We start from the raw sequence: 71,233 nt of genomic DNA, 5'->3' as shown, positions 1-71,233 counted from the left end.
TGAAAAGAGCACAATTAATTAATTAATTAAGTTAGATTATTAACACTAATCACCTAACACTTTAGAAGATAATGCTCATCATCGTCATAATGTCTATTCCATTCAGAAGCAACGTTTTGAGGTCGATGGCATTTGCTTCAATGATCACTTTACCGAAAGCGCGCATCACTTTTTATTAACACAACCAAAAAAATAATTAATATAACGTGTTCCTTAGATATGGCTTCCTGTGCTTTACATTAGTGTTTCAAAAATTGAATTCAACCTTTAAAAAAAAGGTAAATTAGTCATTCACTAAAGGTGGAATTGATCAGTCAATGAGAAATAATCTGATACCTATTAGATTCAGATTTGACATGGATTTATGAAAATCCAAGTCTGGTTCATGAGGAGTCATTTTAAAACTTTCTTTTATTACTTTATATAAGAATATTATATATTATTTACGGGTCATGGTATGGCTGTGAAATTTTATTTATACATCAAATAAGGACTTGAAGTTGTCAACAATACGATAAAGATTCTATTGGGATGATTTCATACATTTGTTCTTTAAACGACAAAATACTTTGTCGGTGAGCAAATATTAACACTGATTACTATTAATTATCGCACAGAAGTTTGCTGGGAAAAAAAAAAAAACCAAACAGAAGTAAGGACTATGTTCCAAAATATATTTAAGGGTTGTTTGGTTTTGTTCCATTTTTTTATTTTAAAATTAATTTATAAATGAATTTTTAAAATTATTCTCCAAAACAAAACAAAAATAAATATATTTCATTATATTAATTTAAAAATAATTTTATAATTAAAAAATTGACTAATAATGATAATTGCTAATGGGTAAAATAGCGACCTATATGTAGTGATTGTCCATGGTTAAAAGTAATTTACCATAGTCAAATATAGTATGCTTAAAAAAAAAACAGTTTTAAAATGTTTTTATTTTTTATTTTTAAAATAAAAAACAAGAATAATTTCAAAAATATTTAATTTAAAACATGCAAACCGTCAAATAGTTTTTTTTTAAAAAAAGGGAAATCAAACATGCCCTGATTAATTAGCTAGTAAGTTCTTTTTCCTAACTTTTATTTTGTGGCCGGTGGTGAGCAAGTTGAAAGAAGGAATTATGGAACATCATTATTGATTTATTGTATTATTAAGAATATGATTTGATATCAGGGATAATGATAGATAAATCTCTCAAATAGAAAAATAATAATTTAATCTCACGAAATGTGATAATGGTAGTGAGGTCTCAATAAAATTTTTTAAAATTAAATTTTAATGTGAACCTATTTAAAACCCCTTTGTGATTGAGAAAATTATGATTTTTTAAATCATTTTAGTCATTGATAAAGTCAAACTTATAAATACTTATAACAAACATGTAAATGATGTAAAATTAATGAAACTTTACTGATAGAAAGTTGTGATTTGTTATATTATTTTAATCATTAGTAGAACTAACTTGTAAATACTTATATCAAAATTGTGAATTACAATTAATTAGACTTTGCTGATTGAAAAAAATTGTTGGTGAAAATTTATGATTTCCTAAATCGTTTTAATTATTGGTGAAACCAAACTTGTGACTATATAAAATTATTTGCAAAAGGGTACCAAAGTTATTTCATACATAAATGTAATCTCTCGAGACTCCATTGTTACTATCATCATATTTCATATAATTAAATTGTCATTTTTATATTTTAAAAAAATTATTTGTCATTCTCCCATGACATTATATGGGCCGAAATAAATAATAGTTGATGATTTTTTGCCCTCTATTTTGCCCCATAAAGGAATGCATGATTGGGCTAAAATGATGTTAATAAATAACAGTCTTGAATGAAGCCAATTATGTGGACCATCATGTTTCCCCTTATTAAAGATAAAATTAAGTTAAAAAGGATTGTGGATAATATGAGAGAGAGATGAAGCTGATCCAATGACCTATAAGTAGAATTGGAAATAAACATAAAGCCATCTGTTTAAGCTCATTTTTATAAGATTTAGACTTGAAAAAATAATATTTTTAAGAAAATTGAGCTTTCAAGCTTGGCCTTAATAGGCCTTAAAAAAGGGGCTCGAGCGGCACTTTTAGGCTCATTTTTATTTTTTCTTTAAAAAATAAAATATTTTTAATTTTAAATTAAATTTAAACTTTAAATATATGTTTATACTTTAAAATTAAATTTTTATTATTTATTTTTAATTTTTAAATATTATAATTTATATTTTTAAAAATATATGAAATATTATAATTAAAAAATTTAAATTTTTAAAGATTTTAAAAAATAAAAAATAATAATAAGGGCTAACGGGCCTAGCTTTGAGTCCTTTATATAAGGGTAGCCTTAAAAAATGAGGTATTTTAAGGAAATCAGGCTGAGCCTTTAAGGGCTAGGTTCCCGACTCTACCTATAGCAACCATAACTCTTAGTTAAACTTTTACTTAATTAATTATGATATAATATTATAATTATAATATTCAAAGAATTAAAATTATATGCAAGAATTTTATAACCAATGTGATATTATTGATTTATTCATACCATACCAATGGATATTGATTTGTATATATTTAGTATTCTATCTGTTTAAAATATAAGGTAAGTTTTAATTAAATTATAACCTCTAATAAGTTAGTTAATCACCTTTAAATTAATATCATCTTCTCATGTATGTTCTTATTTAATAAGATACCACACTTGAAGGTGAAGGGTTTGAGTGGTTTATTTATTAAGGATATTTTTGGAAAGAGACCTATTAATTGCACATTGAAAAACTAACATCTAACTTAAAAATATCTTATATATTTTAACATTAACTTAAAAAAGAATTCTTTATATTTTTAAAAGGAGAGAATAAAAATTAACACCATATAACCTAGGAGGATATATAGATTTAGAGAAAAGTTTATGGAGTATATTTATTATATATAAATCTCATAAAATTTAAAAACTACGGCTAGGGCCTTTAGAACCTAAATATAATTTAAAATTAAAGTGCAAAGACAAAATACTTCTATTAAAAATATATTACATCGATCAAATAATTTACAACTATTTCATCAATAATTTTAACTATACTTTAACTTTTTATATCAAATATTTAAACTTTTTAACTATTAGATATGTGAAGTTATGATTGTAAAAAGTTGAAGTGATAGTTATAAATTAGTTATGCAGTGATTGTAAAAAATTAATGTCAATTATAATTATAAAAAATGAAGTGATGTTATAAATTATTAATAAAATAGTTGTAAACAATTATTATTAAACTTTTTAATAATGTATTATCGGTTTAATTATTATATATATGAAGTTACTATTGTAAAAAAAATTAAAATGATAGTTGTAAATCACTGATGAAATAGTTATAAATTATTTGATTGATGTAATATTTTTTAATAGAGGCATGATTTTTTTTGACCCAAATTTTAAATTATACCTAGGTCTCAAGGATCTAATTGTAATTTTAAATTTTACAAGATTTATTTATAAATAAGTATACTTCATGGGACATATACATAATTTTTTTCATAGACTTATGTCTTGTTGATGGTGTGAGGACTTTGTTAATAGATTATTATAAATACCTTCATACTTTTGAATTGGGCTAAAAAGGAAAGAAGATTTAGATGTTCCCTCTTCACTTCTCAATTTTTTTGTTTAAATTAGGCAAAATCTAACCTAATTAATGTTGTTTAAGACAAGTTTAATCAAGCATTAGGTCTTCTCAAGCAGCAAATCCATTAATTTGAAAATGCAACTCAATCTTTTAATTTATCAAGCCAAACACCAAGTTAAGGTCAAGCCTGAGCCTTATGTGTCAAAAGCTTAATATGTTAGGTCTATATGGATCTAATTTGGGGTTTTTTATGTCCTGTATTTTGATAGTTTTAGTTTTATCCTGCCACTTCGAACTCGTCTTGAAAAAATGTAGAATGAGAAAAAAAGGAATCAAAATTAATTAGAAGACAAGAGGAGATGATACTTGAAGAAAGGAAAAAGGACAAAAGAAATATTTTGAGGAAGATTTCAAATGACTAGCTTGTCCATTCCATTATGCAAGCAATGCATTTATAGCGGTGTGGTGAAAACCCTACCATAGACTACAAACGGATAAGAAAAGACAATAAACATAGCTGTACAATTATAGAAGAATAAAGAATATGAGACAAAATATTAAACTATTCTAGTAGGTTTTATAATAATGGACTCTTTAATTAATTAGGCCGACTGTATCTTTTTAGGCTTGACAGTGGCCAAATAACAATATTCCTAACATCCCCTTGCAAATGAGAGGGTATTAGACAAACCTTGAGTTTGGATTTGAGAAACATGAAGTAGAATGAGGCAATGATTTAGTGAGTAGATATGCAACTTGTAGTGTTGAAGGGACATAACCAATTGTCAGCTGATTAGCAAGAACATGATCTCTCACATAGATACGCTTGGTTTGAGCATGATAGATAGGATTTTCAACTAAAGCAAGCACCAATACTTATATTGTCATACCATATCACAAGCTGTCGCAGAATAGGAACCTTAAGTTTAGAAAGCAAAGACTTTAACCATATAATTTATGTAGCAATACTGGCAAGAGCTCTATATTCAACTTAATACTAGATCTTTCTATAACATTATGCTTCTTTGATGACCAAGAAACTAAAGAATTTTCAAGATAGACATAATAGCTCGATATAGACCATTTATTTATAAGACAAGCAGACCAATTTGCACAAGCAAAACTAGCTATATTAAGATGAGATGAAGGCTTGATATGTATGCTTAAGGTAGCTGTACTTGTGATGTATCTTACACAAAGCTAATGTTCTAAGGTTGGATTACTTATAAATTGACTGAGATAATTTACAACATATAGATATTTAGCTGTGTATTTGTCAAGTATTGCATGCCTCCAAGCATACTTTGATACTTTGTTGGCTTAGAAAGTAGTTCACTTTCTATTGCTATCAAATATTTACTACTAGTCATTGGAGTTGAGACTAGTGTTGCAAATAACATTCCAAATTTGCTTAATAAATCTTTTATGTATTTGCCTTGATGAAGATAAATACAATATTATCTTTTTTGACTTTAAATCTTAGAAAGTAATGCACCATCACCAAGATTCTTCAAGGCAAACATGTTGTGCATCTAACTGTAGCTCCATATTAAAATTATCAGTTATTAAGATTTCATTAACATACATAAGCATGATAATAATACAATCTTTTATGGCCAAGACAAACAAAGAGTTATCACTCTAGGTGTTATAGAATTAGAAACTTGTCAGAGCATTTTTTTTAAACATCCAAACCAAGCTCTAGGTGTTTGTTTTAGTCTATAATAGCTTTCCTCAACTTACAGACATGATATGGTCTCTTGGAATCTATAAAACCTTCAGGTTGAGTAATGTAAACCTTTTCTATATTTGTGCCATTTAAGAATGCATAGTTGATATCAATCTATTTGATAGACCATTTCAATGTTACAACTTAAGTTAATATAATTTGAATAATTGAGATCTCTGCAACTGGATTGAAAATTTCGCCAAAATTAACTCTAACATCTTGCTAGAATTCCTCTACAACAAGTCTTACTTTATGTTTGTCAACATTTCCATTTGCCTTGAACTTAGTTTTAAAAACCCAATGACAATCAACAAGTTATTGATTTCTATAAAGAACCAAATCTCAGGTGTGGTTCTTTATAAAAGCATCAAACTCATTTTGCATAGCCTTTTTTCCAGTGAGGAATACTTAAAGCTTCAATAACAAAATTTGGTTTTACATCTATCACATCTGCTAGATAAGTTAATCTATATAAGGATGTTTAGGTTTGAAAATACAATGTTTGGAAAGTGTGACGTGAAGTGACTACCTTCTATTCTCTGTTCAACAATTTGATTAGTAGCAACATTATCTAATATAGGCTAAACATAAGCAACTTCTCCTAATTTTGGTACCGGAGAAGAAATTAAGGGAGACCCTCTTAAGGAAGTTCCAGAAAGCTTTTCAATCTGACCAAATTCACTAGAGGAAGTTAGGCACGACTTTTCTTGTTCTGAAACAATAGTAATTGGAGTTTGAAAAGAATTAAGCTGCATAACTAAAGGAAATGATTTAGAAATTTGATTTGCTATGATAGAACCTTGTGAGTTATGTAGAAAACCATATGCCAAGGGAAAGTCATTTTCATTGAAAACATGTCTAGAGATAAAAATTCATCTAAGCGAGCTCAAGCATTTAAAGCCCTTTTGTTGTCCACTATAACCACTGAAAACACACTTAATAGCGTGATATTTAAGTTTGTACTAATTATAAGGACATAAACAAGGATAGTAGGCACAACTATATATCTTTAAGTTCTTATAATTATGCTTCTTTTTAGACAAAACACAAGCAAGAGATTCACCATTAAGGATGCCAAGACATTAATCAAGTAAACAACTATGTCGAAGGCTTCCCACCAATATTGTAATGGCATATATGCTTGAGCAAGAAGGGTAAGTCCATTTTAATTAATATATGTTTGTGCTTGCGCTTAGCTCTACCATTTTTTGCAGAGGTATATGGGTAAGAGAAACGTGACTGAATGCCAGATACAATGAAGATATCTTAAAGAGAGTTAAACCAACCTCCTCCATCACTTTGGAATATTTTCATCTTATTATCACACATATTTTCAATAATATTCTTAAATTGTATGAATGCTGCTCTAGCATCACTGCAGCATCACTTTTATTTTTTAAAAGAAATATCCATGTATATCAACTAAAGTCATATAGAAAATGGACACAATATTTAAATCCATTGGTTGATTAAAAAGGGGAGGGACCCTTTATATCTGAGTGAATTAATTCAAAAGAACAAGAGGCACACAGCTCAAATTTCTTAAATCATAGAGTATGTAATTTTCCATATTGATAAGCTTGACAAAAAGGATATTTTTCATTTATAACTTTGATATTACAATCATCTAAAATTTGAGAAAGAACAAAAAATGATAAATGTCCTAAATCTCCATGCCACTCTTCTCTACCTAATTGAGAATTATTCTACCAAGAAATAGAAAAACAAGCTGGAAAAATAGAATTAGCAATAGAAAGATTTTTAGCACTCTTGTCAACATTGTAAAGTCCTATTCACGCATTCCTACTAATAATGGCAGTCATATCTTTAGTTCCTTAACAAGACATAACCTAAATATATTTTAAGAAAAACATCATTATCATTGACAAGTTTTGAGAACCTCAGTAAGTCTTTAGTTACTTCAAGGATATAATGAATATCTTTTAAATAATGATTTCCTTTATTGCACAATAGAACAATATTACCAGTTTTGAGAATAGGAAAGAGGATGACTGACAAAGTGATAAAAGAAAAATGATGAAGGTTCAACCAAGCTTTTGAAGTAGCTTTCAAAGGAATGAATCTACTTACACTATCCTCATCTCCCTAACTTGATTCAATTCGGTTCTTGCCTTTCAATTGACATATGAAGATGCTTAAATGACCTTTAAAACTAGGCATAAGTAATTAGATGAATTCATAAACACCTTGAGGACTTATACTAATATATGACTTAACTCTTGAATTTAGCCATGCTCTTGCCTTGATCATGTTCAAATACCTTAAACTAATCAAGATCATGTTATTAACTTGAGTTTAAGACCTAAACAGTAGCTAATTGTCATGGATAAGCACATCAGGACATTGAAATGAAGTGCATTCATATATCAAACCTTGAAGCATAAACACAAACATCTTAAATGCACAACCAAGTCAAGAATTAAGTATATAATCTTTTTCTCCTTTAAATAAGAAATTTGGCCAAGATGAGACAACTAAGATCTAGGTTGAATCATCAAGAACATAAATAAAAGAATCAAAAAAGAAGATGAAAAGAATACAAGAAAAATGAAATGAAAAGCAAAGTTTGAAAAACTCAAGCATAACATTCTTCTCCTTAAGGAGCTTTGAGAAGATCTAGCTACTCATGGTGGTTCTATTCATAATCTATGTAGAAGTTCTTCCTTGAATGACTTTCATATATTTAAATCTTGATTGAGAAGAAGAGAACGATGGCTAGAAGTGAATAGAATAAGAGAAAATAGAGAGAGAGAGAGAGAGATAGAAATGTTTCAAAACTGGAATTGTAAAGTGTATGGAATGTGTGAGTGAGTGGGTGATTGAAACAACATGTTCAATGAGATGTCCACTTTGTAAATCACATCTAGCTTACTTGGTTAGCATGTGAGAATGTAAAATAAGTGAAGGAGAGTAGATTTTATGTGATCAAAACTAAGGATAAATCTAAAACTACTTAACCAGCTTGGTTAGGGAGTTAAACAATGCATGTGACCATTAATCAAGCTAGATTAATTTGAGTGTACTTGTAGCTCTTCTTAGAAGCTTTCACACTTGATTAAAACTCACTACACTTTTAAAATGATGATGAAAGGATGATAAAGGGGTTTCTTGGTCTAAATCCTCATGGTTTAGAGTGATTAGATGCTCTTTGAATCAACTCTTGTACATGCATCAATCTATGATCCTCTTACTTTGTGTTTTGTCCTATAATCTCATCTTTTGGCCATTTAATATTCATTTAAATTATATACATAAGAGTGATCAAAGCATGTGTGAAAAATTTTAAATCAAAACTCAAAGCCAATTGCAAGATACAATGCCATTTTCAAGCTCTTATATTCTAAAACATGACAACCTAGTGTTTATGTCTTTGTCTTGGACCATCCTATGACTTATGTCATTTGATATCTCTTTGAAATCTAAAATGAATTTGAATCTCAAACTTGTTCTATTGATCTTAGAAAAACAAAAGATACAAACTAAGCTAATATCCTAAAATTGTCCAAAAATTATCAAAATGACCAAAATACTCCTAGGTTATGAATGAATCGTAATTGACTCTAAAGGTCTAGAAATACCTCATTATGCAAGAATTAATGCTCTAAGAATGCAATAATGTAAGAATATCATCCTAACATATATACAAATAATGCAATATGTTAATAACCATTAGTAACATACAAATGTTTATTACCTACAATAACCCTTGAGGTATCAAGTTGAGCAACATCATTTGTCACATATGTAGGGGCACTATTATTAATATACCAACTTGAGTTAGCCACTACTTTCAGGAGTAGCAAGGGCAGCATAATAAAGAGGAGCATCTTGAGTAGCTCGAGCGGCATTAGGACTAGAAAGCGATCGGTCATAGCAAAAGTAGTAGTGAGTAGTAAGATGACCAGTTTTATAGCAAAGTTGGCATTTAGGTTTATCAGAGCCTTGTGTAAAATGACTATGGCTTCTTCCTCTTCGAAAGGCTCTACATGGTTGAAAAGAACCATGACTTTGGTCATCATATAAGTGAAGCGACCTTGACTGAATCTTGTTGGGGCCTTATAAGCAAGATTAAAAGTAAGGTAAATATTTTTATATTGATTTAGTTGATCAAGTGTACTTTCAAAAGTGAGAAGAGTGGCTTATAACTTAACCTAGCTATCTTCTGGTTTGTTAGTAAGTTGACAAACAATAGGATTATATTCATTATTCAGTCTTACAAGCACTTGAGGAGTATTAAGGTTAATAGGAGAAATAAGACTACTAACAAGTAATAAGTTATCAGCAATAGTTCCACTTTAGAGAAATATTCCTCCATCTTTATCAAACCCTTCTGAGTTCATGAGAACTAGTTTTGAGAACCATTACCAAAACTAGTTCTAGCAAATTCCTTAGTATCATTCTATGGTACTGCAGCAGTAGCTAGTCTAAGAAGCTAAGTGGCAACTTTAGATGACATAGAGCTATAGAGCCATCTGAGTAAAAGATGGCCTAACTTTCCAATCAAGGTAGTCTAGATTGATGACAAGCTTATCACCCTTAAACATAAACTCTTGTAGGCATAACATTGTCCCAAGGACATGTCTTTCAAGTTGATATCCTTTAAAAATAGGTAAAATAGAGTTTTCTAAAGAAGGTAGTTGCTTTCCGTCTAGCTTAATAGAAGCAAATTGAATGTTAAAAGATGGAAGAGATAGGAGACCAGTGTTGGCAATGGAAAGAAGATGGGTATGGTAATGGTGGTAATAAAAATAATGGTGGTGGTAATAGGTAGAATGATGATTGTTTTGGAAGATTAAAAGCAGAGGATTTTGTTAGCCATGATGACTTTGATATCAAGAAAGGAAAAAGGACAAAACAAAATATTCAAAGGATGATTTTAAATATTGGCTTGTCCATTCCATTATGCAAGCAATACATTTATAGAGGTGTGGTGAAAATCCTACTATACACCATAAATGGATAAGAAAAAATAATAAACGTGGCTATACAATTATAAAAGAATAAAGAATATGAGACAAAATATCAAACTATTCTAATAGGTTCTATAATAATAGACTTCTAATGAATTGGGCTAATTGCATCTTTCTAGGTTGATAGTGGGTCAAAAAATAATATTCCTATCAATCAAATTAGGCTTGGGGCATCCCTCCACACACACATTATTTACTTATCATTTTAACATTTAATGCTTATGTTCTACATGGACTAATAAATGATTGAAAAATTGTACTAATAATTAAAATACTGTTAGATGTGATAATTGATAGTGAATACTTCTCTCCTTTTATTTATAAGTCACTTTCAGCATGTTTGATTGAAACCAATAAAAATCTTAAACTTCATTAACTATATCATAAAATTTAATATGTTTCTACCTATACCCCATAATAAGAACCAAATTAAATGAATTATCTTTAATAATTTTTCTTAGCATTTAATAAGGGCAAAATGTAAAATTAACATAGAAAATAGTGAAATACTCTATAATCAGATCAAGATGAATGTTTTCTCTCTACCTTATAAACAAGACCAGAGAAGTATATACACATTCACTTACCCATGCCTTCTTCTACTGAAATTGAATATGCAATTGCTCGAATGTCTAACTGTAAGTAGACTTGAGGTGATATAAGAAGTCTCATATTGTGTAAAGTTAAAAATAACCAATATAGAGAAAAACACAATTATTAGTCCCCATAATTTTATCAAATTTTGCTTTTAGTCTTATAATTTTTTCCATTGTTTTCAATCTTTATAGGGACTAAAAACACTGAAACTATATGGACTAAAAACATTGGGAAAAAATTGCATGGACTAAAAGCAAATTCAATAAAACTAAAGGACCAATAATTGTATGAGAAATATAACTTTAAATCCCTGCACTTTGCTTGTGTTTTGCTATTAGTCCTTGCACCTTTTTTGATAATTTAGGTTCATGTATTTTTATTTTTCATTATTTTAGATCCCTTTAAGGTCCCTATACTTTGTTCATGAAAGGATCTAAAACAATAAAAAATAAAAATATATAGACCTAAAATATTGAAAAAGGTATAGACTAATAGCAAAAGGTGAATAAAGTGCAGATATCCAAAGTTATATTTTCCCTAATATATATAATATAGTGAAAGGATCTATAAATTCAAATTTTAAGGTTTTAAGTTAATATGTAGCGTACTTCTATTGCTCTTCATTCATTTGTTTTCTTTCCCTATGGTCGCTCATGCTTTTTAACAAGTGATATCAAAACCAAGTTTCCCTGAGACTTGTATAAAAAGAAACAATATGTTGGAAGCCTGTATTGGAAACTCAAAATGCATGGATTTGTGTGTGAACCACACATTTGAAACTTGAAAATTGAGCCGACTTTAATTGCATAAACAAGGACTTAGTGTTTGTAACCTTTTTAATATGTAAAGCTTGTAGCCTCACACTTGAATGGAGAATTGTTAGGATATCCAAGTATTTGTGGCCTCATAATATTTATGAAAAATTAATCTTTTAATTCTTGAAGTTTTAACTTACTTAAAACTCAATTCCTCAACTATAAATAATGTCATGTAGGATGACTCAATACTAATTCATGATGAGTTATGGATAATAAAGATAAAATTATAAATGGTGAAAAGTTTAGGTTTTGAGTTTTATGTAAGTAAAAGTTTAAGGATTGAATTTCAACTAATTATATTTAAGAAATTGATTTTAAGTGAGTCAATACTTGAAGAATCAAAGGATTTTTCCTAATATTTATTATGACTTGATCTTGTAGTATGCCATCCTTAGTTAACAAATGTCAAAAGCAAACAATAAATTAGATTGGGCCTTAATTCCCCCTAACAATATAATTGGTTTGGATCGAACCTTATAATAAACCAAAGAGGATCTATTTGTTTTGATTAATCACAGGACAACAACGTGGAGAAAAAGATAAAAATGAGAAGAAACGAGACCCACTTAATTTTTCTTGGGTGAAATATACAAGGTGATCATTTTGACATGGGTATATGAACACATTCAAGCCGACCCACAAAACCATACTCCAACATGAAGTTCACTGTCACTAGTGATGCGAGCATGGCCCTCGGCTATTTATTGTATAAAACTAATAGCCAAGAGGTTGTCTTTTTTGAGAATGAGGACATCATCTCTCTTGTGTGGATTTAAGTCTCGAAGCCTTTTCTGGGAATCACGAACCATCTTCGTTCCCACTTGCTTTCTCTCTTCAGCCTTCCAATTTCTGTTTTTGACAACCTCTCATCAACTCGTCTTTTTGAGCCTCAAAGCCTCTGAATGTTGGAACTTGAAACTATACTTTGACCATACTTGGGAATGAAATCAAACCAACAAAAATTTATGCACAGATTGTGCTTACTGTAACGCAAATTTAACTATTTTCGTATTTACTAAGAAAGGTTAGTTATAACTTTAAAATTATAAAAAAATATATATAAGTTTTCAATTTTACCATTCTTTACTATTAATATCACAAATAAATTATTGTTTGCAAATTCAAACCATGATAAATAAATAGGGTAAAATTGAAAAATAAAATTAATTACTTTAATTTTACCTTATATTAGAGATAAAAAAAGCTTCTAATTTTTTTTTGTATTAAATACAGCAGACAGGAGGGAGTAGCTTTTTTTATTATTATTTCTAAGAAAATTTTAGTGAATTAAGCGACCAATACGATGTTCAGACTAGAGTAGGTTTTGCAATAATTCAAAGAAAACTTATAAACAACTTCCAGCATCCCTATTTACTTGTTGTCATGGGCAAACATGTACAGACCAATAAGAAAACAAAATCTATATACTGCAATGTAAGAATTATTTTTCTTTTTTGGTTTTACTCTTCATTAAATATTGCACTATTTAAAATCTTAACTATTTCCACACAATACCTTAGCTTCCATCTAACACGGATATTGTTAGAAACATGTTTACATGATATATATTTAGGGACAAAATGAAAATTCAAATCATGACAAAAAAATAGGAACAGGAAAAATAAATATCAATAAATAGTTAACGATACTACGTATTATAGTCCAGGGACAGTAGTTATTAACAAGATCATCGTATTGGTAATACAACTCATTCTCACATTGTTATAAAAAAGTCTTACATTAGATAGAGTTACCTCTAAAATACTCTTTAAATGTTAGAGGCAATAAATAGTTAAAGGACCTATTGATAATATACACATTATTAGGTCATGGAGACAAAATATTTCCTAATCAGAGGGTTAAGAGCTCATGGACGACCTCACGCAGCAGGAGGTCGAAGATTTTATGCTCAAGAAGCATAGAAAATTCCTCACGACACTCACTACCAAACGTGCCCTTTCGACCAACACAATCAAACATTTCTACATCGTTTTCTGCTAATTTGCGAAGCTTGGCCATTATTTCTGAGCATTCCTCTGTTTGACTTTTCTGATTGCTATTGCTTCCTCCTCTGTCTTGCACGCCTTCACACAAATATCTCTCACTTGAAGATTCTCTCTTTGACTTTGAGCACCATCCCTTTGTTTCATCTGCTAAAGTTTGATTAGCATAATTAAAAAAAATTCATTTAGTGATTTATTTACATAAAAGAGCACATATAGTTCACGCCCTGTTGTTTTAACTAGTTTACACTGCTGTTTTAACTTTTCTTTCATTTATAAAAATCTATAATATGCAAAAACTTGTCATAATTTTTTTACTTACAGAATTTTGATAAATTCAAGCATAATTTATTTTTTGTATTGATAGAGAAAAGTTAAATTACAACACGGGGCCACATTCTTGTTTATTAATTAATATGTTAGGGACAAAAATATTATGACTTTTTAATTTACTATATTAATGATAATTATTTGGGCGGGCGCAGTTCTAAATTCTAATGACTTCTTTCATTAATTAATATGCAGAAATAAAGTTACAAAATTTTAAAATTTAATGATAATTTTTTATAATGAATGTTAAATTTTACCAGATGTGAACGTAACTTCATTTTTCGAATGCATTATAACTCTAATTATTTAAATTTAAGATCTATAAGATTTGCTTTGAAAACAAGCATAGGTTGTCCAAATTTTATGAAAAATGTATTTTTAATAAGAATATTATAGGTTCCATTTTGAGTTAAAATTTATATAAATAAAAAATAAATTTAGTTTTGATCGCAGTAATAAAGCATTATGAACTCAGAGATCAAACCTGTGAAGTTGGTTTTATTCTGCAACGGGAAGTCTTCGTCATCACCTACATCTAAAACTGAAACCGGACTGAGATTTTCAGAGCAGCTCCCATTCTGCATCTTCTTCAACGACTTCTTGCTTCTGACCTTCTTTCTGAAGCTGGGTTCAACAAACGCTTCCTTCATCCCAATTCTCGGACTCAAACTACTTGACCCGCAATTCCTTGTGCGTGTCGAAACAGAGACCCTTCTAGGCTCATTCTTCAGCTTCGAAATCTTCTTCTTCTTCGTTCCTTCATTCTTTTCCTTCCACTGTTTCTTCGATTCTTTCAAACCCACTTGCTGTTTCTTCGTGCTGTGCCGAACAACTTCACTTGGCTTCGATTCGCGAGCGGCCTTGTTGATATCTTCTTCCCACAAGAAAACGACAACGTCGCTGTTCTTCTCCGGCGGAAACGACCGCGTCGTCGTGTAAGCAGACGACGACGCAGGAATCTCTCGAAACGACGACGTTCTGACTCGGCGGTGATGGCTGCCTTCTGGATGGGCGGGATCGAACTGGAGCAAGTAATCGAGGAAGTTAACGGACTTGCTTCGGGGAACCGAATCGGGTGCGACCCGGGAGTTGTTTGGAAGCGAGTCTAAGCCCATGAGTCTGGCAACTACATTGGGGGTAGTAGGAACTGGATTAGACTTGTTTGGGAGGGAAGGCAGTGTTTGGAGAGGAGGAAAATGTTCGGACGGGTGGATAGGAGGAGCATTGGTGGAATGAGCACAGAGAAGGAGGCGAAAGAAGCGAGAGAAGCATCCTGATTTTGCGACTTCGCGGTTTTCAGCCATATTTCCAATCTTCCAAACGCGACCTTAAAGTGGCTGCGGAGGAACAAAGGAGAACGAAATTGGTACAAGGTGAAGCAGAGCAGTGATGACTTAAGTTGAGAATGAGAATGTTGAAGGCTTAAAAGAGAAGGATCTTTTTCCTCTGGGTCAATTACGTCTAAGGACCCTCACTCAACAAGAATTACAGCTGTGTGAACAACAAGGTACAAATAAAAGATATGAATTCCAACGTAAAGTTTAGTCTAAGGCTAGTTTGTCATGAGGTAATCAACTGATATTTAAATTTTTATTGGTAGAAATATTTATATTTAATACGTCACCTTGCTGAATAGCATTAATTTAAAAAAAAAAATACTTGTAAGTAATAAAAAAAAGTATGAATTTTATGAATGTTTCAAATCTTCTTAATGAGTGTCTACACTATATCTATATGATTTCATTAACACTTAAAATTCATCATTGACAAAAAATAAATGAAACAATGACTTTAATGATAGTTATATACAAACACATTTTCAACTATCTTCCTATAGTCATAACAACTATTGGATTAAGATATGTGTATGTCACAATTGAAGATAAAATTGTGATTCATATTCATTGTTTATATTGTATCAATTAATGTAGTGATTTGAGTGAATCATTGATCTTTATAACGTCACATAAAATAGTTATTAAGTAAGAGGATTTGAAATAATCACCAAATTCAGATCAAAAGTAAAAATTGCTTATTATGTTAAGATAATTTTCTTTTTTGGAGTGATAGATGCATAACTCTTATAACAATGTGTTCATTGATGTATTACTATGAGAGAGTTTATTTTCATTTGGCCACTTTGTGAGAAAGGGTTGGGTGAAAGCAAAAGCCGCATATTTTGGATTTTACGGCACAAGTGAAATGGATAAAATGTCAATAAAAAAGGAAAGAAAGAAAGAAAGATTTAAAAACGAGGTACAGCTATTATATTATATGTTTATACAAATCAATAAAATCTTAATACAATTGATTTTTTTGGCTAAATAACACATTTCAATTTTTTTTTTGGATTTGATAATGCATTTGAATTTAATACTGTAGTACCCCCCCCCCCTAAAAAAAATTCAAAGCATTATCTATCACACATGACAAAAAAAATGAATACTATTTAATAAGTGGAGCCAAAAAAAATGAGACTGCTATATAATGACTGGATTTTATAAAACATTTTTTTAGTTAAAATTAAATTAGGTGGGCTCTCGAATTTGAACAAGTCCTACGGTTCAATAATGGGAACAATGTTATTTATTACGAATTTAATATTCAATATTTGATACTATCAAAATTTAATATTTATTACAAATTTGAACATGCCTTGATAGGTCCAATAACTCAACTCAACTAGTCTCAACCCTTTTATATTAAAAAAACAAGAAAAGAAAAGGGAGATTGTAATATAAAATGTTTTAGAAAAAAATGATAGCAAAATATGTTTGAAGTATGCAAATGATAATTAAGTATAATAAATTGTGATAATTATTTTAATCTTGATAACTTGCCTAATATTTTTGTGTTTTTTGTAAAATGGCATATTTGCTCCTGTTTTAAAATTTATTAGTGAAACCTAACAACTAAAAATCAGTTATTATTTTTTAAAAAAATAATTAGAATGAAATAATAAATTACTAATTACTCGATGCAAATTTTTATTATTTTCTTTTAGGAGATGACTAGTTTTCTTGGAGAAATGATGAGAATAAAATAATAAATTACAAGTTTTGATGGTGATAAAGAAGGGTAAAATGTCTTTTCACATTAAAATTAATTGACATATAAGTTTTCAAGAATTAAAAAATAATCACGGTCATTTGATTTGGGGGTATTTTTCTGTCATTTTCTCAATGTTCTATAAAAAAGAAAAAAGAAATGAAATAAAGGAGGGATGATGGTCCTTGGGTTCAGTTCGGATCCTCTGCTAATCCCTGTTCTCGTTTCCTTTTCCACATCCTCGTCTTCACCTTTAAACAACAAAATGAATAGTCCAGATTTATTTGTTTTATAAAATAATTATCATATTATCATATAAAATAAAAATAAATTTAAACTATTAAATTTTGACTCGCACAATTTACAATTGTATGCTGTTATTAAAATTTTTATTTATTTTATTACAATTATAAACTATGTAGATTAAATTTTTAACAGTTTAGAATTATTTACTTATTTTTAATATAATATTATGATGATTGCTTCATAAAATAATTGAATCTGAGCCCTTATTTTTTAACCAAAGGTGGAGATGGGGATGAGTAAAAGAAAGGAAGAGAAGGGATGAGGAGAGGATCTCCTTCCCGTTAGGTTCGCACTATAAACAGAAGGGATCTGGGTAGGCCAGAGTGTACGGATTTGTCTGAGAGTTGAAACTTCCGTGTAAATGCTGTGCCATGTACACTTGACTCTTACTCGCATTTTTTAACATTCAACCCTTTTTTTTATTTTGTTGAACACTAATTAATTACTACAGTCATTGGACAAAACTACAGCTCTTGTTTCATTTTAACGTCAGCCCCCAACATATGTCATTTTACCTAAAATACCCTTCTTTTAAATATAAAATTAATAAAGATAGTTTGAAAATAAAAATGAAAATGAAATAAAAATTAAAGGTGTAGTAAAAAATTAATAATCAAGGAGGGGGGGGGGGCTAACGTGTAATTAATAGTAAAAGATGTGGTGGAAAGGTCGGAGAAAGAGAGAGCGTGTGAAACATGTCTTGCCATTTTAGAACAGAGTGAGGCCGAAGTTGCTGACTTTAGCTTTCAAATGTTGAAAACCATGTGACTCCCCACACTTGTCCCTTCTACCGACTTTCTTGACTTTCTTCCACTTGGGCTTTTATTCTTCTGGCCCACTATGGCCTCTTGGCCCATTCGCCATAACTTTATAAATTACAAGCAAGATATAAATACTAATCCTTATAGTTTTATAAATTTCCTTTTTTTGTTTTGTTGTTTTAGATTCTTCTAGTTTATCCCACCCTGGCACAAATATCAATGATAATAGTCATATGTTAACATGTTTAACATCACTAGTCCTACCTCTTTATCCTTTTTGACATGTTCAAAAATAAAGAGACCAATAATGTAGATGAGATAAGCTATTAGGGCGACTGGAGCAACAAAAAAAGCTATAGGAGCCAGATCAAAATGCGTTAAAACTATAGTTTTAATTTTAGTCTTTTAATTTTATAAAATGTCTTTCTAATCCTTTAATTTTAAGATTGTTAGTTTCATCAATAAAAAATTTTTAATTGAAATTTTAAATATTTACAAAATAATTTCAAATGTTAATATATTAAGTCTAATTTTTTAAAATAGAAATGATTGATAAAAGAATTAATCATTTGAGACAACATTGTTAAAGTTAGAAGACTAAAAAAATATTTTGTAAAATTAAGTGAATAAATTAAAATTGTATATAAAATTAGAGAATAAAAAGTACACTTTAGCCTTTGTTATTTCAGAACAAACCATATTGCACTAATTCAATTGGCATGAGTAGTAGGATTTTTCGTCCCTGAGTGTTTATCGTATTTACTTAACGACATTTGTGTACCAATAAGTGATGCTCCTATAAAAATTTAAAAATAGATCACTTGAAGGCATGCTATTATATAATTGTGCAATTTTTAATTATTTTAAATAAAATGTTGCAAAGTAAAAATTAGATTCATGCAACCATACAATTATGAAATGTGATAAAAGAAAAATGGGCGAACTGCAAAAATGAAATAATCACACTACCGGTATATTTAGTTTGAGGGGTTTGGAAGGGATTTCCCTCCTCTCATTTGATTAAAAAAAATTTGAGGGAAGGAGAATCAAAGTTTCACCTCTCCTTCCCTCATTTTGATTCCTTTAAATTAAGGTTTTTTTTTTTTTTTTCAGAGGAGCCAAATGTCTTGATTAATTTATTTTCATATATTTTATTATATTCCACAACTTGCTCTTATTATTGTGCAGGACTGATCCCTTTATGGCTTTATTGCTGTCGCTGAAACTCATCCCACTAGCATTTCTCGCCATCATTTGCCCGTCAAGTCACCTCCATTGTCCTTCGTATTGCAGTTTCAAGTCGCAGAGAGATATTTTCAAGTCACTCTCATTAGCCGTTGCTTTCATGTTAAATCTGATAGTCTGGTCTCCGATTATGTGTGGCGCCTTTTTTGTTATAATTCAAACAGTAACTGAGCGTGTTGAAACTTATAGCTCCATTGATATGGTTGAGAAAGTTGTGAAAGACGAATTGCCAAAACTAGAGAACACGAGTGCGAAGAAGGCGGACAGAGAAGAAGAGTTCGTACTTTGATGTCCATGCACTAATTTTGAAAGTATAATACAATCACAATGGGATGGGTCAAGATTTTCGTTATTTTCATTTTATGAAGATATATTCCTGCCTGTAGTTAATTTAATTGGATAGACATTTTCATTCTTTTCATTTTTTCAGCTGACCAAAAAGCATTGAAAAGATAATTGTGGGTTATAGAATTTGTTTATGGTGTAAATTAATGGGAAAACCATTTTGCTGGTATCCATAGTTTCTTTCAATTTTTAATTTGGTACCTCTACTTCCCCCCCCCCCCCAACTTTCCTTTGTTAAAGGCGTTAGCCCTTGTAGAGTGCAAAATTGCTTGAAGGACAAACAGCAAAGAAATGACATTAAACCAAGCTCAAGCTTCTTCGCACTGTGGTCTCTCCTCCTTCTTGTTCTTACTTGGCCTTCGTGCTCCAACTCAAGCTTCTCTGCAATGCTGAGGACCTATACCAGAAAAATAGAGACACCATGCATCAAAAGCTTTGCATCTTTATAAACATATACGCACCTTTTTCCTATTGTAGCATTGTTATCAAAGCTAAGTGAACAAGCTATGAACCAGATATTTTATTGTATTTTGCATTTAACCCTTGCTACCAGCCAAGCCTCTAAGCCAAAGTCAACTCAGAGTATCTATGGAAATGTGAGTCGAAACAAGATCCAAAATTGGTTAAGGAAAAAAACAAATGTTGATTATCTTTGCCGGAAGAAGAAGAGAGATCAAGTGAGGCAGCCTCCCAAAGACATGCATAATGATGTGAGGCAATGAAGACGTGAGAGAGTCATCAAGTTTATGAATGGGCTTTTCTTCTAGCAAAAACCCATCGAGTGAGAGGCATTGATGGCCTCGTTTAAGGCTTGTTTTCAAAAGAAGGAGCCTCTATGCGTAAGTGCAGCAGGAGGACTCGCGAATTTCACATATCTTTCCTTCCAAAAGTCCTTAGTGTCCCCCTAGGGATGTGCATTAGCAATGAACTTAAGGTTCTCAATATCTGGATCGTCCCTCTTGTTTCAGTAACCTTAACTCTCTCCCCTTCATCTCCTACAATTCTTTCTTAGTGTGCTAGAGCTCCTCTTTCAATGACTGGATGCAGTGAGACATGGCTTTCTTCGGGCTCTATTTTGCTTTTTGGATCTTAGCCCTCAATTCAACTTCCCTAGATTGAACATTCCCAGTCTCACTTTGGGCTGCTTGCATCTAGTCAGCTAAGATGAAATGAAGGTGAATAAGGGAGCATGAAGACAGAAAGAAAACAAGGGAGGGGATGAGAGAGAACCTGTTGAAACTTGGGAGCATAGAGTTGCCTATCTCGTGATTGTAGGTTGCCTAGTTGCATGAACAAAGATCACGAATCACCCTATCTCCAGTCGCACGTGAACCCTTCCCCTTTTTGGAATTTCTAGTTTAGCATCATCTTCTCCTCCGTTCACCTTCAGGCAATTTTCCAATCAGAAGGGCTAACATCTTTAGTGGAGGAAATAGAAAGAGAAAAACGTAGAGGTACCAAATTAAAATTTGAGGGAAATTATAGATACCAACAAAATGATTTTTTCCTAAATTAGTTTATATAAGATAAAAGTTATAAATATAAAAAAAATAATATATATAAATATAATAGTAATTTAGTTATAACCTCTCCTCTTCTATCCTCTTGAACTAAATATAAAATATTATTAAAAACTCCTTCCCCTTTTCCTTCAATAAAACCAAACCCCCTCCTTCAACCCGAACACAGTCCAGGGAAACCACATGTAAAATTTGGAATAAAAAGTGCGCACGCGGGGATGGACGAGTAGTAGATCAAGAGAGAACATGTGGGTCACCTTGAAAGGCAATAAGGTTCAAATTTAGGTACACTACTATATTACGTCTTCCTTAAAATTTTGACTACACATGATAATGGTGCCACCACTACTAGAACAATTAAATTTGACGAGGGACTCTAAATGTTATTTTTTGTAACTAAATTATATTTTAACTATAAATTTTGTCCCTCGCTAAATTCATAACTAAAAAAAAAAGCTCGCTAAATTTAACAAGAAATTGTATTTTTCCTCGTTAATTAGCGAGAGATTTAGCGAGGGATTGAATCCCTCGCTAAAATTAGTTAGGGACTGAATCCCTCGCTAATCACTCACTAAATATGCTTATATTTAAAAATAATTATACCACATCATCGGCTATGTGTGATGTCAACTTGTAACATGTCATCAACAAGCTTTATTAATCACCATGTCACCTACTATCTCGTGCCCTATCACTCACCACATGTGTGACAACTTATGACATATCATTGTCCACCTTGCACCATGTCACTTATGCCTTACCATATCATATATTCATCATGTTTATACCAATGTCAAGGTTTGAACCCTTGACCTCATACCTTCTAAGCTTTATACTCTCCTTCTTTACCAGTTGAACTAAAAGGCACATTTAAGCATTATATGATAAATTAAATATATATATATATATATATTATATAACTACATAAATATATTAAATAATATATTATAAAAATACACACATATACATATTAAATTTTATTTTCAATTATTAATATGTTAAAAATATTTATATTTTATTTAAATTATTATTTATATTATATTTTTAATAAAAATTTATTTTATTAATGAAAATCAACTTAAAATAAAGAAAATATTAAATAATTTTATTATAAATATTTTAGTTAATTTTTTAAATTTAATTATTATTTTTAAATGAAAATAATTAAATGTATAATTAAAAGTTATTGTCAAAAGGTAATTTTTTTTAGTAATTAACTAGGGATAGAATCCCTCGCTAATTATTTTATTTTAGAGAGGGATTGACAGTTCCTAACTAAATTCCTCGCTAATTCTCTTATTTTAGAGAGGGAGTAATAGTCCTTCGTTAAATCCCTCACTAATTCTCTTATTTCAGAGAGGGATTGACAGTCTCTCGCTATTTTTCTCGCTAATTCTCTTATTTTAGAGGGGGATTGACAATTTCTCACTAATTTTCTCGCTAATTTTAAGTCAAACTACGAAATTAATATCCCTCGCTAATTTCCTCGCTAACTTGGTATTTTAGAGAGGAATAGATAATTCCTCGCTAAATTTTCTCGCTAATTTGCATTTTTCTAGTAGTGCACCTCAACTTGGCCTTTTCCAATCATATTTATCATATTTTTTAATTAAAACATTTAATATTAACATATAAAAAACTAATTATTTATCATTAAGTTTTTAAGTTTAACTCAATTATCATTATTTTAACTATTAAAATGTTAATCTCTTAATTTTAAGGGATAAACTATAAAATTTGCCCTTAAAATTTTTTTTGGAAATGTAATTGATATTTTAAAATATTTAAACGTGCAATGTGACGCATTTTTCAAAATCCAACGATTGACAAAAGATTTTTGTTGACCGTTAACCTTAGTAGTCTGACCGTGATTCTTAAATTTGGCACGCCACATCAGTGCCACGTCAGTTAGCCTCGGTAGCTGGGTCCACGTGCGTTCCATTATTCCCGTTCTCCTCCGTCATGGTGTTCTCAGTCCTCCGACTTGGTGTTCTTCACGTTCTCCTCCATCAACGCAAGCCATCCTCCTCTTGTTCCCCTCTCCAATTTCAATCTTTCTTCCGTCTCTCTCAGTGTCGTTATTCAAAGTGGGTTTCGAAAAGCCACTCTCTTCTGAAGCAAAATGGAGGTAACGATTCTCAGATCAAGCAAATCAGATCGCTTATGCTGGTTCGCCCACACAGGTCTGCTTTCATCGCGTTCTTCACGTTCAAAGATCTGAATATTTTCTGCAAGCCCCGTTGTGTACCCAGATCCCTCCTTTCTTCAACGCCGCTATCGAACCTGTTCCCTTCGTCGCCTCTCTCACCGAGTGAAGGGATGGCCGTCTCCCCAAATCGCTTGCTTCAGGTCAAGCACGACGGCTGGTGGGTCACCGTCGATCCAGCTTGTCTTTCTAGGTTCGTCCGTTCTCCATCTCAATCACACATCGATATGCTGATTTTCACATGATTTTGATATTATTAACCTTCTAATTTTTCTGAAATTGTTCAGATTTGTTTCTTCGATGTTTTCGAGGCTTGGCTTGTCCACATCGTTTGACTCTAGTTGATCAAGATTCAATGTGGGTGGAATTTTGCCATGGAATCGATGGTGGGACTGGGAACTGAGTAAATCTGGTGAAGAATGGGTTTCACAATTAGAAAAAAAAAAATGAGTCACTAATCATGGAAAAAATGTGACAAGGATGCAAACTAGTGGATATGCTGAGTCTGGAAAAAAAATATCAGGGACGTACTTTAATTCAAGTTTTAATAATAATTTATTTTTTATTATATTATTTTTAAAATATAAGGATCATCATTTTAAATAAATAAAATGATAAAGAATAAATTACAAAAGTAAAAGTTTATTAAATATGTCTTAACTGAATTTAAATTATAAAAGTTGAGTTATATGAAGTTAAAATTTAAAAATTAAATAAAATTATAAAAATTAAATGGTACTGTTAAATTAAAGCAAACATCCATTGTTTTTTCAGAAAATGAGGCCTCATGTAGTATTTTTATCAAATTTTACTTTCCTTCTTTCTCCTACTCTCCTTTAACAAAAATAACATATTATGCCTCATTTTTTTAAAAAATAAATAATGGATGTTTGCTTTAATTTAATAATAGGTGAATTGCATCAACTTAAATTATTTTAATTTAAAATATATTAAATAAGAGTTTAGAATTTAGATTGCTCCTAAACCTATAATTTATGATACAAATTTTGTATTAACTCTTTTTAAAAAATCACATTACAATTCAACTAATTCTATACGAGATTTATTTTTTCAAAAATCAGTTATTACTTTTTTAAAAAATTAATTTTGATCGCATGCATATTACGAGGCTACTGTTACAAAACCATTGACAATCAACATTAATCTAAACGCATTTTTCTACCAGCCTAATCTAAACACATCATATCTGGTGTGGAAAACTATAATAAATAGCCAAGGAGATGGGAGGATATTTTTTTTTTTTTTAACACAATCATCCATTATTTATGAGCCAAGCAATCATATTGACAGAAAGTTCCCTCAACAAATATTTAACACAGTTACATACCAAATTTCATAGTATAATAAGTAACCAAGAGATGAGGTGTAAGATAAAGTTCAAATTAACACACTAATCTATATTTTAAAAATAATTAAGAAGAAATTTTTCTCGTAAAAAATTTCACATAAAATGTTAGTCACACTAAAATAGGAAACTGTATATCATAAAAAAAAAAGGAAATTGTGTGAAATCATATGATTAAAAGTTATTTAAATTGCTTGTCTATGTGTGCCTACATTTTTGTAACACGTATTTATAAAAATATTAAAATATTAAAAAACATTTTTTATTTTTGATATATATAATATTTTTAAATTTCTAGTTGATGCTTTAGATGCAACACTTCAAAATATTTCTTTAATAAATTAAATTTTATAAAAGATTTTTATATTAATCTTTTTATTCCTAATATATTTATATGATTTTATTTTAAAAGTAAATATTAAAATTATTTATATGATTTTATTTTAAAAGTAAAGATTAAAATTCTAAAGAAAACAGGTTTCTTATGTTTTTAAAATAAATATTTCATTTATTTGTTAATATATTATATTATTCACTTTTAAATATTTTCATTTTAGGTTGTACATTAGCTTTTTGATGTTTTATTTTATTTCAAAATATTTTATGATATGCAAAAAATAATATTTAAAATAAAATAATTAGATTCAATATATACTCTAAAAAAATATAAGGTATTTTTTAAAAAGTTAGATATTTAAAAATGTAAGGCATTTTTAATCTTTTGAGGTGTAATCATTGCTTCTTTTTTAAAAGTACCCCTATTGATAAATGCTTTTATATTTATTGTAAGGTGTTTAATAGGATAAATATAAAAAAAAATTAGTTTGAAAGTAAGTAACTACTTTATTGAAAGATGAGATTCAATTAAAAATACCTTATATTTTTTAATATAGAGAGTATATATTTGATGTGTTTATCTTTTATAAGCATACAAGCATGTACTCTAGATATATAGTATTTTATATTTGTTATAAATAAAATTATAGTATTTATCATATTCAATTAATCCACCATCTACTCCCTCCATTTAAAAATATAAGGTATTTTTTAAGGAGTTGGATATTCAAAATGTAAAGTATTTTTAATCTTTTAAAATGTAATCATTGCCTTTTTTTTTAAATTGCCCTTATTGATAATGACTTTACATTTATTATAGAGTATTTAATAGGTGTAAATATAAAAAGATAAGGTTTGAGAGGTGAGATTCAGTTAAAAATGTCTTATATTTTTTAATAGAAAAAGTATCATGTATTATAAAACATGGTTGAGGGCTTAACAATTAGGAGGTTTTTTTTACCAATATACTAAAACCAGTAAAAAAAATTATTGAAATGATGGACCGTGAAAAATATTTATCCAAATGCTATAACGAAAATCATTTATATCGAAAACGAGTTTGTGAGTATAAAGAAATCATTCAAACAAAAAATGATTTTATAATTAAAAATTATTTTTTTAATAAATGAAAAGTAAATGGTTCACTGTGTAACCGATTTCAACTTTTTTATTGAAGTGACAATACATTCATTGTTCACTGTGAGAATATCTCCTTTCCTTCTTGCTTTGCTTTTCCTACATAGTTTATTTAAACATGGGATAGATAGCTGCTTACGTTTGTTAATGCTCCTCCAACACTCGAAAAGTTTGATAAAACATTTGAGTCCTTGTAATGGTATTGAGGACATATCTAACAATGGATCCAACATATTAGTAGTGATACTAGCTATGTGGTAAGTTTTTCACATTCTTTCATTAATACCATTAAATAGGAGTGGGTGAGTTGAAAAGCAATGATAATGAGGGTGGTACGTAATGAGGCTCAAATTGAATAGGATTGGGGGTGATGAAAGGAGGTGATGATAATAATAGGCTAGCATGTAATGAGATTGACTAACATTTTGAGACTCTTGTTTCCATACATTTTCATTTTTAATTGGTGGTTGGGTAGCTAAATAACTATCACATCATTTGCTCAATCTATCTTGAGAAATTTATAAATGAGGCAATTCAATTCTTGATAGAGTATGTTGAGAGTTCCTATTAAATTATTATTCTCTCATTACAAGTTAGATATTGCATTAGTCGTGAGCAATTCTATCTTAATAATCAATGTAATGAGAGCATCTTGAATAAGAATTAATCATTAGTCAATATAAATCCTCTATTATGTTAGCCTAAAAACAGTAAAACATTATTATATTATAACAATTTTTTATAAAGAAAAAAGATGGTACTAACGAAAGAAGGTGAAAAACTTATCATATCATATACTTAAGATTACTACTAATATGTTAGATCCATTGTTGGGTATAATACCATTGCATGTACTCAGATGTTCTATCAAACTCAAAGGTTGGAGGAGCATTAACAATAGTAAATGACTATCTATCCCATATTTAAATGAATCATGGAAGAAAAGTAAAGCAAGAAGGGAAGTAGAGATTTTTATAATTAACAGTGAATAAAATGTCACATTAATAAAAAAGCTAAAATTATTCATTCAATGGATAATTTCACTTTTCATTAAATAAAAAAATAATTTTTAATTATAAAATTATTCTTAACCTGAACGATTTATTTGTAGCAACAAACTCGCTTACAATATGAATAATTTTTATTTGGCTAAAATAAAAGAATAATTTTTAGTATAATATTTGGGTAAATATTTTTGACTGTGCAGCATTTTATTTTTATTTTTAAAAAAGCCCGAGTGAGGTAAAAATAACAACACAAAACGACAGAATCTTGTAAGGATTAGGTTGGTCTTCGTCACGCATTGAAAATATTCGGTGGTGGTAGACGAAAATAAATGAAGACCAGAATTTTTAAAGATAAAGAGAAGATAACGTAAGAGAATGACGTGGCATGAAATGAATGGCTTAAAAATCGAAACACCAAACCTAGTTTTGGCTAGCACAGCTCATGTGGTAGTAGTGGTCTAGTGGATGCACGGTACTGTTGTCACAACTCAACCACACAGTGCTGTCCAGTTCTCTTATGCCCGCACACGCGCGGGCTCGCACGTCTCTCTCTCTCTCTCTCTGCCATCCCCACCGCCTCAATCAAGGACCGTGACAGTCTAAGGCATAGGATAAAGATAATTTTGCTGGATATGGAGAAAAAAGAGAGGTAAGATGGGACGTAATAGTGGGACTTATATAGTAAATTTCGGATGGTTAATTAATGTTATACCTACTTTTGTTTATAATATATTTTCAATCAAATTATACGTAGTAAAAATGTGGTTAAAATCAATTGACAGTTGTGATTTTTTTCAAATTTTTTTACAAAATTATCAAATCATCTTTAATTAAAATTATTAACTTTATTTTTAAATCTTAAAATCATGTCACTTAAAATGATCAATTGGGTAAGCAGATTTTTGGAAATTACTCATTAATATTTCATTAAATTTGATAAGATATCTTATGCCAAGCACAAAACAAAACTGCGCAGAAAGTGTCTTTTATCAAGAATGGAATGAAGTACAGAAATAGGTCTGCTCTGTGAAGGCAGTAGAAAACTAACAGGGAAGAGCTTGGGTTCAAAACACACCTACTTATGGTAATAGCTACTAGAATAGAGTCATTTAAACATTGAGTGAGTTTTTGTATTTATTTTTATTCAGGGCATATTAAAAAATAAATAAATCGTTTGCCTTAGATATGAGATGAGACCTACCCAAGAAGGTGCCATTTCTGTTGTGAAAAACAGTTCGTGGTTTTGATGGACATATAAACGTGGAAAACGAATTATTACGGGAAACACATTGTCATTTCATTGACGAAAGTCGAAGAATGTGATAGCAGTATATATCAAAGTAGGTGTGGGGCCCAGCCTAAAAGCAGGAAATCTAAATAATCTCAATACTTTTCATTTATCCGGCATTGATTACCTATTGGAAAGGTATATCTCATGTCCCTAATGAAAGTTACCCACCTAATTAGGTCACATCAATTCTCCTCTAATTTTTTGCACTATCTCAGTGTTTCCACACTCGCTCAACGGAATATCGCAATGAGTGGACAGGGACAAAATAATAAAAATAAAATTTAAGTTTAAACCCATAATTGACTAGTTCAGAATTTAAATATACACTCTTTAAATTTAAAAATATATTTTAAGTCTAATAAATTTTTAGGTTGAACCCATCCCATCTAAACTGAAAAAAAAAGTTTTTAAAAATATATTTGAAGTTAATTTCAATTCTCATTTTTTTATTGGTAAAATTTATATTCTTAATCTTATATAATTAATATACCTATATATAATTTAATCAAAACAAATAAATTTTAATATCCTAATGATATTAATAACAAAAAGTTATTATTGAAAAAAAATTGTCAATGATCTATTTACATTGATTTAATTAAAAACAAGTATGTCATTATATAATTTTTTTTATTACGCAAATATATTTTCTATTGAAGACAATATCATTTAAAATAGACTTGAATTTTAAATGCAAGCAATTCTTCCAATAATAATCCAAACTTAATACAAATTGTTTCCTTAATTGCTCAATTCAAAATATAATTACATACAAGCGGGATTTTTATTGTTCAATTATGCTATTGAAGTTTGATCAATACATTATTAATTTGATGAAGATTTCTCCTTCATCATCATAAATAAAATAAGAATAGTGATTTGATCGCAAATTTGACTCGGCCCATCCGAGGGTACTGCAAAAGTGATATACCATTATCGTACACTTGAGTTCTAATGTGATAAAAAAATTACTAAAAAGTAAATGGACAGAAATAACAGTTTATCTCCAGCTGAAAAAAAAAAATATTGAGAGATTCATCCAAAAGATTTGATGAATTACACCATATTTTTCTGGGTAAATAATCAATGTGTGACTTCCATCTTCCAAGCGTTAACATCTTCAATGTCAGCATTCACAATCAAATCGGAGAGCCACCTCAATTCACCTCACGAACTATTTCTGAACTCCAAAATCAAGCGCTGCAGAAACTCCATGAGAGCACAGGCTCAAGCACAGCACAGCCCAAGAAAATCTTCAGTGAAACACTGTTTCATAGCTCATAACAGTAAGATACGAGGCCTGAGTTGAATCAATGAGGTAGGTCGTCCGCGGTTTTAATTTGATTTAGAAGACCCACTGAGCTTAGGGTCAATTTGGTAGTACACCACGTCGCCATGGTCAGGAACATAATGGTCCTTCTTCAAGCTTCTTATCAACTCTCCAATAAGGTGAAAGGGTAAAGGACCGGATTTCTTTGGCTCTCTGTAGTATTTTCCGAGCACTGGCTTAGTTGCCTCAGTCTACAAGTAACACAAAATTGCAATACAAACATGACAAGTAAATATGCTTTTAGAACCTGATAAGTTGATCACAGAACTTGCAAGCAAACACAAGTTCATATAAAGAAATAAGAGGGGTTGGTAACTCACTGCTTCAATTAAGTGATAATGAGGGATTTGAGGAAAGAGATGGTGAATGACATGAGTTCCAATGTCATGGTGGACATTGTTAATCCATCCATAGTCACGATCCAGTGTTGTGAGTCCACCTCTCAGGTAACTCCATTCCTGTTTAACAAATCAATTATTGTGACGAACTTCTTTTGTTGAACTAAAATAAGATGGAAAAAACAGATAGAACAGCATTTTCCCAGAAAATGACAGAACCAGGAAGGGGAAGAAGGGAGGTAGATATGTTTGGTACCTTTCCTCGGTACCAGGGCAATTTGTCTTCATGGCCATGGTGATGCAAGTAAGTTACAAAATCCAACCACAAGACGAAGACCTTCAAAATTCCAAGAACAACCAAATCAGGACATTGTTGATGTTAAGAGAGAGAGAGAGCTAGAAGAAACCCATTCATGGTTAGCAATAAAGATATAGAGATTAATTACCCAGTATGGAACGACATAAAGCTTAAGCAATTGAATTGGACCCATAACAAAGCCTAATGCTACAAGCAAAGCAGCCATTGCTGTCCAACAAACTGTAGAAGTAATAACATCTTTTCCTTCACTTGGGACGAACAAGTCGCTGGCTGGGTGGAAGTGAGAACCACTTTTCCCAGGGCTCCTACTCCACTGAGTTCAAAGATGAAAACACAGTTCAATTCCTTTGTTACTCCAGATATAATGGCAACAAGAGTTCCAATTTCATTCTTCTTTAAGAAAAAGTTGCTTCAGGACTACACATCAAAGGGACAAACCACAACCAAAAGCTTTTAGGCAGAGAAACTCACAAGGTAGATAGGGTACGCAAGCATTGGAAATGGCGCTGTAAATCTCAAAACCCGCGTGATGATGTCCAAGTTCTTGTAAATCTTCTCAGGCAACTGTAAAATTAACATTTGAGAGCTTTAGGTTAGACACTGTAACTGTAACTGATGATAACAAGTTCAAATCAAATGAGAACTAGAAGAGGAGCTATTTTGGCTCACCGGGTGCCAAGATTCATCATTTTCTACATGGCCATGGTTTTGATGATGAGTCCTATGACTGATTCTCCTGTGTACATATTATCAGCAAAATACAAATTTCATAGTCAGAAGGTAATATAGTAAAAAGAGAGGACATTAAAAGCCATTCCTTCGGAGCATACCATCCATGATAAGGCACTAGAATGGAAGAATGCAAAAGATGCCCAACCACACTATTCAGCTTATGGTTATTTGAAAAGCTTCCATGACCACTAAAACATACAAGCAAACAAGAACAATAAAAACTTCAAATCAACCATCAATTTCAGAATCTAAACGAAATCAGAATGAACAAAGGAATATAAGGAGAGAAAAAAAGGATGAGATTGTTACCAGTCATGACCAAGAACAAACAGAGCCCAGAACATAGTTCCCTGAGCAGCCCAATACAAGGGCCAAACGAGCCAGTTATTCAAATAAGCCGCCGCCGCCGCCAATCCAAAAACGACAACAACATCCCTTACCACGTAGCTCATTGACCTCCAAGGATCCTTCACCCAGCAATGCTTAGGAATGGCTTCTCTGATATCAGATAACTTGAACGGTGGTGGAGCGCCAGGATCGAACACATTAACCTCATTGACTATCACCTCTTCTTCTTCCACAGGGGAAACCCTCAAAGGAGCGCTTACCCTAAGCTCCCAACTTCTCGTACCAGAAAAACCTGACGGGGAAAACTTCGGCAGATCTATTTTACCCTTGGATTTGTCTGCGTTAAGAAATCTAAGCCTCGATGGAGAATTGTACGGAGCCGCACCGACCCTGGGTTTAGGACATTTTAGAGGAAGAGGCTTAAAGCCACATTCTGATAGAACCCAACCTGCCATGGGAGACCCAGATGGAGCTTTGTAGACCAGGAGGTTGGGTTCCTAGACTCTTGGGAAGAAGATGATGGGTAGGAGAAAAAGGAGGAGGGTCACAGGAGAGAAGAAAATGAAAGAAGTGAAAAAGACAACAAATGGAAAAGTGATGTGAAAGAAGATATCTAGCAAACAAAATAATGAAATATTAGTAAATTCAATGGAAGAAATTCGAGATAACGCTTATCCCTCGAAAAATTGTCTGGGAATCACTGTTTCTCTGACACTGCTTGCAAGTGGCTGTCAGGGTTTAGAGAATTGGGGTCTCCTCTCTCTCGTGGTTGAGGTAAGGCAACGATGCCCCATTATAGTACTCATATATATATATATATGGGCATGTGGCTAAATACCATACGAGCATGTCTGTGGATGGAAGGAAGGTTGTATTGCCCAATGCCAACTGGGTCACGTTGGCTGTGATCGAGCCAATGAGCGAGCTTGTTTGATTATGGGCGCTTGCTCGCTTTGCCTGTTTTTTTGACCTGTCATCAATGTTTTTAAAATCAGTCTGAATACTGAACCAAAAAAAATCAGTGATTCATAATTTACATAATTCAGTTAGGGTTAAATTAATAATATAATAATTAAATTTAAAAAAAATTATATTTATATATAATAATTTAAATATAAAAATAAATATAAAATTGCTACTTAAATTAAAAAACCAACATTTTAAATTTATTATGATTTAACAAACTATATAATATACTATAACGTAAAATAATTAAAAAAATTAAATTTTAAAAAAATTGATAAAATATTTTTTTTAGTAGTCTAATTCTTAAAAACTAAATTTGATATTTGGTTCAATCGTCGGCATGAAACAGCCTGACCTGACACAACTTTCAAAATGATTTTTCACATATTAATTGAACCGAAATTCAAACCAATCTAACTGTCTAATGTAATTTTTAAATCACTGCCTGTCAATGTCATGCAAGAGGAAGCCCTTTCTTGATTTCTCACCCCTACCACACTGTACAAAAATGCATCAAGGGCATTTTCCATAAATTTTGTTTTATCTATAATTATTTTTTTTACTTTCTCCTTACTTTATTGATTATTATTTTTTAAAAATAATGCAATAAAATTTAAATGGTAATTAATAAGGTACTTATATAAAATATTTAATAGAAATATAATTGAAAAAATATAAATTTGCTTAAGAAATTAAAATTTCACCAAACTTTTTTTTAAAATCGTAAAATAATTACTAATGTTCTTATGCTGTGATCTGGGAATATTATTTTATTCAGTTAGGTATTTAACTTATAATTAGTCATGTTGAGGTTCATTTTTGTTTTAATTTACTAGTACCAGAATCCAAACTAAGGTCAAATCCTTTTTCAGCCAATACAAACCAAGATCAAAACCGGTCTCACTCAATCTGGCCCAAAGGTATACTCTCTTGATTTTTAACTGACCCCTCAATAAAAATGATTACTTTTCTTTAAATTAATATAATTTTTTTATATTTATTCATATTTAATAAAGTATTTTAGTTTAAAGTGATTTATTTATTAAGGGCATTTTAAAAAAAACACAATAATTATATTTTAAAATATTAAAAATATTTTATATATTTTAACATCAAACTTCTTATACTTTTTAACTGTAGAAGTACATTTTTCTTCTTTAAAAAAACTGTGAAAGCTAATAATTTTATAATATCATATTTTTTGGTATTTTTTTCTTTCTATGATTATCATGAACATTTTTATGATGTATTTTGAATGAGCACAAATTATTATAATTTTTAAATTTTAATAATATATGGAAGATTGAAATAATAGATAAAATGGGAATTAAAGGATTAAAATGATGCAATAAATAAATTAAGAATAAAAAACATAAGCATAAGACGTATGAAGGACCCTGGTTGGGTGATTTACATTGTAGATGCCGTATAATTGTAATTGATGGGTCGGCAATACTTTGTCACGGACAAACAAATTGTGACTCACGTGATGGGGTATTTATTGAGTTTCTTCATTTTTCACATTTTCTTGACTAATAATTATTGGGGAAGAATTTTGAAACACTATATAGTAAAAATAAAAAAGGGATAGTAAATAATGTTTCTCTCAACATATTAAAAGCAATGTTACATCTCTCTAAATTAAATTACTATGTACATAAGAGTTGAGATTAGAAATCTTAATCATTTGCTTAAATAATGAGTCTTTTCTATTCATACTAATTTTAATTGGAAGAAAATTAGAGTCTTGATTGATGAATAGAAAACTTCAAAGCCCTTATCAATAATGGAGGCAAATTTCATGAATAGAAAATGTCATTGGGATTTATTAATTTTATAAATTTTTTTTTCTTTAATACTTAGCATCATCAGTTTCAAATGAGTATTTTTTATATTAATTATTATTATTTAAAAAATTAAATTTAATATATTAACATTTTAGAATATATTGTCAATATTTATAATGTTAATGTATAATTTTTTTATAATGAAACTAATAGTGTTAGGGTTAAAGGATTAAAAAGATATTTTATAAAATGAAGGGATCAAAATAAAATCTTGCTTAATAATTAAAACTAAAAAGCCATGTACATCCATGCAAATTAATTTAAAAAACTAATTATAATTTCTAAAATAAGAATAATATTAAGTGTAATCTAATAAAATATTACTCCTTAAAAGTAATGGTCTGGCTCTGCTTCATCGTCTGATGGTCTAAGTAAGTTTTAATTTTTATGGATGTCAAATTTTCAATTCCTTAAAAGTTCAAATTCCTTATCTATTGAAGACCTGACTTGATTAAATGCTATATATGCTTGCATATAATGACTGTGTAATGGATTTTAAGCTGCCTATAAGCATTCATTGACAATTCATCAATAAATTGATACTTGATAGCCAATTTGAGACTGACCACTGGAATGGAATGCTTGATCTGATTTGTTTACTTTTCTTTGTTTATACTTTATATATTGATTAGGACTCTTAATGACAAATCTAAATTTTGCCTTGTAGAAAATGACATCTGAAAAGACAGATCCTACATGGGAGCATTGTGCTGAGGTCAAGCTCCCAGATGGCAAAGTTCGCCTAAAATGTTTGTATTGTGCAAAAGAATTTACTGGTGGAGGGATTCATAGAATGAAATAACATCTTGCTGGAAAAAAAGGGAATGCAATAAGTTGCAAAAAGGTGCCTGCTCATGTATGCCACCAACTCGAAGAAAATTTAAAGGAGATTAGGGAGAATAAAGGCAAGAAGCAAGATAGTTATGAAGAGGACAATCCATATGGCCTTAATGTCACACCATTAGAAAGTCATGATGGAAATTTAGAAAAAATTTCTACTCCTCAATCTCAAACCCTCAAGGAAATTCAACCATAAAGTCAAACTCAACTTGGAAAAAGAAAGGCTCCTATTGACAAATATTTTGCACCAAGAACAAGACCAGGAGCACAGCCAGGGATACAAAGTGTACTTGCAGGTAAATAACCTGTACGTAGAGCAGACACGGCCTTTGCTAAGTGGATGTATGATTGTTGTATCCCATTGAATGTTGTCAATTTAGCATTCTTTCAACCTATGATTAATGCGTTTACAGCTATTAGCCCTGGTTATAAAGGGCCAAGTTATCATGCCATGAGAACTAAATTATTGCTTGATACTAAAAAGGAAGTTCAGTTAATGGTTGATAGTTTTAGAAACTTTTGGGATGATATTGGTTGTACAATCATGGCCGATAGTTGGCAAGATCAAGTAAATAGGCAATTGATTAACTTTCTTGTCTATTCTCCCAGGGGAATTGTTTTTATTAAATCTGTTGATGCATCAGATATAGTCAAGGATGCCCAAAATTTGTGCAATTTGTTCACTGAAATGGTTGACTTTGTTAGAGTTACAAATGTTGTGCACTTGATAACTAATAATGCAGCTAATTATAAAGCTGCTAGGCGGTTATTATGTGATAAATTTCCTTATATTTTTTGGTCTTTTTGTGCTGCACATTGTTTGAACTTGATTTTAGGAGATATCGATAAAATGGATGTTGTGACTGGCTTGGCAACACATGCATCTATGGTGACAAAGTTTGTTTATAATCATGCCTTTTTGCTTGCTTGGCTGAGAAAAAGAGAAAGTTGGATTGAAATTATTCGCCCTGGGGTGACACGATTTGCTATTACTTTTATTACATTGAAAAGTATTCATGAGCATAAACATGATTTGCAAGCCTTGGTAATTAGCAAAGTATTTTTAGATTCTAGATATTCAAAAGGAGAAAAGGCAAAGGATGTGACTTTAATAGTACTGGACAATTAATTTTGGAATGATTGTAAAATTGTGATCCAAATTGTTTCACCACTTATTCGGTTGTTGAGAATTGTTGATGTTGATTAGAGGCCTTCACTTAGGCATGTATATGATGGCATGTACAGGGCAAGAAAAACTATCAAGAATATATTAATGAATAAAAAGCCCTTATATAAGCTTTACACAAGGATTATCAAGAAAAGGTGAGATTTTCAACTTCGTTAGAAGCTTTATGCAGCAGCTTATTTCCTAAATCTTGTGTTTTTTTATGATAAGCAGAGCTTCTGTAAAAAGCCAGAGGTTATGGCTGGATTTCTTGATGTTTTGGATAAGACAATCATTTTTAACAAAACCAAGTTTGTGCAAGAAAGTTTGTTGTATCAAGATAGAGTTGACAGCTTCGGTCGTTCCTTGGCCATTTCATCTATAAACTTATTGCGGCTAAGTAAATTTTAATGCTTTTTTCATTTAACTTTAATACTTTTTAGTTTTGTAGTTCTTATTTATGTTTATTTTTGATACTAAATTTTGCAGATGAATGGTGGAAAATGTTTGGTAATAGTACACCAAATGTTAAAAATTGGCAATGAAACTCTTGAGCCAAACTTCACCTTCATCTGGTTTTGAAAGAAATTGGAGTGTTTTTGAAAGAATACACTCTAAAAAAAGGAATAGGTTGGAGCATAAAAGGTTAAATGATCTTGTGTTTATTCATTACAACCTTCATTTGAGAAATAGGTATATTATTTAATTATGGCTGAACTTTGTTTAACATGAGTTTAATTATAAGTTAACTTCTAAAATTTTAATACTTTGGTTATGTGTTTTAGAGTTTATAATAAGAAAAGATTTTTTGATCCTATTGATTATAAAAGTATTGGTGACATTGAGTATTAGATCATGGAAGATGAAGAGTCTCCCACCCTTAATTATGATGAGATAGAAGAAGCTATGTTTTATGATGATACAATAATTCCACAAGTTTCTATCAATCAAGATGAAGGTTTGATCTTTGGTATTTTTTAGTATTTAGTCATGTTATTTTTTTTCTTATAATATGTGTTACTTATTAATTTTAATATTTGATTTGTTATATTGTTTAATAAAGGTAATAATGAAGGAGGAGGCAATGAGGTTCCGTCTGGGGGTGGATGTTCAATTATAGAAGGACTTGATTTGAGATCTTTTGCCCAAGAAGATGTTGAGACTTATAGTGATAATGATTTGCAAGAAACTCATGGTTGACTTAATCAAGATTCACCAATCTTTAACAAGTCATGAATAGATAAATATGATATTATGCTTGTTTAAATTGTTGGTGTGTTGTGTTGCCTTGTTAGTTGTTATTTTGTCATATGTTGAAGTTGAAGTTGACTACTTAACTTGATGTTTTAATTATTTGATGTTTTGTTTATATTATTATGAGATATATAATTTTTAAATTTAATTATTACGTCACTGGTTCGACCATTGGTCCAACCCGGTTGAACTATACGAACTGTGGACCGCTAGCCTCTTCGGTTCAATATCTGGTCCGATTCTGAAAACATTGCTATTTTTCATTGTATCCAAAAAAACAAAAAAGATACTGACACTGTAACAATTAAAAATCAATTGTTAAAGCCTTAATTAATAAACACTTAATATAAATTTTTTGATTTGGCCATCTCACTAAGTAAGATTCAAGTATTGTGAAGTCTAATGAACAATAATTTTTTCAAAGACATTTTTTATATTCACATGAAGTTAAATTCAAAACCTTATACTTAAACAGCTATATTTTTTTATTAAGACCAACACCTGTTGATACATTTAATATAAATTGTTTATGGATCAATACAATAAAATGCAAAATGATGAAAAATGAAAAATTCTCATTTTCTTAGATGCTTTAAAATAGAAGGGAGTTCATTTTTGTGTTCTTACTGCTTAATTAGTATTTCTTTAGTATACATACATACATACATACATACATACATACATAGTATTTCTTACTGCTTAATTAGTGAATGTACTGTGACATTCGTGTATTCTACTTTTTCCCATGTGAGCTGAGCAGCCCGATGGATACTAGAGATCTACAGTATCCATCCAACCTTTTTTTTTTTCTTTCATTAATTTTTTGTTAACTTTTTTAGGTGCGTAGCTGTCGGATGGGTATCCATCTGAATTTTTCTTTATATATATATATAGTTAATTTTCTAAATATGATATAGGAAAAATAAAAAGGATAAAGAATTATATTGGCCTTATCGAAAAATAGTTACATGTGGGACTTACAAAAATTAAGTTGTTAATATGAAAATTGTAATTAAAAATGAGTAAAATATTTTGACATTTTCTTTATTTTATCTTAATTAATGATACCTTTCTTCTATTTTTTGAAATCTATATAATTTTTTTCCTAATATAGATAGTTATAAAATACAAGCCTCCCTTCTATTTTTAAGATTTTATTTTCATTCACCTAACCATTAGTTGACCATTAAATTACATATGTTGGATTAAAATGCCCCTATTTAAATATAAATATTGTCTAAAAATTATTTAAATTACCAAAAAAATTAATTTTGTAACTTTTAAAAATTAAATATATAAATTGGCCAAAAAAATTCAATAAATAGAAAAATAAATCTAAAAGTTAGAAGTACCAAGAGTCAGGCTCAACTATAAATTTTTTATATATTTATATATTTTGAAATTGATATGAATTGAGGATTTAATGGGAATAAAAAGAATGTGAAATTTTAATAAACTTGATTTTCTTAAAAATTGGAATAATGTGGTTTAAAAAGTGGTGTGTGGACCTACAGTTAAAAAAACGAGTGGGAGCCTATCGTAAAAATTATAGGTGTTAGATATGTAAAGAAATTACAAATGATGAAAAACTGAGTGTGGGACCTATAATTTAATTAATAAAATTAAAATATATCACAAATGGTATTTTAAAATATAAATAAAAATTTAAAAGAATATATCATGAATAGTATTTTAGTCTAACATATATGCAATTGTCAGCTAATAATTGGATGGGTGAAAATAAAAATTTAAAAGTAGAAGACATATTTATATTTTATAACTATTAACTATTAATTTTAAGAGAGATTCGCATATATTTAAAAAAATCTTTATAATTAAGATAAAATAAAAGGGAAAGTAATATATTTTATTTTAAGGATACTAAAATATTTTTTATATTTATTTTTATTTTTATTCTTAAAAATTAAAACATTCCCGCGCACAAGGTATATTTACATGGGGACAACATGGTTTAGATAAAAATAATTTATTATATATTTATATGGGAATGAATGGTATCCTTCTATTAAAATTTTAGTCTCACAGTTGCCGACTGTAGGTACGTATTTTTGTGTTGATTATTAATCCTTCTACTAAAATATTTTTTTTAATATTAATATTTATTTTGTAAACATAGTTGTAGGACTCAATAAAAAAGTACATGTGTGATTTACAATGAAGATATTTAAAGAATTTCATATTTACTTTTAAAAATTATTTAAATATGTTCTACAAATAGAGCTAGAAGGTTTATAAGATAATAAATTTTAGAGTTTAAATGTAATTTAAAATTTAAAGTTTTAATATATGCATATATAATAAATTTGAAAATAAAATATTCCACTTAAATTTTTGACATGGACATCAAATTATAAAAAAATATAAATTACAAGAAAAATTCTCATGTAAACTCATTTTTTATGTAATATTCTCTTTTAATTTTTAAAAATAGTATAATCTGACTCTTGCTGTTAATAAAAGTTAATTTTGATCATTATTTAAACATAAAAGGATCTTAAAAATTACAATGCAATGTATTGTTATTTATTTTATTTTTTAATGTTATTAAATTCTTCCTCTTACTTTTAAGGACCTTAAAAATTACAATGCAATATATTGTTATTTATTTTATTTTTTAATGTTATTAAAATCTTTCTCTTACTTTTTTTTTTCATTGTCTTCAAATCAGATAAAATATTAGACTCCCGTGCATCGCATCAGGTTAATATCTAGTTTTTGTTCAACATGCACTGGGCTAGGCATTGTCCAAAATCAAGGCAGTGAGTCAAGCCAATAAAATGAACTGTCAACAGCCATGGAATAACTTGATAATTATGAACCCAAGTACGAGGCAATTCTCAATCTGCAAAATTTCAAACAGTAACCAAACAAATGAGAGAATTTTACCCAGTAATTTCTACAAATGAGTGTCTTGCAATAACACTTTTCCTTTTAACATTTCAAATCTCCAAAAACAATAATCACCTGTTCATTTGCCACATCGCATCAAGAAATTACGCACTACTCTTTTATCTTTTGCTATTGCTAATCAAAAAGTGAAATATCATGATATAAAGAATGGCTTACAGCCTCAATCGCACAATAATGTACAGAACAATAACTACATATATATGCAATGCTTTGGGGAGACGATCAAAGTTCAAATTTGCCACCATTTTCGCCTTTCCATTGTCTTCACAAGCTCATTTGCCAATGATGCAAAGTTCTCAGCTCCACTTTGCAATTCTGCAGTTCGTTCACTGATTCTCTGAATTAAATATACCGGCAAAAGCTTAGTTCATAACTTCTTCCACTTTTGAAACAAGATAATACTACAGTTTGGGATCACAGATTTCAGAAATCTAAAGCGTGCTTTCCCTGAAAATTTTAAAAATGTACACAAGTCTTGCCTAAAAATAATCATATTCTATTCATTCTCGTTTTCTATGTATGTTTTGAGAAAGTGCACTAAAATACAACTCTTTAAAAAATTTAGATCAAGATAAGTTTCTGGGTTTTGCTGCCAAGTCGCTCCCATGGCACGCTTAAGTGAAAGCAAAATGTGCTCATCAACAAGACACAAAGCCCGAAGCGAAGATAAATTCGTACCTCCAATTTTTCCTGCCTCTCCATAAGCTTGTTTCTTGCTTGGGAAGCAGCGGAAGCAGCATCCTGAAATTAGTCAACAAATGAGACATAATTTTCTTCAATCCAAAAATGAAATATATCAAAATTTAGTTTGTTGATATCGATTTTTCATGAAAAAGGAGAGAGGTTAGGTTAGATAGCTTGTCATCGGTATTCATTACCTCAGTTTTTCTATAAGTAGCTCTAATTTCCTCCGGCGTTCTCATTCTTGGCTTTATATCATCATTAGTTCCTCCTTGCAATAACTTATCCCTATCTGTTAACTTATCTGCAGGCAAAAAGACAAAACAGTCAATGATCTAATTAAAATGCATAGAAGTGAAGACACCGAATTGATATACCTTTCTGTCTACTAACATCAATTGATGAAGTGGAACCCTCAGTCGGGGGTTCATCTATCTCAATATCATCTGCCAAAACAGAACATCATGTGAAATTTCTTCTTTGTTTTTTGGGGGCGCAATTAAGGTGTTGAAGTGCTTTAAAAAGACGAATGAAAATAATCCAGAGGCAATTTAGCAGGAAACCTATATTAAGCTCCACTTCATTATCTGGGACAGAACTCAGTGAATCGGAAGATGGGGGCTTCAAAAATAAGCTCTCCAAATGCGCAAAATTGTGAGTTGAAAATGCAGTAGAATTTGTTTGGGTGTTTTTTACTCCTTTAAATCCTTTGACAATACCACCTAGAATCCCTGGTGCGATGCCCTGTGCCAACATAAATAAGCTTCTTCATTTTTGTAACAACAGCGTTGGCCAAAAAAATTGTAAAAATGGCACCTTCGAAATTTTACAAAAAAAAGTATCCAAGGAATTATGATAATGGCAAATGTTTCCAGAAAACGGGGGAAAAAGCAGAACAACTCAAACCTGCTTTCTCTTCTGATTTGAAGAGAATTTGAAGGCAGCATCTGCTGCAGATGCAAGAACTTTATCATGGAGACAAGGCAGATTATCTAGACTCCTACAAAGCAAGAGTATTGCTCATTCTACTTTTAATCAAAAAGTCCACACTTTTGTCTTTTCATCGCAGAGTAACTAAGATACCTGAATTCATTTTTGTCATCTAATAATGAGATGAAGGTCAACTCAGAACCGTTTGCCTGAAAGTTGTCAACATGAGATGCCTAAGTAAATATATATTTGACCAGAAAAAACTGAAATGCACTATCTTATCTAACGTAGTTAAAGGGGAAAAATAAAATTGATGTTTTAGTCCATTTCCCCCAAACAAAATGGCTTCTCTAGTAAGCAAAGTCACAGTCATACACTAAACTTGCCATTGATGGGAGTCCACACGGCAATTAATTGATTATATAAACCTGTCGTCTTGTCCAGGCGTCTTATATCCCTAGTTGACATCTTTTTTTTTGGCTACTTTCACAAACCAAAAGGGCACCAAGAGGGTTAGATGGCTTTTGTAAAAGTAGCCACAATAACATTGCTTTGGGATTGTAATACAACTGGGCAAGTTCATATAACCAATCAATGACTCTGAGTTCTTGTTTACGCTACATATCAACTTTGATAGCTGATCCTTGCTTGCAGGGACCTTTTTAGTAGGGGTAAACAAATTCAAAGAAATAGATTGAGGCTGTACTTCTAGAGAAACTCATTGCGAAGGGATCATCTTTTAAGGACTAAATCATTAATTTATGCTGTAAAAAGAAAGGAATCCTAGACAAGTCTGTTAGTTCTAAACACCACTATACCAGTGCAATATTTCCATTATCATCAGAACACATGGTTTTGTCCATATTCACTTTATAATTCCATCTTAAAATGGACAACAAGGAGCTTTCCTGTACCAATTCCAAGTTTGGATATGACCTGTCCAAAAGACAAGTGTAATCATGATCAATTTTATAATCCTCCTAAAATCTGTCTTATAGGGGGAAAAAAACTTATAGGGGGAAAAAAACAAACATGGTGATTCCACCTTATTTCAAATGTTCCAGTCTGAAGCAACAATAGCAGCCCGCAAATCTTGTCATCTTTCTTTAAAGTTGTAGTCCAACAACAAGGCTTAGAAAGTTTCACTTTATGAACGGGTTTCTTATTTCCCTGTAAGAATATATCATAAATAATTAAATATCCAAGTAGCTTTCTTAAAGAATTGTAGCTTAATTATAGATGTATTTGGATAATGGGTACAGGACCTGTATCAACAATTTTCCAGAGAATATACGCAATGAATTCTCACAGCAGAGGAGAACTAATGGATCCATCAAAAAATCTGAGTATGTGGTTTCTGTCGAAGAAAGTTCAACCTCAGTTGGATTTACCCTGGTTGAATTGCTGTCTGGCACTGGCTCATTGATATTAGCAGCATCCTTCAAGGACTGCTCGAGCTGCTTGTCATTTGGCACTTCAGGGCTTGAAAGACTATCATCTGGAGCACAAAAATCTTTAAGACTTTCTGTTGATATGATCCTAACAGCAACAAAAGCGAAAATATAAAAAAGTATCGTTGATGAAACTTGTACTTGCCTATAACATACATTGAAATTGCTGTTGATTCCTTTAAGTGTAATGGTCGATTGCAGATCATTTTACCAGTACCACTGTCAATTATATTAACCTTTCCATCCTGGGATGTGACATATATGATTGCTTCAAGAGAATTGTCTGTAGACTTATTCGGTTGCTCTGGACTATTCCTGGCAGTATGAATGGCTGATTGATCTTTCCAAGCTATTGAAATAATTGGAGAGATAGAGGAAGGAACACCATCAACTAAGAACAAAACTGCCAACGAAGTCATATCACAGACAGCAACCTGCCAAGGCAAATGATCCAGGATTTACTGAGAAATCAGACAGTTATAACTACTACAAGCTAAGTAACAAAAAAGGAGTTGTGAATCAACAAGTTGACAGATGATACCCACATGACCACTGAAAAATCCAACAGCTAGCTTGGTTCCAGAGTTTGCGAATGATAATGCCTGTACAGGCGAACTGAGAAGACTAAAAGCAGCCCTAAGTTGAGGGCCTTTCCCTTGGGGTAAGTCATGGGCTGTGAATAAAATTCAACAATATAAATCCAGAAGCTAAAGGCCATCAAAAAGTAATGTTATGTAAAACCTAAATAACAACAACTCACTAGAAACAATTTAATGGGAATCCTGAAGGATTTTTAATCCAATATGTTTTAAAGAAAAACAAGGGAAAACAATGTCTGCAGAACGTGCAAGAGACTCAAATATATGGTTTGCATATGTTCTCAAGCTAACAGAGCATCTAACATTCATCTAGCTCTTTTGTTATGTTATCAATCTTTTTTTCCCTTCACCCCCACCCACCCACATACATCTGGGCATGCAAACAACTCAATTTCAAGTCAAGCAAAGGCCAACATCTATGGCCTAGCTAATTTGCACTTTTGTGAAAACTCCGAGGAAGAGAACAGCTTGATGACGACAGAAATCTATAGACAACCTTCACATTTTGTTTCTGTGACAAAATGGAACTTTGTCCCATCAGAAAGGGCTTTGAGGTAGTAAACTCGAACCTACAAAAATTATCAAAGCAAAGAAATTAAGTATGGAACAATGTCAAATATCTCCAAATAGAGTATTCAGAAAAGAAATATTTCTGACAAGACCGCATTCATTGCCAACAGCCAAGTGTAAGGAAACAGAGCAGAAGTCCAATTTTGTCACTGGTGCACTTGAGCCAGCCACTTTTATGCCCTGCACCTACGGACAGGAGACTTGTGAGTGCAATCAGAGATATACACTATTCGACTTGAGTAACAAGAAAAGAATAATGTTGGTAACTTCTCTTTTTCCAAGATAAACTTTGTGTAGTTCTTACCTCTCCCTCTATGTAACATATATATGATAACATTGGGAGCGTGGCATCACACATCCATACTGATCCATCAGAGTAGCCTGCTAAATAAACTCTCTCAACCCCAGTATTTTTAACCCTAGACAACTGGCTGGGAACACCCCCAGTTATGGGCCATTTAGAACGAGTAGCTGAATCAGGTGTTGAGCCAGTTTTCATAATTGCAGCTGCCTAAGACAAAACATAATATGTAGAATAAAAAGAAAAGAACAGAAAATTATACTGAGGTCAGCTACCAGGCTTGACACTAATGAAATCCCAGCACATAGAACCAAAATACCTCTGACAGAAGTTTTGAAGAATTTAACTCAGTGGGCATCCTTATTAGCTTTGCAACAGTCATAGATGGATCAACTGTAGGTATTACAACCGGAAATTCCAGAGCAGATACAGATGGTACCATCTTCTGCTGAGATATTAAAGCGGAGAGACTAACATTATCATAAAAATGCATTTGCCCAGGGTTCGTAAGGATAAAAAGATCATCTTTACTGTTAAGCCCCATTCCTCCAGGATTTGGCAGTAAAATCATGTCTGCAAAGGAGCCATTAAGTGTAAGATCTGCACGGCCAACACATTTTATGGTTTCCAACCCAGATGACCATTCAAGAGTTAAAACCTGCAGCGAAGAGATGCTTCACAGTTTAGGCACTGCTACAAACAATGTGAAAAGAAATTTCCATAGGATGTCCCCCATTCAATAACCATGACAAGAGAACGACAATCTCCACGATATAGTCAACACACCAATGAACAATCTCAAAAGCGCTTGATAATCTCATCCAAATTCAATTATAAACAGTCAGGTTCCTAAGATAATATGCATCTATAGGGGACTCAAACAACCTTAATTCAACTAGGACGTGGCCTGAACTTTCGCAAAGAAATCGAATTTCAAAGTAGGAAGTAAAATATCAATCCCACTAATAATATTAATATCCAAGGACCAAAGGAAACAAACTAAATTCCCAAAATATAAACAAACCAATCCTTGCAAAAGAAAGCAGTGCAAGCATTGAAAGTTATTATCTATAACCAATAGAAGCAACACAAATTAATCTGAAATACAGTGCTAAACAGCCAGAAACAAATAACTCACAGTCAAAACTTCTTCAGATCCAATTTCATCGCCACCATAGACAAAAAGCTGTCCAGTACCATCACTATAGGGTTTATGGCTGTTAGACCATTTTAAGACAATGACTGGGAGTCGTCTTTCTGCAGAAGACAGTTGTAACTTGACAACATTTTTTGACGATAAAGTTTGTTGGCCTTTTGGAGAGGCTGCAGATGACAAGCTCCAGAAAAGGATATCACCATCTATGTATCCCACTGCAAGAATGGACCCACTGCAAGATGCCCAGCAGAGAGCACTTATCTCTTTATCTCCCATTTGTTGTTCTGCAGTATCAGCTGGAAGTTTGGTGTCCATATCATCAGAAGAAATACCAACTTCATCCTTCAGTTGGAGATCCTTGCCACCACCAAGAAACAGGATTCGAGCTTCTGAAATATCCCAAAGAATAAGCAGCCCATCCTCAAATGCAATTAACAATCTGCCAAAAATAAATAAATAAATAAATAAATAATATAGAACTCATAATTTGTTGAATTGAACAAGGTGAATACATTTCATGCCTCTCAACTTTCACAAATCAGATGAATGCATCTGGTATGTTATTAAAATAGGATGTGAAAAAATGACAAGGTAGAAGTTTCAGCAGAGTCAGCACTAGAGAGTAGAGTCAAAGTCATGTCCTCAACTTAAAATATAAAAATCTAACATATTGCATCATTATTCATCAGTTAAAAACAGTGCAATTTCTCTTTATAATTTATTATTCACAAGCCACATAAACAGTGTGGCTTACATTGGATCCCATGCCTCTCTTTAGACTGTTGTTATTGTTGTTTCTATCTCTTTTCTATACTTTTTAACTATGAGTGAATTTTGAATTTCTCACCAAAATGTTTGCTCAAATCAATATAGTATTCCGTCCAAAAGTTTGTATCAAGTTATTATTTATCATGTGCATTATACCAGGGGAAATTTTGTTTTATGAACAACATCTCAGGTCACCATTTGAGAATCGTATTTTAAGTGCTATCCCTTCACGTTACATTTGTTTCCACACAACAACCATATAATCTTTGGGTCTTTAAAAAAAAAATAAAGAAGTCAGATTTCGTCCTAGTGTCTGGCATAATTCCATAAATACAATCACCAAATTGATATATTTTCATCCTCTCTTTAGCAGGAGACCAAAGATTTGGCTACCAATATGACAGAAAATACACGCTACTAATCAAATAATATAGCACTGTTTTATGAGAACACAACATGGGTACTGTTTTATGAGAAGACAACATGGGTCTGATAATAATATGCAGTTGCTTTTTGGGGTGGAGGCTCCACAATTTCATCGAAACGCTCTTCTTGAAAACCTAATAAAGAATTCAAAACATGTATGCTACAAAAATAAAATTACAAATATGAATATGTTAAACTAGTGAGTCACAAGTCTGGCCAAAAATCAAAGCTAGTGAGTTACAACTGATTAGCTAGTTTTTCAAAATAATAATTTTCAATAGCATTGATTGGGTAAATACAAATGAATTGCTATTTGGCCAACAGGGCAAATATTTCAACTTTTATGCTTTCACAAGCGGGGAAGTTATGCATATTCGCTGCAAAGATTACTTGTATCTTGCCTGTTCCCATAAGAAGAAGGTTGGGAAAGAACACCAACAATAGGCTGGTCATTGGGATATGATGACCCAGTAGTTTCTGACAAAAGGAAAACTGTGGCAATGAGTAACTCCTAAATGGAAGAAAAATAGCTTTATTCACAAGGTGAAAAATAGAGATAAATATCATCCAAAATAAGATATTGGGAAACAACATTATTATGGTGATTGCTACATGAAATATCAGAAGTTAGAAAGCACATTATTTCTGAGCACACCATTATAGAATGTGGTTTTGTAACCAGAACTAATTATACTTCTGAGGACAAGCAAAAGTAAAATGATGTATATGACTCCTCCCAGGCATTTAAGCAAAAGATTATAGCATGTAATGCAAATGATTCATCGTCTACATTGTAAATATTAGAAAATGTCTGGTTCATTCTTGGATGCAAGCAAAAAGAAGTATACATAAGCAGTATGAAAAGAAGAATGAAGTATTTAAAATGTCTACCTTTTTTACCGGTTCTTTCCAGAATCATGCAAAAATATAATTCAAATTTAGGATCAGATTTAACTGTTCTTAGATGCCTGTAACAACTCAATTCAATCTGCCTTTACTAATATATCCAATTTCCTAGTTTAATTCCAACCTGAATTAACTGATAAGTTTGAAAGATGCATAGGTGACCAAAAGTTGCATCAACAAAGGAGAGAAACACAATAAGCAATATGAGTTGCTGAAATAGAGTGAGGTCACAAAGAAATTAAGAGGATACAACAGGGAAATGCACAGTCACATGAAAGCATGTTGGTTTGAGAAACAACCTAGTTGAACACAAAAAAGAGAGATGCCTTGAGTCCTAAACTTGAATTTGCCCCTTTCAGGAGGGAGGCTGATAAGATAGGAACGTGGAACTATGTTTACTAATTATGCCACTGCCACTCACACTTCATTCCTTTTCTATAAACTAAAAAATAATTTGTACGAACAAAACAAAAACATTATTTCAGATTTCATAACAAACAATTTGAAGAGAAACATTGCCATGCTGCTTGAGCAACTTTCAAAAATGCAACACATGTTCTCAATCATCAAAACGAAGGACAACAATAAATTACCCCTAAGAGATTTTGCAGACACATGATATGGTGACCTTGACAGTTCTCCATCCTCAGCTTTGAACTTTATCACAGAGACTATACCATGCTCATCACCAACATATCTAGACATTGTAATGCAGCACTGATGACATAAATCAAGGGCCATGTAAAGAGGGAAATCATGCCGTGTTTATTTTATTATATCAACAACATACATAAAATGTGAGCCGCTGATAACAGAGAAAGCAGTAATATTGGACTCCCATTGTAAAGAACAAACCAGGCTTCTGCTCTCAAGACTCCAAACCTGCCACAATTGAAGGAAACTAATTAGATATGCTTCATAGGTGATTTTGCAAAATGATTGTTCAGAAAATAAATCAGCACTGTTTAGGAGTCATGAAGTTTGCACTGGTTAAGGACAAGCTGTTATCGTTGTACAGAATTCCGCAAACACTCTGAACCATAGTATTAAATATGAGGAAGGAAATCAAAGTCAATCACCTCAACATTACGTCAATTATCAAGCACAACCAATTATGCTAAATTCTTTCATAACACTCAGCATGCTTACTTATTTCAAAGTTTATCACTAATAAATTAAAAGGCAAGAAAATCATCCAGTCAACTCAGATATATCAAAGTGTAGTTGGCTCCAAACAAGCACAATAATATGCAGTTGGATAGATAGAGAATAGAAGAGGCAGCAGATGTTACCATTTCCAATATCTTTTATTACTGAATAGAGCCTTTTTAACAAGGTTGTGCTAACATGTAGAGAAACTAATTCAAGGCAAAGAAACTTGACCTGGATATCATTATCATTGGATACGCTGACTAAAAAGCCCAAGTTTTGTAGAAACTGCAGGTGCCAAATAAAATCCAAGCATCAATCAGCTGGTAATGTAGCAGAAATCATCAAAAGATCAGATGGATAACAGTGAAAAAGTACATCATTATACATTAATTCAAAATCTTCATAATACCTGCACTTTATTCTTTAACATGTTACCTTCTTTTTTTTTTTTTCTTCCTTCCTTTTTTGCTAAATTAATAGAGTAGTAGAAGATTTCCTTTTAAGATAAACACTACCCATAGGTGAACCTTAATTTCAACAGCAGATGAAAAATCATGAGCACGATACCCAACAATTCCTGCAGAATTATTGAACTTCTCTAATTTGCAGTGTACTGGGAAAACAAAATGCAGCCCTAGGGAGATTAGAGTGAAAGAAGAGTGCAATATGTTACGTCTGCTCAATAACAACTAATTGGAGGCAGACCTTTCAAATTTTGTTGGAAGGAAAAAACAGTGAAAAGAGAACACAGTATACTTGGTCTAGGGATTTTAAAAACAAGCAATGAATTCCACTGATTTATGATAGTACATTAAATCCCAATTTTTCCAAAAAGCAACCATATAAGTAATCATGAGCCAGTAAAATCTTCTCCCTTCCCATCGTATGAAGCAAAGGGCTAGATGGTACCATAAAAAACTTGAATTTACCAGATCTTGTCAAGTTTTGGCAGGTCATGTCAAAATAAAAATTAAACCACATGAATTCAACTGTGTATCAATTTATTGATTTCATGCCCCTACCTCCAAGTGTTTATAAGGAACTTGCTTAGGAGAAATAAGAACTCCTTCAATATTGTCACCCCCAATTACCTTAAGTCTTCCATCCCTGTCATTAAGCAAAGCAAAATAAATGCCCAACGTTGCACCAAGACCCAAATTGTTACTATGCAATTCGATACATGAACACAATAACTTATAATATATGTCTTACATTATAGAAAATTAGCAAATGCCTTCACTCATTCAATCATGAATAAATATTATGTTCAATAGGCTTTTTCTCAATATACTATCAAGAAACAGATTTTGCCTTTTAATCACCAAATGAATGTTTCTTTTTCTTTTGGGCTAGAAACCAAATGTCATATGACCATTTCTTGACCAAAACCATCTGAATGACAATGGGTACTTGTACATCAGGTATCAACCAAGGCACAACAACTGGACCGCCAGCTTGAACCCCACAAATATAACAAGAAGCCTTATCCACTAAGAGAGGTTAACTCCATAGATGGTACAATGTCATTGTAGTTTATCAACATCCCCGCAAATTGAAAAAAAAATAAAAATAAATAACCATGTTCAGAAATCTTAGGAGACTCAACACTTGTGATGGCCATTGCACCACGTGCAAACACAAAAGCTCCAAATTAACAATAATTTCTCAACTTTTCAACACTACAACATCCATGAATAATTTCACTTTCCGTGCAATAACTAATAAGAGAAATTCGACGTCCAATTTCTAAAAGGCAGGAAATTTATCTTGCCTCTTAACGGGTTCACAAAAATTTAACAACAATAAACATCCAATAAACTTACAGTGTTCCGATACCAAGAAGTCGCTGAACAGGGTCAAAAGCCAGAACCGAAGCCGTGGAGGGAATTCCGTAATGAATAACAATTGCGGGATCAAAGTCACTTGACTTCAAATTCCCGTTTTGCAAGTTATGCTGAACAACCAGAAATCAAAATGTGCACATAGTCAATCACAATCTTCAGCTTAAAACAATCGAAATAGGAAAGTAAGCCCAGCATGTCATATATCCAATAAAAGGACAACCAAAAATATGGTTGACATCAAACTCCAACCCTAGCTGATTTGGAAGAGGTGAAGGGGGGGAAAAAAGCAAAATGGTAGGAAGAGATTAGAGTCTATACATGAGAATGGTGCAGGGCCTTCTGCAAGAGACGCTTAGCAAACATGACGATGGCTGAGCTTCAGAGGTTTGAAATTCTTTTGATGGTTTCAGAGTTCACTTCGTGGAAGAGAACATTCCAATGCTTGTTTTCTTCGTCAGAATGTAATCTAAACTGTTTTTTTCCTTTTTGTTTTTGGAAGAAAATAGATCAATGGAATTGCTAATTGAGAGTTAAGAATCGTCAATCTTGTGCTTACCGGCTGGCCACGACACGATTGTTTGTCTTCAGTTCACTTTGGATTCGTTGGCAACCACGCTTCGCTGTTGCTGGTACCTAACGTCTTCTTCTTCTTAGTAATGATAATAATAATTAATATTAATAATAATTAGATTATGATGATAATATTATTAATAATTAGTAATAACAGGTGAAGAAGAAGAAAATTTCTGCGCAATCTAATATCTAATAATCTTCAGAGAGATTGTATCTTTAAAAAAATTCTTGAAGATTTTTCTCATCCTGTTAACATTTAAGTTGGCTGATAAACAAAATTATGTACATCCTAATAAAATATGTAAAAAAAATAAATTTATTTTCATGTAATTTTCTATTAGTAGTGCAATTTTTTATAAATGATATATTTATAAGAGTTTTTACACACATAGCTCATATCATAAGACTAAATAAAAAAAATAGTATATCTTTTTATAAATTTCAAAAATAATCTTTTTAATATTTAATTGATATATAATTTACAAAACTACTTTTTTAAAATTATAACACTCTACTTTTTGCAAATACCAAAATAGATTCAAAACGTGAGATATTAGGCGAATGAGAAAGACAAATGAGAACTATAGTCACAATGGAAGAAAAAATAAGATCGAACTTGAAGATGGAAGAAAGCATAGCAATGTGAGCAAGCAATAGTTACGATAGCGAGAGACAAACACGAGGCAAGAGACATCAAAGATACTTGACAAAATGGAGCACGTTGGCGGGGAAACAAAACTATAGAATTTTTTATGAACTGTGTTTAATTCATTTTGAGTAAATAATTATGTGTTTTTCGTGTTATTGATATGTGATACTACATCACTGATATACAGTTGTATATCAATGATAAACAAGTTTATATTTAATTGTTTGATTATGTTAATCTGCAAGAATATTATTGTATGTCACTGATATACTATCGTAAATGAAAAACACGAAAACAACATAATTATTGGCCTAAACCAAATCAAATTAAGTTCATAAAAAATTCTAGACACCTTATCTTATTACAAAAAATCAAATACTTAAAATAATAAAATTATAAAATTATGAACAATAAGAAAATAATATGTGTTTTCTGTTAGTAACTTAAACAAATTTCATGATCAATGATAACAAATAACAAATTATGAATAAGTGTGATTTTATCTAGATAAATGAAGATGATGAAAATTCAATGATAGATAATACTCTTCAATTTTCAAAAAAAAAAAAAGAATACAGGACAACTTTAATTTGAATCTTGAACTACGCAATGTAGGTTGCGGAACCTGATGATGGGGTTTAGTCTTCAATGTCAAATCTCAGCTTCATAATATGCCTAGGAAAAACAAAGAGAGAGAGAGAGAATAAAAGCATTAGCATATGAGACTTTTCTCCTCTGCAATGAAAAATGACTGTGAATGCACAATTCAATCAATTAAATATTAGTTATAGGAGATATATTATATTTTAATAATATATTTGTTCTAAAGATAAAAAAATAAAAATCACTAATTTTATGAATGTGTCATACTTTAAAATATTCAAAAATCTCATCTATAATTTTTGGAAATGGTATTTTTTGAAACTATTGAACTAATTTGCTCATATTGATATTGATTATAAATTTATTTTAAAATGAAAATTACCAAGAGGGAACAAATATTATAACTATACCATCATTTGAACTCAATAGATATAATGACTTATAGAGGTTATTGATGTAAAATAGTGAAATATAACATTTTTGGCCAATATCATATCAATATCGTAGGTTTTTTGAGTGTTATGCAATGCACAAGTCAATAATCTAATCATAGATAATAGAATAACTCGTGAAATAATTAATTTATAATTTCTAATGGGACAAATTAAAATGTGGCACGCTTCAATGAGAAGGAAGTTTTTTTTAATATTATTTCAATTTCAATTATTTGTGTTAAAATTTAAAAATATCATGATCAATTTCTAAAAAGTTGCTACTCATTTCATTAACAAATATAAGACATTTTGTGAACAGTAAATATTAAAAAATATAAAGTATTTTTAGTGTTTCAAGATATAATTAATGTATTTTTTAAAAAGTATTTATAATAAATAAATTATTTTATATTTATTTTAAAGTAAAACATCCTGTTAAATAGAGGTAAATATAAAAGATTGTGTTATTTTAAATATAAATAACTATTTTATTAAATATAAAATTTAATTAAAAATATTTTATATTTTTTAATGAAGAAAGTAACTTAGTATTGATGCTTGAAAAGTATACTTTTGTCCTATTTATGTCCTATTTTCGTTAGCATAAAGTCCTATTTTTGTTAGATTACATGAATTTTTCGGTATCTCTCTCGTTTTAATATAAGTTTTGGCTCTCGTGAAAATTTGATAAATATTACAAATCCTCCCTTTTAGATAAAATACAAAATACATGTTATCTGACAAAAAAAAATACATTTTTTGAAAGAAAATACATCAAAGGTATTAAGTACTCTTTAAGAAATGCCAAGTTCATAGATTTGGAGAGAATCCAAGTTAGAATTGTACCAATCTCGGTTGAATATGCACAAGCCACCGGAAGTTAGTTGGCTTTTCTGTTCTTTGTTTGTTTGTTTGAATGTGTTTGGATGAAAGGATGAGATGAGATGGCTATTTCAAATTTCAATAATCAATACTGAGTCAATTTGTCCAGGTCAGTACAAATATAGATTATGTCATCACAAGTTAGTGCCAGTACTTGATATTAGACTTCTTACCTAATTCATTCTCGTTTTTTTATTATAAGGAAAAAAAAATTATGTCAATTTGGTTGCAGTACCAGTTATCGTACTCATACTGATGTGAGCCGCCCCAGCTAATTTTTTTTAAACAAAAATTACGTAATTAAATTTATAAATTTATTATACTTATTTTTACTTTCATCTAAATAACTTGATTTTAATTTCAAAAATTCTCCATTCATCCCATTTTATAAGATTAATTAAATACAGTTTAAAATTTTATTTTTAAAAAAATATAAATTTTTAAAAATACTCTTCATCACTTAATAAAGAAGGGATAGAAAGAAAGATATTTAAGGATTGCAATAATGAGAGTTAATTTCAGAATAAATTTGTTAATGAATCATTATCTTTTTCAAAAATATTTTCTATTTGAAACATCAAATCATTCCAAAAACAAAAAACCTTATAAACAGTGTTAATGGAGTAAATTAAAAGTATTAATAATAAGAGTTTTTTTTTTTGGTTGAAGTGATATCAATATTATATTATGACAGATTTTTGTATAATTGATTTAATTTATAAATTTGTGTTGGTTAGACAACATCTACCTAATTAATTTTAATCAATTTAAGCATTTGTGAACACGTGAATCCTATTTACAAGCTCTAGGATGATCCAGAGCAGAGTGAAAACATTTGGTTGGTGACTCCTTAAACAAATAAATAAATCAGAGGAGACCACACAAACGGGGCCTTGAACAGAACTGTCTTCCATTAGCTTTGATTATGGCCATAACTCCTGCTGTAACTCCAGCACACAGTATAGAAGACCAATAGTGCTGTATATTTCGCCCAGCTACAAAACAAACACACACAAAAAATCATGTCTTGTTTATATGGTCGCAGTTAAAAAGTATAATAAAATAAAGTAAAGGCTTCATTACAATTACTTACTCGTGGTTTAGAGTGTGTCTGTCACCTAACCTTTGCAGGGTTTGTTTTGTTATCATTCAACTATTCTTTTGGCACTTGTTACTCGTGTGTGTTAAAATTATTGGGATCGAGTGTGAGTAAATAATGAAGAGAAGTCTCACACTGAACAAGATCGAGATGAAGTAAAGAGTATTAAAGTAGAAAAATATTCATAAACCTAACGCCTTGTAATTTTGAGCCATGAGCTAGTGTTAAGTTTACTTGCACATTTCCGCTCTAAGCCTGACAGAAAGAAAAAAAGGAAAAAGATTCAAGAGATTTTCTCGTTGTCTGACATCATCTCAAGTCCCAACAGTATGACAAGTGAGAACTGGTGGCTAAATAAATGTGGAGATTGAAAGGTGCTCCCTTTGAGCCACAAAGCTCAATGTCTGTTGGATTCAATGTGAGTGAATGATGAAAAGAAGTCTCAAATTAAATAAAATTAAGATGAAGAGCATTAATTTCTATCGGACACTAAGGCTTATTTGGTTGCTGGAAAGAAAGGAAATGGAATAGATTATAAAAATAAAGATAAAAATAGAATGATCAAAATATGGAGGAGAGATAAGTCAACCATGTTTATGGGGAGGAAAGGGTGATTTACTTCAGGAAGTTGAGAATCATAATTCATGAAATTTATGAAAGGTATGGTGATTTTTATATTTGTGGTATATGGTATAAGGTTTTATCATATTTACCGTGAGTGGGAGGATAATTTAATTTATTTTTGTTTTTATTTCTTTAATTCATTTTATTTCCATCTGTTTCAGCAACCAAACGGGTCCTAAGAAACTATTCAAAAGCAGCAGCAGCAACATACCCAATCCCATTTAGTGAAGTTAGCTACATGGATCACATGATGTTATAAGGCTCTATCAACAACCATAAGGAACTACTCAAAAGCAAGTAGGGGAAAAAATTTAACGCTGAAATCGGTTGTCCTCTAAGCATTCACTGAATCGTTTCCTTAACAATGGATGCAAAAACCACATTGTGGTTCAGCAATACCCTAAGATTCAGAAAAATTACTCAATGGCACACTTTAAAGAACAAACCAATTTTGAACTAAGTAACATGGAAGAAAATTGTAAATTTCCAAAAATCAAAAGTGAACGGTTCATCTACGACCCTCTGCTCAGATGAGGGAAGATAACAAAGAACTGCATACCTTGTTGAACTGTGAAGGTTGTTATCGTCAAACCTCCTAGTATCAAAGCTGATGCCACTGGGAGATACTGCATGTTTTTAGTTGGCCACAGAACATGTCAATACCAATGACAATTCGCTCTACAAGTAATCTACGTCCACGTCCATAACCAACTAATCATGCACTTAGACTTAGTTTTAGAATTTTGCTACTAGGTTATCTGATTTTATGACATGTGAAGAAGTTTTCTTCAAGCAATCAACATGATAGTTGAAGAAAGAAAGAAAGAGGTTCACATCCTAAATTTTTACTAGAAAACTTTGTAATAAACACCTAAAGAAGTTCGTCTAGATATTGTTAACTCTTGTCCATTCAGAAATTCTTGTCTTCAAATGGTTGAATTTAGGCATGCCATGCTTGCTTCATAACATCGCAAAGCAAAAGCAAAAATTATGCTAGATGCACAATGCAGAAACTTTCTTAGTTTCATCAAAATAGAACTGGTTTCTTGGCCAAGTGGACATCTCTTAAATTATTTAATCAGGACACTCTTACTATACAAGGTTGCCTCAAGGAAATGACAAGATCCATTGCATAAATCACCCCATGACATGTCACTACTCATTACTTGTCAATTTCAGGATAAGGGCGGTGGAAAACAGCCAGATAAGGTGAATTTTACTACGTTTTTAAGTGCATGAGTACGTTGCCTTAATGGCAAGCTTATTGACCATTAATTTATGCTTATGATAGTTGATGAACCTACTACCAAGGCAAGGTATTAGGTATATGATACACCTTAAAATCTGCCCGAAAGCTATATAGACCATGGTGTTACTCACAGAGATAGACTCAAAGCCATTCAGCTGGAAGGGAGAAGGATTGTTTCTACTGACAGTATAGCGTCCACTAATCAGATCCAGAGCATCCTACAAAGGACAAGAAACTTAGTGAGGTTGAGTGGTCTTTAATTAAACTAAGGAAACTAACTGAAGATATTGATAAACTTGCCTGCCGAATCCCATCATGAAAATTATTTTGGTAATAACGTGAAAGTGCACTCACGCCATCTTTGATTATTCCGCCTATTGTTTGTTTTCCGTACCTGCACCATGATCTCAAAATGTATGAAAAAGAACATTTTGACTTGGGATTGCATACAGTTTAATTTACTTTACCTAACCAAGTCCCCTTTGAGGGCATGAGTCCCAGCATACTCAAGGCTAATCTCATCACCTTGCTCAGCCCACACTAAACAGAAAAAAAATTTAGTTCAAATAAGGGCAAAAATTCACCCAGGAAAAAGAAAATTGAAGGAATAGCCCAGAAATTTCATACTTGCTCTGAATTTTCCATATTCTTCCCCAAACATAGAAATGCAATCATAGGGTGTCAAAATTCCAATCCTTTGCAACTGCTGATTTAGAGACTTCTGACCCAGATAACACTGCAAATAGAGTTAAGATAGTTGAAAAGTCTAATTCTCTATGGAATGCTATGGATTACTCGTTCTGCACATCTTCAGACAGAAGGAAGAGAACTTAAGGTACAATATGGGGAAGTGGATTCAAAAGCTAGGACTCATTTTGCACAAATAGGCAAATGCTAAATTTTTAGAATTAAATTTTAAACATTGCATGTACAGACACTACATAAGAAATTTTCCAAGACGACAGAGAATAAGAACAGAATTAAACCTAGCAATTAACTGATCATTTATCTGCAAACCTGGGTAACATTTGTTCGATCAAGGCAATCAATGCAGTTAGCTCTGATAATTCCTCTCTGTTCCTCCAGGACATTCCCTTTTCCATCTATCAACAAATATCTGCTCAGCTCAAATAGCAATGTTAAAAGTCTGAATTACATCTAGATTGCAGCAAACAGTATCACTTGATGAGTTTCATATTACCTTTGCCTCTCAAAATCCTCTGAGATTTGATCATAGAGGATATCCAGATTATCAAAGTTTGAACTGCCACAGTGATGATGGAAATCAAAAGACACATATCTGTCATAATCCATTAGCCACAAAAATAAGTTAAACAAAAGAAAATAAGAATATAAAGATACAGATCGGACCAAGCATGCAGTGATAAAAAAATTTTGGCCACTACTGTTAAAGAAAATTTAAGTAATCAAGGGGGAAAAGTCTCAACTGCTACCTCACATTTTGTAGATTTTGCATTTCAGCAGCATATGCAGCACTTAATTGACCTTCATCGCCAATCTACAGCAGTAACATTAACAAGAATCTGCTCAAAAAAATGCACTCAAACCCCAAGTAACAAGAACTAGAGATTTTGGGGGATGGAAGAACGGTAGTGGAAAAGAAGTATTTAGACAAGTTCTAGATGAAAAACAACCACCATAACACATTTTCACTCAATCATGACAATCCTGCCTTTCATGCATTGACAAGATCTAAAAATTATTAAATTTACAAATAGCTCTGAAAAAAATGTTTATGACAGATTAATGGCTTAGTGTAGAAAGAAAAAGCACACAAACCATACTTTATCAGTTAGATCAACTGCTATAGTCTCTCCATATCTCTGAAATAGATCATGGAAATGGCGCTGTACAACATTTGACTGGAGCAGGAGAGATGAAAAATAAGTAAACTTATTTTCTTCTAGGCATGCATAACTTTGTCCTCATGGTTAAAACATTAAAGCACTAGCATAAAATTCTGAAATAGAAGGGCACCGTTTGTTCATGATTAATTATCCCAAGGCACGGTTTATAGCTCAGATCAACAATCTGCTCCCAAAGCAGAGGAATTGAACCTCGAACCTGCAAAACAATAATATGGATTACTAATCACGAGCAGGTGCAAAAAGGGAAAATTTTTCTTCACGAATAAGAGGTGTTCTATGGTTATATTATGCATGCAAATTGAAATTGAAAAAATGATTAACTTTGCATCAATAATATTAAATCCCACTGGTTAACAAATCCTATAAAATTGAGTAAGAAATATCTAGACTGAAACTAAGAAATTTAGGAATATATTCAAGCACAGGAACTACTTGAATGTTGTAAAATAAAATAGCCAAGCTATACCAGTATTAGATAAAATAGGGGGTTAATACTAACACATTCTCAAGGGCAAATTATTAGATCACCAGGCACCAACCCCCAAATCTGAAGGAAGATTGCTCCGACAACTATGAGCAGATTTCATCCCCCCAGCAATTATAATCACTGGATAATAGAGTCTTAAGGATAATGAGATATAGCAGCTGTTAATCCTAAGTATTTTTTCTTGTTGGAGACACCTAACCACTTTAATTGTAATAAAATACTATTATCCAATGAGTAAAACAAGAATACAAAATTAATTGTGTCTAAGAGCAAGACACATGAAAAAGTTCAAATATATTAACAACATTGAAAGACTAGATATACGCCACCAAAAAACTTCTCATTCTAAATGATTGTAATCCATCCAAATTCATCATAAATAATTATCATTTTCATCTTCCTAAACAAAATTAAAATAAATAAGCATATAATAAAATGGTTGATAGAACTTCCTTCATTTGGAATATACAATGTAAGGTAATTATAAGATATATTTATAGTAACAAAATAACACCAAGTTAATGGATAACAAATTTTAGAAAAAGTGACAAAATAATCTGTTTGTCCCCAAACTTAACACAAAAGTTCCATTTTCATCCCTTAAAGTAGCACTAGTTTCAAGTCGTCTTTTGACCACTCAAACTTCATCACTGTTTTGTGCTCTCCCTTACTTTATCAGAGACCCTACAGCAAGTTTTGCAGGACAGTGCATCTACTGGAGATCCAGTGCCTCGTAGATGATAGCATACCAAATGTGAGGCAAAACTATTTCAAGGCTGTCATTGCTTTATAAAGGCATGTTGACACAACATTGTCAAATAATACCTGTAATAATGAGGACATAAATTCTCCAGTCTCAAGCAACTGTTCAGTTTCAATGAAATTGGCAGTGTCACCTTCAAGGTTAGCTCCTCTTCTCCACATTCGTGTTCCTATCTCATCAAATTCCCAGATTAAAATAATTCTTAGATTTTTTTAATTATATTAATACTAATTATTATAAGGAGTCATCTCTAGGAATCATACCTAGACGCCGAGTACACCTCCGTGAAACTAACATTATTGTAGCATGTGAGTCCTTTAGCTTCAGCTCTGCTGTTTGGAAGCTTAGACCTCAGTTAAGGGAGACAAATTCGGTATCTCAAACTGAAAGTTACTTCTTAGTCATTATTTTCTTGCATTGACATTATATAGACAGCCTACGCACAAGCATGAGGGGGTGGGGTGGGACATACAAGAACTTTAAACTTCAGGATATTTCCTTGTACAATGGGAATAACGAATCTGTCAAGCTGCCATCAAGAAGATAAGTGTTAAAATAACAAACCTCAAGATCATACTGAGAGTGATAAGATGAAATCCATTAAGCCATAGGAAACAGTTTCTTCTCTTACAGAAAGCCAAAGCATTTTCACATTCACAAACAGGAAGTGATAACATATTGTCTAACCTTATACTCAATAAGATCCTCCAAAAGATGTTTGTTCCAGACAAATCGAGGATCAGCCTGGAAAAAATGGAAAAGAGAAGCTTTCAAGAGGCTTTTACTGAAAAGGATGATCAAAAGTCTCTTAGAAGAGAAACAGGTCTCCAAACGGATTTTTCATCATGTTCTCACCGGTTTCAGCAACATGAAGGGCCCCTGCCCCCACCCCCTTTCCATTGATACAAGAGCAACATACATGGACACATAAGAAAGCCAACCATAGAACTGTAGTTGGATACAGCTAAAGCTTTGATAGCATCATCAATTAGTATAGGTCGTTAAAGGATCACTTGATCACAGCATGTTCTCAAACTAACATAACATAGTTCAATTGCATATGATCAAAAAGTCACAGCTAGAAAGCTTCACTTTCACTGGAGACATGCAGGAGTAGATTTCAGCTTAGACAATTCATGCATTCAAAGATTTTGATTCCAGAAGATAAGGCAAGCTTTGTGCCAAGTCCTAACTAACCTGCTTCCAAATTGGCTTACTCATCCAACCTTCTATTAACTTACATCTTCGCTGCAAACTGATGAACTTGATAAATCACATATCAGGAACATCAATTGTGCAATAACGTCAATATAATTACAATACAATAATAATAACCACACCATCCGAAAACTGTAAATCTTACTTTAATGTAATATCTGTATCATATGAATAATACAATCCTGGCATTGACTCTACTATTTTCAACAGAGTCCTGAAGTAAGCCTCATCTTTTTTCTGCAGTAAGATAGTACACAGAAAAGGATTAAACTGCAACTGATATATAATATTTTAATGATGCCTGAATAGCTATGGACTACTCAAAACCTTACTTCTTGAGCAGTTGAAAACCTCAAAGCCTCATTGCAGGCCAGAAGTCTCATAGACATCAAGCGATATACTGGAAAACCAAGAAAGCTCCCAACTTCTTTACGAGAAGTTATAACAAGGACATAAGTTCCTATACCAGGAAAGCACATCAGTCAGTGCAGCTATGTATAAGGTAGCCATAGTTCTAGAATAGGTGGTTAACTTAGGGGAAAAAATAAAAAAGGGAGAAATAGGGAGAAAAGATTTAGTTCATATCATGTTTTGAACTAGCTCAGCTATGCTAGCTTTTGTGTCATGCTTAGGCAATGAATCAAGTCAAATGTAAAAAAAGGATGAATCCAAATAACTCAAGAAAAAAGCATGTAAGCATTTACCTACAAGTAATCTTATTGTTCCCACCAAACCGTAAATCGTAGAAGTCGTGGGAGAACCTTCAAGATCCGCGTCACCTGCAGGTTTATATTGAAAAAGGAACTTGTAAAGGTAATTATAAAAATAAAATCATGAATTCAAATGGATTTTATTACTCCCAATCATACATACATGGGAGTGAAAATACACGGCTATAAAAAGCTCAAAATGTAAGATATAGCGAAGCAAACAAATGACAACTTTCTGGTTCCCAAATAAAGACCTACCAACACCCACCGTGAGTAAGCAGCATAATACTCTTAAGTCCCACTTCTGAAGCACGTCTCAAAGCTATACGATCCATAACTCATGATACATTTCCAGGAAAAAAAAGAAAAAGAAAAAGCACCATCCTTGATAAATAGGTACAAGTAAGGGTGGAAACCCACTTCAACAGCAAGTCAACTAATTTAGAAGAGCATTTGCCGCTTTTTCTCGAGCATCATTCATTACTTGAAGCAACAAAGTTGAGTAACAGAAAAAGCATATTACCATCAATTAGACTGATTGTCCCGTCATGGCGACTAATCCAGAATCCTTGATCCGTAGGCTCAGGAGATTTAATCACGAATTTGTCCTGAAATTCATGCAATTCCAACTGGTCATGAAGCTTGAATCTTTCACCTGAACTCGAAAACTCCTCTTCAATCTCCATTCTTTACGGAATCGAAACGAGATCTCAGAAGATTTGACAGGACAACATTGAAAATTAGACTTTGTTGTTCATCTGCTTGTAATGATTCGTAGAAGGACAAGGAAATGAAAAGGAAGTCAGAAGAAGATAAACAACAACCCGTCGTTGACACCAAAAAAAAAAAAAAAAGGAAATGAAAGAGCATGAACCAAACTCGTTGATATGTCTGAAAATGAATAAAATATTAAATTTTTAAGAACTCTGGTCGAGAATGATAAGAGAGAGAATTAGAGGGAAATGCTAATAAAGGGTACCGAGTCTAACGACCATTGCGCACCTTCTTTTTTTTTTTTTTTTTACAATGTGCATATTTTAATTTTAATCTTTTAGTTAAAAAAAAGTACAAAATCTTTATCAACCAAATTCATATTTGAGAATGGAGAAAATAACGATCGAATCAATATAAATTGATGACCTGTACCTAGTTCTGGAGTTGTTATATAATCGCTGTCATTTGCTAATGTGATAGCTGTTTCCTGTTTGTGAGCATTTCGTGGGTAAAATCTGTTTAGAAATATCAATGCAAATTGAAACAGTGATTAAAGCCTCTTGTGCTTTACTCTCATGTCGGAAACACAAAATTGAATGGACTTTAAAAATTAATATAATGAGTTAATGTGAATTTTAGTTTAATATTGATCTATTATTTTGTTTTAATTCTTTAGAAATAATTATCACACTTAGACTGCTGATAGATAACATATCTTAATGCATATAGATGATATAATCGTTGTCACGTCCAAAAATGTCATAAAATAATACTGTATTACTCGCAATAACCATATTAATTATGCTTCTTTATAACATGGTTTGGTAGAGACAATGTCATCATTTTTGTATCAAACAAGATGAAATATCAATCATCCTTACAAAATATGAGAATGAAAATCTTCTTGGGATTATATTGAGACCGTATGCTTTTTCCAAGCGTGGATGTAGTATTAATTCATTCTTAAAATTTGAAAACGGAAGGGGCCAGGGGAAATGCAGCTGCTGAACATTTGATTTGCGTATTGTTTTGCATTCGTTAGTTAAAAAAAAAAATCTGCGAGAGTTTCATCCTAATTTTATGTTAGTTGTTAAGGCATGACAACCTTTCTTCTTTCTCCAAATTTAGGCTAACTATGAAACTCATCTAGTAAGATAAGAGAGCTAATGATTCGTGTAGCACCAACAAAAATTACAAATCATATAGTCAATTTCACTTAGCGAAAAAATATTGTTGTTATTGTTTGTGTAGTTTAAAAAGAAAATTTCAAATCATGTAGATAATCTCAAGTAGTGAAATAAAACTTACTCCCTGCATTCAAAAATATAAATATTTTTTGAAAAGTTGGATATTCAAAAATATAAGACATTTTTAATTTTTGAGGTGTAATCATTGCCTTTTTTTTCTCAAAAGTGCCCCCATTAATAATAACTTTATATTTATTATAGGGTGTTTAATAGGAATAAATATAAAAAATAAAGTTAGTGTAAAAGCAAGTAACTACTTTATTGGGAAGTGAAATTCAATTAAAATGCTTTATATTTTTTAATGAAAGAAATATTGTTTATGTAATTGAAAAAGAAAGGACTAGTGAGGAAGTGAAATATAAGTCTGAAATCAAAGAACATTGGTTAAATTATTATTTGGTCCTGAAATATAATAAACTTTTAATTTTACTTTTATTTAAATAAAAAATTTACAAATTTGCATTACATATATATTCTTTCTCATAATTAATGAGTTTAAATATGGATGATATTAAAAAAATATAATTAATATTCTATCAAATTAAATGTCTTATATTAAAGACCAAGTAATTTTTCAAAAAAGTGCACCATAGTAGAAATCGAAAGGAGTATCACAGAATAAAAAATATCAAAACCCTTCTCATTTTAACAAGTTTTTTACTTTTCACCTTTTTTCCTTCCCTCAACACTAACATGAAGCCCTGCAATTAAACAGGAGCAGACCGGGAGATAAGTCCAGAGAGGAGCAATAGAGCTAACAAGTTTCACTCTGAAACCAAGACCACATAATTTATCTTACACAAAAATATAACATACCTGTATATAACATATTAGTACAACTGAGCAAGAGGGCTTTATTCACTTTTAGCTCACCGGCATAGCCTCAGTGTCCTCCCATGCTCCCTAATCCTAGAACCAGTTACACCATTTCAAAAGAATGACTCAATGCTGAGAAGCTTGCACAACTACTTTTTGAATGAACTAGCCACTTCACCCTTTTCATACATGGAGATCAGAATATCACAACCTCCGACCAATTCTCCATTCAAAAAGATCTGCGGGAATGTGGGCCAATTGCTGTACTTCTTAAGCGTCTCTCTTAATCCATAGTTATGTTCTTCATCCAGCACATCAACACTCTCATAATCCACTCCTTCACTTTCAAGAATGCCAATCACCCTCTGGGAGAATCCACATAACGGTGCACTTCTAGAGCCCTTGATAAATGCAACCACCTTGTTCTCCTTTACCAACTTGTCAATCAGTTCCTCGAGGGGGACAGTCAATTGTGCATGGCGACCAGGGGTTAGTCGAAGATCCGCCTTCTTCTTAGGTGGCTGCTTCATCCAGGTGGCATTTCCTGATTCATTACCAGGTGGAATTTTTCCATTGGCTTTTAAGTGCTCTTCCATCCATGATTTCCATGCTTGGGTTAGAGTTTCTCTGTCTGGTTCATCTACCACCCCAACCTACAGCAGACAATTTTACAACGAAATCATTGTTAGGAAGGAAATATCACTGGGGAATGAGAACCTTAATCGGAACATCATCTTGAAGTAAAGAAGGAAGGCAAAAATCTTTGATCAATCTTCTCAGTTCGCTGATTGTGAGCGTCTGTGCTTCTATTCTATTTCAATGTTTTTACTTTTTAGGAAGAAGGGGAAAGCCCAAAAAAGGTTGAAATCTTTCCAGGATTGTCTCACTTCTCATAATAGTTTATTTACGTATCTATGCCTCGTATTATTTACCATCCTGGCATAACTGTTTCATTGAAACAGATGTCCAGAGCGATTGAAGCCAACTCAAATTCACAGCGAAGACATAGTTCTAACCATTTGGCTCTGCAAAAGATTCCTTCATTCATAACAAAACATATACAAACTTTCTGATCATGCAAACAAATAAAAGGCATTTGAGAGAAGTTTTATCTCAATTTTCACTCGCTTAACAATTGTTTGACAGGAATTTTTCCAGATTTCCCAGGTGCAGTGTTTTGTTCAAGTAGTTGTTAAGGGCCATAAACTCTGATTAAATAATGCACTAATCGCGTAATGCTTCCAATTCTCCACAAGAAGGCATCGGGAAATCAGGATTGTAAGTCTGGTGCTTTGACTTGGAGCTTCAAGGTCGTGGGGTTAAATTGTAGGACATTATTTTGAGTGGACAATGGTCATGGTAGAAAGGAGCAAGCTCATGCAACTCCAGATAAAGAAGGGGTGAAATAAAGTTTAATAGTTGTAAAATATCTTCTTCCTTTATAAGCATCATTAAGATGCTGCCAGTATGAAGTTGTATAGAACGACCTTCAAAATTGGATCACATAAGGTTGTACTTAAACCACATACCAAATCACTCTCTATGCCGGCCCATCTATTGTTCAGCTAAAATCCATCTTTTCAAGCATGGTGCTTGGTAAACTTCAGACAGCCCATCTATAATTCATGATGTAGACACCAGATTCAGTGATGAAAGCATCCTTGTGCAAAAACATACTATTTCATAAGCATATGCCATAAAGCCCTAAGGTTTCATATAATTGAGAGGGTAAGAAATGACATTCAAGGGGTGAAGCTAGCCGTGTATCAAAAGAAATAAGAAAGGTGAAAAATCATACGAGTGAAACAAAAAGTAAGTCAAGTGTATAAAACGCAACCATCATTCTATTCCTTTTATTGTAAGCAAGCAAACATAGGAGCAGAGCAACTATTTATGCTTTCCTTGTCCAGTTTTGCCTATGCACTCGATCAGTTTCTACTAATTTTCTCCTTTTCGGATTCTTCATTTCCAAACCAGTCACTTTCTTTCCCTTACTTTTCATAATTTGATACTTATTTTCTTTGCGGTAAGCCAAAGTTTTATTCTAAAATAGCTCCATTCGGGAGCTTGAAATGATGCTTGGTTTGTGAAAATTTTCTTTTAATTATACAATAGATATTTATAAGATATTTGATAATATGTATCCCGAGAGGAAATTAATCCTTTTATCAATATTTCCAATCTTACAAATAAGTTTCCAGTTCCTCGAGAAAATTAAGAAAACCAGTTTACCCTTACCTTCACGGCGCCAACGAGCTCTGGAACTGATTTCCGGTGAGCAGAAACGCTTGCTGCAATGTTACGCGATAAGCCAATGAACTGAAGATCGTTGTTTTTGTCGTAAATGGCATATACGCCGGTACCCGACGGCAGTTCGGCCGCGGCGCCCTCATTTTCCGGCAGCAGGACTATCGGATGCGTCTCCCCGAGGTTCTTGACAGCTAAAACTACCGGCCGCGGCCGAGGCTTATCTGTATCAATATTGTAGGGTTTCAGAGAAAGAGAGCGCAGAGTTAAAGAACGTTTGGCTTTGACCTGCGAACAGAGTGACGAAGCAAAGGTATTTTGTGGGAATGAAGAGAATAAACGAAGATAAGAGAAACTATGTGCTGAAGAAAGGTTGATAGTAGCCATTGATGATCGCTTAAAGCTCGCAGTGGGGGGAGGATTGAGAACCAGCGTTTAAGCCAGAACAGGCCCGACACTTCCTGGGCGTTCGATAGCTTGGAAGGCTGAGACGCAATTTTAGTATGGGTATTGATTTTGTGAATTGTAAATATGTAAACAAATAAACGTAGATAACAGAGACAGAGTTAGATTAATTTTTATTAAATGACAAGAAGATAAACTAAGAAAAAAATTGAATATTCTTTTGGCCAAAAAAATTGAATAGAGTTGAGACCAGCAAAATTTTCAAGCAAACATCACTTCTGTCCTATGAGAAGTTCGTAGAGAATGGGCAAAGTAATTTAAGATAATGAAATTTTTCCAGAGTGAAGTAATTTAAAACTATGAAATTATTTTCCATTTCCTATTAAGCACAATAATGGCAACGAGAGCATCTGATTTTTATTTTTTATTTTTTTGTCTTTCAAAATCAAGCAATTTTTTTATTTTATGAACATGAATCTAGATGAGTTGTGTGTAAGACTTACAAGAGTTAGGATGCACATATAAATTTAAAAAAAATACAAAGATAATTACAATGACGTCCTTACATCAGCAGTAGCAAGATTTAAATTGAATCCAAAATCTTATAGTCTCATTCGTGTCAATTTTTTATTATTTGTATTAATCTTTGTTAATCACCGTATGAAATAAGATTTTTAACAACTTTTGTTTGTTTGTTAGTTTTAAAAAAAAGGACTGAAGTTTCAACCAAAGGGCCCAAATTAAAGTGATTCATGTCATGATCCAGATAATTAAAAAATGATTTATGACTCAAGTCTCAACCAAAGGGCCCAGTTTTATTCGATATCGGCTTTGCTTCGCTGAAATATTGTGCCCCCACGCCTCCACTGAGCTCAAAATGCTGTGTCTCAGTAATAAAACAAATTCTTGGCTGTTAGTTTCAACTTTCGCCAAGCAATCCTAGCCTTCCATTGCCATTTTAATTTAATTTTTTTTTTTCATTCTTCTTCCAGAATCATTCATTCAATTTCAATGGGTTGCGGGCTCTAAGTTTCACAAGCTCATTGATGATCTCAGATCTTATTGTAAGCAGATGCAAAAAGCTTCGTTCTCGTTTGGCTCAGTGACAATTGATCTTCTATACTTCGTTTTTGCCACATATTCAAGATCTCCTTTAAATCTTAGATTTGAAAATCTTTGGAAATTAAGATTTATCAATCGATCTCGAGGTTCAAAGGAGAGTGGAAGGGGAAGAACTCTACTGCTAAAATATGTGTAAGTTCTCTCTATTTCTTAGGACTTTGATTTATTCTACTTTATTCTTCTGGTTAGCATGTATTAATATTAATTATTAATTTATTATTTATTATTAATTTTGTTCATTAGCTGTTACTTCTACTTCTGCATGTTGTATTAGGAAATAAAGGGCAAGATTCAATTTGTGAAGAATGTGCATGATGTTGTTGCTAATGTCAGATAACTTGTTTCTGACATTGTTGTTATATTCGATAACACAAACAAAATTTTGTTGGTCTAACATGGTTAATTATTAGCTTTTTTGGCTTTATTCAATGACGTTTATCTAATTAATAAAGTATATATTGTGCTTTATTTAGATGGAAAAATTACTGATAAATTTGCTTCATTTGATTGAAGATTGAGGAAAGAGATAAGTTCTAGAAATCATAAACTCATTTTCATGTGAACAAAGATCAAGGGGGTGTTATGCATGGGCATTACAAAAGTTGCAAAGCTATATTAAGGATGAATGATTTGCTTATCCTTTATGGTTTATTGGCATTGAAAATATAAAAGGAATTATTTCTTGTATTAATTTTGCATATTATAAGGTCCTAAAGAGTGACATGCATTTTTAGATAATTTAAGTATCTTAAGTATTCCTAATCTTCTCATTGTGGGCTATGTATACACCCTCTATTCCCTTTTTGTTCCAAAACTTAGGTGCTTAAATTAAAGTTAATGGCAATTTCTACTCTTCGTATTGCTATTAGTATTGTGCCTTGCAATTGAATGAGATGCTTGCAGTTGAATGGGAACTTCTTTTTTAAGCACATTTTGGGGTCATTTACTGCAACCTTCACTCACCAGTGGTGCAATTTTTTGTATTGACTTTTATATACAAGTTAAGTACCTCATTGATGGATTATTGGTTAAATACTTTATAAAAAATTGAGGGGTTAATTGTTTTTAAATAAGCTACAGTAACTTTATATTTGATACTATCTTGATACCAAACACAATTGCTTCAATGTATTATAAGCCAACCAATAGGTAAGTAGCATTACTTTAGCTTCATGCTTAAAATTTAATGTTAGAAATATCTCATTATTGCACATTAAGGTTAATGACTCATGACAATGTAACATTGGCCATATATTGTGAAATTATAATCGCAATCCAAAAATAAAGAAGTCAAATTGTCAACTTAGAGAAAAGGCTATGAACATGAGCTATTAACATTAGCTATATTTTTAAAAAGAGAGCAGCCCAAGAAGAGCGAAGGCTATATAATCATTAAATGGCTTATATGACCAACACACAAGAGCATTCCAAGTAAAATATGGAATAAAAAGGGAGTGGAATTTGGAACAAATAGGAAGCAAACAAAATGAAATGAAGCATCCCAATTCCCAAGAGTAATAGAAGCAATGGCCAAAACAATAGGAAGCAAATGTAACTAACATAAACTAATGGCTGAAATAAAGGAGTTGAATTAGATAACATCATTTAGGAGGATTTGAGTTGAATTGTAAACTTGTATTTGTTCATGAAGAATATAAATAAGTATTGTGCTATCTTGAAACTATAAAGTGTATTAAAAGTTCCATTGATTTGAATAAAAGTTAATCATTTGAAATTGTTATAATTGACCATTTGTGAATGCTTAGCTAAACTCTACTGCTTCAAGTGATATTATATCACAATCAAATGGTGCCTATATTCAAGAAAAGAAAAAGAATGATTAAATACATATGGTATAGATCAATAAACTAGTTAGAATATCATGTACTTACCATCAATAAATTTGTAAAAGTCATTTGACTTGCTTTAGGTGTATTAACATTATGATCATGTTCTTCTCTAGTTGAGGTATCTTC

The 71,233-nt window shown here is 31.6% G+C and overlaps 6 protein-coding genes and 1 long non-coding RNA gene across 14 annotated transcripts; 1 reads left to right on the top strand and 6 right to left on the bottom strand.

The window, feature by feature from the left end:
* Positions 1-13,464: 13,464 nt before the first annotated feature.
* Positions 13,465-15,555, bottom strand: LOC129290770 (uncharacterized). Its single transcript, XM_054927738.1, has 2 exons — positions 14,589-15,555; positions 13,465-13,921 (listed from the first exon to the last, which is right to left on the bottom strand). The coding sequence occupies exons 1-2, from the start codon at positions 15,406-15,408 to the stop codon at positions 13,623-13,625; spliced, it is 1,119 nt and encodes a 372-aa protein (XP_054783713.1). The 5' UTR covers positions 15,409-15,555; the 3' UTR covers positions 13,465-13,622.
* A 4,389-nt stretch (positions 15,556-19,944) lies between these two features.
* Positions 19,945-23,334, bottom strand: LOC129290772 (uncharacterized). Its single transcript, XR_008588551.1, has 3 exons — positions 23,196-23,334; positions 21,040-21,193; positions 19,945-20,206 (listed from the first exon to the last, which is right to left on the bottom strand). It is a non-coding gene; the product is annotated as an uncharacterized LOC129290772 (long non-coding RNA).
* Positions 23,292-23,918, top strand: LOC129290771 (uncharacterized). The gene is made up of 2 exons (XM_054927739.1): positions 23,292-23,728; positions 23,823-23,918. Exons 1-2 carry the CDS (start codon positions 23,292-23,294, stop codon positions 23,878-23,880), a joined length of 495 nt encoding a protein of 164 aa, XP_054783714.1. The 3' UTR covers positions 23,881-23,918.
* Positions 23,919-29,550: 5,632 nt separating this feature from the next.
* Positions 29,551-32,511, bottom strand: LOC129290769 (omega-3 fatty acid desaturase, chloroplastic-like). Of its 2 annotated transcripts, XM_054927736.1 has the most exons (8): positions 31,701-32,510; positions 31,490-31,579; positions 31,329-31,395; positions 31,131-31,223; positions 30,787-30,972; positions 30,597-30,677; positions 30,323-30,460; positions 29,551-30,193 (listed from the first exon to the last, which is right to left on the bottom strand). In XM_054927736.1, the coding sequence occupies exons 1-8, from the start codon at positions 32,192-32,194 to the stop codon at positions 30,008-30,010; spliced, it is 1,335 nt and encodes a 444-aa protein (XP_054783711.1). In that variant the 5' UTR covers positions 32,195-32,510; the 3' UTR covers positions 29,551-30,007. The 2 variants fall into 2 exon arrangements, with proteins under 2 accessions (XP_054783711.1, XP_054783712.1); XM_054927737.1 differs by lacking the exon at positions 30,787-30,972 and having other exon boundaries at positions 31,701-32,511.
* An 8,214-nt stretch (positions 32,512-40,725) lies between these two features.
* On the bottom strand, positions 40,726-52,127 carry LOC129290785 (uncharacterized). Of its 4 annotated transcripts, XM_054927776.1 has the most exons (25): positions 52,083-52,101; positions 51,845-52,008; positions 51,506-51,636; positions 50,705-50,789; positions 49,914-49,967; positions 49,321-49,412; positions 49,124-49,227; positions 48,026-48,101; positions 46,413-46,869; positions 45,594-45,932; positions 45,278-45,484; positions 45,061-45,159; positions 44,900-44,972; positions 44,350-44,477; positions 43,950-44,238; positions 43,619-43,851; positions 43,399-43,523; positions 43,172-43,289; positions 42,507-42,562; positions 42,330-42,423; positions 41,987-42,167; positions 41,801-41,869; positions 41,621-41,727; positions 41,421-41,483; positions 40,726-41,079 (listed from the first exon to the last, which is right to left on the bottom strand). In XM_054927776.1, exons 2-25 carry the CDS (start codon positions 51,887-51,889, stop codon positions 40,972-40,974), a joined length of 3,333 nt encoding a protein of 1,110 aa, XP_054783751.1. In that variant the 5' UTR covers positions 51,890-52,008; positions 52,083-52,101; the 3' UTR covers positions 40,726-40,971. The 4 variants fall into 4 exon arrangements, with proteins under 4 accessions (XP_054783751.1, XP_054783752.1, XP_054783749.1 ...); XM_054927777.1 differs by having other exon boundaries at positions 45,061-45,153; positions 51,845-52,127; XM_054927774.1 differs by having other exon boundaries at positions 51,845-52,126.
* A 3,273-nt stretch (positions 52,128-55,400) lies between these two features.
* Positions 55,401-63,591, bottom strand: LOC129290847 (phosphoinositide phosphatase SAC8). 4 transcript variants are annotated; one of them, XM_054927893.1, is made up of 20 exons: positions 63,230-63,590; positions 62,701-62,775; positions 62,329-62,456; positions 62,142-62,233; positions 61,976-62,033; positions 61,466-61,522; positions 61,276-61,307; positions 61,042-61,124; positions 60,841-60,947; positions 59,638-59,724; positions 59,445-59,522; positions 59,094-59,158; positions 58,841-58,903; positions 58,657-58,756; positions 58,267-58,375; positions 58,107-58,179; positions 57,940-58,033; positions 57,771-57,857; positions 56,950-57,016; positions 55,401-55,662 (listed from the first exon to the last, which is right to left on the bottom strand). In XM_054927893.1, exons 1-20 carry the CDS (start codon positions 63,390-63,392, stop codon positions 55,535-55,537), a joined length of 1,746 nt encoding a protein of 581 aa, XP_054783868.1. In that variant the 5' UTR covers positions 63,393-63,590; the 3' UTR covers positions 55,401-55,534. The 4 variants fall into 4 exon arrangements, with proteins under 4 accessions (XP_054783868.1, XP_054783867.1, XP_054783870.1 ...); XM_054927892.1 differs by having other exon boundaries at positions 58,841-58,939; positions 63,230-63,589; XM_054927895.1 differs by lacking the exon at positions 59,445-59,522 and having other exon boundaries at positions 63,230-63,591.
* Positions 63,592-65,416: 1,825 nt separating this feature from the next.
* Positions 65,417-68,247, bottom strand: LOC129290388 (bifunctional monothiol glutaredoxin-S16, chloroplastic). The gene is made up of 2 exons (XM_054927144.1): positions 67,722-68,247; positions 65,417-66,136 (listed from the first exon to the last, which is right to left on the bottom strand). Exons 1-2 carry the CDS (start codon positions 68,115-68,117, stop codon positions 65,633-65,635), a joined length of 900 nt encoding a protein of 299 aa, XP_054783119.1. The 5' UTR covers positions 68,118-68,247; the 3' UTR covers positions 65,417-65,632.
* Positions 68,248-71,233: the final 2,986 nt, after the last annotated feature.

This window comes from Prosopis cineraria, unplaced genomic scaffold (genome assembly GCF_029017545.1).
Source record: "Prosopis cineraria cultivar Desert tree isolate PC_DT_omini unplaced genomic scaffold, ASM2901754v1 PC13, whole genome shotgun sequence".
Classification (NCBI taxonomy): domain Eukaryota; kingdom Viridiplantae; phylum Streptophyta; class Magnoliopsida; order Fabales; family Fabaceae; genus Prosopis; species Prosopis cineraria.
Note: the sequence above shows the minus strand (reverse complement) of the source record. Positions and strands in the feature narration are given on the sequence as shown.

Coding starts and splice junctions, on each gene's coding strand:
- LOC129290769 (XM_054927736.1), bottom strand. CDS start 32,194: ATGGCAGGTTGGGTTCTATCAGAATGTGGCTTTAAGCCTCTTCCTCTA. Junction 31,224..31,328: donor ATGATGAATCTTGGCACCCG/GTGAGCCAAAAT, acceptor TTAATTTTACAG/TTGCCTGAGAAGATTTACAA. Junction 30,973..31,130: donor TTGCGTACCCTATCTACCTT/GTGAGTTTCTCT, acceptor CTTTGAACTCAG/TGGAGTAGGAGCCCTGGGAA.
- LOC129290847 (XM_054927892.1), bottom strand. CDS start 63,392: ATGGAGATTGAAGAGGAGTTTTCGAGTTCAGGTGAAAGATTCAAGCTT. Junction 62,034..62,141: donor GATACAGATATTACATTAAA/GTAAGATTTACA, acceptor CAAGTTCATCAG/TTTGCAGCGAAGATGTAAGT. Junction 61,523..61,975: donor GTAAGCCAATTTGGAAGCAG/GTTAGTTAGGAC, acceptor CATTTTTTCCAG/GCTGATCCTCGATTTGTCTG.
- LOC129290771 (XM_054927739.1), top strand. CDS start 23,292: ATGGTGTTCTCAGTCCTCCGACTTGGTGTTCTTCACGTTCTCCTCCAT. Junction 23,729..23,822: donor GATCCAGCTTGTCTTTCTAG/GTTCGTCCGTTC, acceptor GAAATTGTTCAG/ATTTGTTTCTTCGATGTTTT.
- LOC129290785 (XM_054927774.1), bottom strand. CDS start 51,889: ATGTTTGCTAAGCGTCTCTTGCAGAAGGCCCTGCACCATTCTCAT. Junction 43,524..43,618: donor CTGGAAAATTGTTGATACAG/GTCCTGTACCCA, acceptor ATATTCTTACAG/GGAAATAAGAAACCCGTTCA. Junction 42,563..43,171: donor ATAATGGAAATATTGCACTG/GTATAGTGGTGT, acceptor GACAACTTTCAG/GCAAACGGTTCTGAGTTGAC.
- LOC129290388 (XM_054927144.1), bottom strand. CDS start 68,117: ATGGCTACTATCAACCTTTCTTCAGCACATAGTTTCTCTTATCTTCGT. Junction 66,137..67,721: donor AGCTCGTTGGCGCCGTGAAG/GTAAGGGTAAAC, acceptor TGTCTGCTGTAG/GTTGGGGTGGTAGATGAACC.
- LOC129290770 (XM_054927738.1), bottom strand. CDS start 15,408: ATGGCTGAAAACCGCGAAGTCGCAAAATCAGGATGCTTCTCTCGCTTC. Junction 13,922..14,588: donor GAATAAAACCAACTTCACAG/GTTTGATCTCTG, acceptor AAACTTTAGCAG/ATGAAACAAAGGGATGGTGC.